The 72,089-nt window shown below is 43.3% G+C and overlaps 1 protein-coding gene across 1 annotated transcript; it reads right to left on the bottom strand.

Moving 5' to 3' along the window:
* Positions 1–39,101: 39,101 nt before the first annotated feature.
* hand2 (heart and neural crest derivatives expressed 2) lies at positions 39,102–43,605 on the bottom strand (the record flags this gene model as incomplete). Its single annotated transcript, XM_079999624.1, has 2 exons — positions 39,102–39,315; positions 42,991–43,605. 2 exons carry the CDS (start codon positions 43,603–43,605, stop codon positions 39,214–39,216), a joined length of 717 nt encoding a protein of 238 aa, XP_079855750.1. The 3' UTR covers positions 39,102–39,213.
* Positions 43,606–72,089: the final 28,484 nt, after the last annotated feature.

Genomic DNA, 72,089 nt, shown 5'->3' with positions numbered 1-72,089 from the left:
AGACTCCACTCTCCCATGGCCCGGATCCATTCTCAATGCGGGTGAGTCGGATACATCTGACACCCCGCTGGCTATGATAGAGGAGCCATGGCCTAAGTCCAGGACATGCTCCACCCCAGAGCCTCTGACCCTGGCGGCTGACCCGTGGCTGGTGTTGTGTGCGTTCCTTGCGCTGCTCTATGCCGGAGACTCTCGGACTGGAGAACAGATTCCAAGCGCTGGAGCCCACAGTTGATGCCAGAGATATGCAGGAATTCCCTCCTTTGGGGGGGGCTCACAGTCCACCATGGCATCAAAGGCGACCAAGACGGTCTTTACCACCGCCGGACTCGTTACCACTGCCGCCAGACTATCCATCGCAGTTGGTGGCTCCTCCGCCGCCGTAGACCCCGCTGTTTTCAATGCCGCAGAGCGCCACCTCGGCTCCCACAGCGCGATCTCTCTGCTGCGGCCACTGACTTGTACTCCGGGAGGACGGTGCTTTCCTGGCTTGGCTGCTGCTGCTGTCCCTAGGAGCTCCTCTGCTGCCGGACCTCCATCCATGCTCATTGTCAGTTCCTCAATGGTTTGACACATCACCCTGCCTGCGGCTAAAACCATCTGCTACCCGGGTGCTCTCGTCCGGGATATAGACTCCAGAATCCCACAGCTGCTGGATCAAAACCCGTCTGCCTCCACTGTTCTCATCCACATCGGAACCAACGATGTCAGGAACAAACAGTCGGAGACACTTTACGAAGCCCACTGACAGTCTCCTTTAGTCGTACTGCCGGTTAATCATCTCTGGCCCGCTGCCGTGTCCAGCTTTTGAGGCGTAAAATTCACACGTGTTCTTCAGCTACACACATGGCTCAAGGCATACTGCTGCTCCTTTGTTCCGTTTGTGGACAACTTCGGCACCTTCTTAAACCGTCCCAACGTCTTTAGACATGATGGAGTTCATCGAAACTTTCATGGATCACACCTCCTTGCCTTGAACATGGAACTTACACTGAAATCTTCTGTTCACTGCTGATGTTTGGTGAGTCCGATCCACTCTGACATTAATGACTATCACTCTGCTTCACAAATTCCTGTACTTATAATCCATAGACTGAAATTACATCACTGTCCTTAACATACAGCAATCTAAACAATTTACTACCGGTTCGTACTCAAACTCTCAGTACCCCACTGAGCCATGCACCCAGAACAATAATAATGTCTCTATTAAACATCAAGTCACTAACTAACAAGTCATTTTTATTTAATGAGCTTATAAGTACTCATAACCTGGATTTCTCTCAACTAACTGAGACCTGGCTGGATAGAAATGGCACCATCGCACTCATCGAGACAGCACCTCCTAATTTCAAGTTCATCCAAACCACTAGAGCTGATCAGAGAGGCAGTGGAATAGCTGCTGTCTTATCTGATATCTATACCTGCAAGGAAATCCTCCTCTGAGAATTTGCATCAACACCTTGCTATATCTATAAACTGCAGTGCCCCGACTTTAATCATCGTTGTCTATCGGCCACCAAAATCGAAATGTGGCTTTCTTCATGAATTCTCTGAGCTACTGTCCAAGGTCTCCACTGATTATGATCGTGTAATTATCTCAGGTGATTTTAATATTCATGTTGAAATTCAAACAGACCCAGATGCTCAACACTTCATTAGTCTATTGGAGGCATTTGACATCACTCAGCATGTTTCTGGATCCACCCACAATAAGGGGCATACTCTGGACTTAGGGTACACTTAATATTATTGCACCCTATGTCATTAATGATACTATTTTAGATCACTGTTGCATTTTCTTTGACATGTCTGCTCTTCCTGTACAACAGAGGGGCAGCCGAACAATTAAAAAAATGTATCATTGACAATCATACCATTGAAACCTTTAAGAGAATTGTAAATGAGTTACCGCTGTTCATGGCATCATCAATTGAGGATCCTGTGAACAACTTAAACTCCAAAATACAAAATATCATTGATAAGATTGCACCTGTTCAAACTAAAATAATAGAAAAACAAAAAGCCCCCTGGAGAAATGGACTAGTTATTAGGCAGCTTAAGAGAGAGTGTCGCCAGGCAGAACGAATATAGAGAAAGATACAGGTTCAACATGAAATTTACAAGGATAGACTCAATCGATACAATATAGAAATTTAACAGGCCAGACAGTCTTTCTTCTCTAAAATCATTAATGAAAACCTCAACAATAGTAAAGTGCTCTTCTCCACTGTTGATCAACTTATTAATCCACCATCTACAACCCTTTACAATATGGGCAAGTGGAAGCATGTAGAGGTTAAACAATAATGGTCCCAGAATTGAACCTTGGGGCACTCCACATACAATATCAACTTTGTTTGACACAAAATCTCCAATGGACACAAAGAACTGCCTGTCCCGTAGGTAGGTTTTGAACCAATTTAGAACCGGGCCAGATAGGCCGATCCATTTTTGTAATCTCGCTTATAAAATATGATGGTCAACAGTGTCGAAGGCAGCACTGAGATCCAGGAGCAGAAGAACAGATCGTTTTTTTGCATCAGTGTTTATGTGTAGATCGTTCAGAATTTAAAAGTGTTGTCTATGTGCTATGCTGAGGTCGAAAGCCAAATTGATTGGTGTCTAAAAGGCTGTTTGAGGTGAGATAGTTGTTAAGCTGAAGGTAAACAGTTTTTTCAAGTATTTTGCTGAGGAACGGCAGGTTGGAAATGGGCCTGTAGTTGACAATAACTGTTGCATCGAGATTGCTCTCCTTCAGGAGTGGCTTAATGACAGCTGTTTTAAATGCTGCAGGAAATATACCTGATTGAAGAGAGCCATTTAAAATTTCTAATACCTCATGTGCTAGGCAGTTAAAAACTGTTTAATTAATGTGGTGGGGGTGGGGGGGGGGTCCAGGCAGCAGGTGGAGGACCTGAGCTGACCAACAATATTGTCCAGTCTTTTGATGTCTAAGGGGATAAAATGAGACATGGCAGCAGCCATATTACTGGAGAACTGAAGGGTAGGTTCATTTCTGGACAGAGACAAGGAGGTTGGTGGCATTGTCTGTGGCCTGGATGGTCGCGGTTAAGGAATCTGTTAGATACTGGTGGTCTTGTATTTTAGTAAGGACTCTATTCTGCACATGAGTATTAGGTAAACAGCTTCTTGGCTGTTAATGACATTAGACAAGCCAGCACAGGGGCTCATGGACATGACATCATGGTGGACATGACAGTCAGGGTCATCGCTGTTGTTGTGGTTGGGGTAGTGCTGCTTGATGTCTGCAATGGTGAAAGTAACAGTGGCTATCATCGGAGAAGTGACCAGGCCAGGATATGTTGACACACCCAACATTCCGTGAGATTGCTGGCGCAAGCATAATCAAGCATCATTGACACGGCTACATTATCGCGCCTGCTATCTATGTTTCTAAGCATGTGTCTGGAGTGCTTCTCAGGCGCCCTCGAGCAGTCGACCCGACTGCAGCACGGTTGCGGGGGCCTTGTGGTCTGTGGCCCCAATGCTGGTATGTCAACGATGCAGTTAGGTCTGTTAGGGTTGCGAGTAACACCTTTTAGTAAGTTACATAAGGCGCTGTTATTATCGAAGACACCTACTTCTACGGCGCCCCCCACCCCCTTGCTTGACGTTTGAGTTGTAGCGCCGGGCTGGGAAGGGAACTAAGTGAATGGACACTGTGGTTGGAGTCGTAGCATTATTTTTACTAAGTCCGACAGTGCATGAGGACTAGGGTGAAAACGATGATACCTGAAACAACAAGTAGGAAACTTATAGCGCCTCTAAGGCCACACATGCCGGGGTGGCGAAAAGGATGCCAGGGTCTGTGGCGCAGGCCATCGGTGTCCATTGTTGGCAATTCGAGAGTATGAGTATGGTGTAATGTGTGAATCATCGGAGCAGTGGGAAGCGGCGCTAGGCTCGCAGTCGGAGTCGTCCGACAGTTCTGGAACACATCGGCAGTGGCTAGAGTGGACCCAGGTTGCCCTTCCTGTCACCTTTACAGCCTTTTTGGTGACCAGGAGGATTTGGAATGGTCCCTGCCACCAGTGATGCTTCCAGTTCTTTCGTTTGGGGTTTTTGGTGTTGACCCACTCGCCGGGCTGGACAATACAGAGGTAAGATTTTTGAAATATTGTAACATTTAATGCTCACATAAGGAGGAGGAGGGCAGTGGGTGCCCTGGGGGTCCTATGCTGGTGTTTGTAAGTCTCCCATAAAGAACCTTGAACGGGCTAAGACTGGTTTTGGGGCGAATACGCGATCACATATGGAGGAGAACTATAGGGAGAGCTTTAGGCCATAGGAGGCCCGTCTCCGCACACTTTGCCAGCTTGTTTTTGAGTGTGCCGCTTTCACGCTCCACCGCTCGCGGGATAGTAGGAACAGTGTTGGCATAAGTCAATTCCAAGTGTGTGCTTTCCTCTTTCAGCGCTTCGCTTACCAATGGTGTACTGTTGTGACTGCTTATATTCCTCACTATGCCCCATCGGGCTATAATTTCCGCAAACAGAACCATGGCAACTGCTGCCTGAGTCCTGTTTTGAGGTTGGGAAGGCTTTCACCCATTTTGAGAACATATCGACTTTGACCAAGACCTATCTTTTACTGTCGCTTGGTGTAAGCTTGATGAAATCCATTTGAAGGTGATCAAATGGTATGTCAGGTGGGGTGTGTGTTGCCTGTTCTACCGACAAGCCCCTCCCCACATTGTGATTGGCACAGATCACACATTGTTGACAAAACATTATTGAGTAGTTTGTGAAGCCTTTGTAAACCAGTGTTGTTGGATTTATGTGTGCCTTTCTCCCTTTGACACATGGTATAATATGGCATAATGGTGAAACAGGTATTTGGAAAGGCAGGTTTGCTGTTAGGAACCATTCAAATACCGTCAGTATTCACACAGCCACAGGACCGCCATTGGGCCACCTCCCTCGGGTCTACAGGTCGAGGACGTCTGCTGTGGGAGTAACGGGAGAGAAGACAGTGGTGAGAAGTGAGGTAGTTCATTTGGTGGCGGTGGTCCGGGTTGGGCAGGGGGACCTCTGACATATCCGGCCTGGGTGAGCATGTTTCATTCACAACTGTGACACAGTCATGTTCCTCGCGGTCACCTGGGATGGGGAGCAGAGTAGCAGGATTAAGAACATTGCACCATTGGACATGGATATTAGGCATGTCTAATAAAGTCTTGTACCGTACCTGGGCAAGCCCAGTGTAGAGGTCGTTTGTAAAGCCAGTTTAAGTTCCACAAAGGCATGTTCTGCCTCCGGTGTCCATGTCACATGGTCATGAGATACTAAGCCTTTACCATGTATCAGGTCACGAAGAAGTGCCTCAAGCTGGGAGTAATTGGTAATGAAAGTCAATCAAATAAAAGGTTTCCTGGGGACCACTTTCTGTTTTAGAACTGTAAATGGCTTGGGAATCTATAGTATGGCCTTTATCCTCCTAGGGAAGGGCGTTTTAGCTGTAACTGAAATTATGTGACCTAAGAAAACCACATGTTCCTGAACAAAGTGTAGTTTGGTTTTGCTTGCCTTACGTCCTAGGTGTTTCAGCAGTTTGACAGTGTCACGTGCGCATTGTTCCTCAGTCAGGGAACAGATCATTAAGTCGTCCACATATTGGAGATATCGTCCCTCCAACTGCAGGGCTGCCAAGCTGTTAAACAGTGCATCATGGTAAAATGTTGGAGATTCACAATAGCCTTGGCACAGTCGAGTCCATGTGTAAGTTTTGTCATTAAAGCAGAAGGCGAACCAGAATTGGCTGTCCACATCGACCAGGACACTGAAAAACACATTCAAGAGATCTACCACTGAGAACCATTTACCGTCGGGTAAAGCGCGGACGTAACGCAAGCGTGTCATGGATCATCTGCGTTTTCTTTTAGATTTTTAGCGGTGGCCACCATGCATTCAGAAAAGTCTTCTATCAATTGTATTTCTTGCAATGTGTGTATCATACATGTTAATCGTTGCCAATATACTTGCAAGTTTAGGCTAAATGAAACATTTGGGTCAGTCGGGCATTCCCAGTGGTCCTCCAACTGGCAGTGCAGTGTCCAGGGGCTGAGTTCCTCCCAGGTGTCTGCTGTGGCCTTAGCCAAGGACACATGTGGTGTCGATCCCGGGACCCTGAACTGGGGCCTGGGGTCTGACTCGGGAAGTGTGACAAAAACACAACATCTGTGATCAGTCCAATACATCATACATAGCACAAGTCTTTCATTTCTACATCCTTCTCTTAACCATCCTTTTTCATACTCTGCATCTCTCCCTGCACATGTACATGTGTTGTGCAATGCAAATCCTAGGCTCACATGAGCTCAGTACCGTGAGGTTGGGTGCATGTAGCAGCGCGATGTATCAGTTCCTCATTTGGAGAGTGTAAGGAGGTGTGTGAGAGTTTCCAGTCAAACATGTAGAGTGGTGCGGTAGGGCTGTATTTGACCATACAGTATTCAACATTCATGTCTTCTATTCGCATCACAGACACGCCTTCAGCAGTTGATATCAAGCTGGCACATTTGATCGCAACCCATCAGGTTTATAGGGCAGCATTGGGAAAGCAAAATTGCATGTTTAAACAGACCTCGTATGGAGTCCATACAGGGCAGTGGAACTGTGAAATTTTCTTTGACAACCTGTCCTGATGCCACGATCTAATTAACGTATCTGCCACTAAGTTTTGGTGAATAGGAAAATGTGTCAGCTTTAACCACCGTGTGTGTGGCACCCAAGTCAACGAGGAAGCTTACATTGTGACGGGCAACTACGAGTGTGCGTGTGGGCATGCTTGTGTATGGCTCGGAGGTGTATTTTACATGTGTTTCTACACATCTTTCTTCATGACGTTCTTTCTTGCCCTTGGCTTTTTCTTTGGCGAGTTGCTCATCATGTTTGGCATGAGCGAGTAGGTCTGTCATTCTTGCAGTGTTATGATTAATACAGATGTTTTTGACTTGTAAGGGGAGTGGGGTGTGGAGGCCATGCAGGAAGCCGTTTCTCAGATGAGCTTCCCATGGGGTCATTCCTGCCACTGGTGCGGGTTTGGCCAACTAAGTTGTGGGTTACCAACAGTCGTGCATGGTAAACTGCTATGGTTTTTTCGTCACATTGTTTTCATGTTGAAATTTTGTCCATGTTTAGTTGCGCTAGGAAAGCCTGTCTGACGGCTTCACACAGGTTCTGGACTGGGTTATGGTAAATGGCGTTGTCATCATGATTCCAGGCGACATTTACCATGCAGATGTCGTTTGGATAGTTGGCAGCAACTCGGGCCTAGTGGACTCCCAACTTTGTCATCAGGAGCTGCTGGAGTTCAAAGGTGGTTGGACGCCATTTCCGACATAGGACCATGGCGTATGGCCAGGGTGATGAAGGACATGTAATGAAAATGTGGGGGGGGGGGGGTGTCCACCATCACTTCGGCACAGCTGAAGTACTTTGGTAGGTGGAGGCTGTGAGTACTTCCGGACCTATCATGTTGCGTGTTCGCATCTGTATGCGGCGAGCCCGCCAGGTGGGAGGTACGGGCTGCAGTCTTGCTCCCCCCATCTCTTTCCGGCGCTCCCGTAGCCGGTTGTCCAGGCGAATCGCGGTATCTACCAGTTGGTCCAGATCCGTCGGCTCGTCCTGCTGCACCAACTCGTCGTTCAGGGCGCGCTGAAACACGTTCTGCAGGGCTCCGTTGTTCCAGCCGCTTTACGCGGCTAATGTCCGGAACTCGACAATGAGGGCGGCGACACTATGGGGACCCTGGTGGAGGGAGAGGAGTCTTCTGGCGGCGTCCTTGCCGCAAACTGGGTGATCGAAGTTTCTCCCCATTTCGTGGGTGAACAGATCATAGGAGAGACTCTTGTGGCCCCTCTGATCCCACACCGTGGAACCTCAGCCGAGAGCCACCCCTCTCAGGCAGGAGATGAGGAGTGCGATGCGGACGCCGTCAGAGATGGGGGACAAGGGGGGCACTGGGAGCTATGGTGGAGGGTGGAGGGAGGGCCAGAGGAGCAGGGGAGGCAATGGGAGCAGGAGAAGCCAACGGAATCTCAGGCTGCTGACGACCGCCGAGATGGTCCGGAGGTGGTCCGCGATGTCCCAGAGGGCCTGGTCATGTTGACCAAGCAACACTCCTTGGTTCTGGAGTGCGCGGCGGAGCCCCTCTGTGTCGGCTGGGTCCATGTCTTTTGGCCAGACCGTACTGTAAGGACCGGAGTTAGGTGGGACCCAAACGCATGACACAGAAATGGGAGGCAGACAGGGAGTTTGACAAAGGATGTTTATTAGACAACACCGTGGAGATGGCCTGAGGGATCTGGTCGGGTAGGGATGGAGCAGGGCAAGGCAGGGATGATGACCGGGCAGGAGGGGTCCGGGGTCCAGGATCTGGGTGGAGAGACGGGGAGCCTGGCTGGATGGAGAGGGATGGACAGGCTTGGTCGAGGAGAGGAGACAAACAGGTTAGGGCAAGACGAAACAAGGAGACATCAACTAGGAGCTAGGAACAAAGAGTTTGGAACTAAATGCTTGGCACTAGGAACTTGGAACTAGGAACTGGCCAGTAGCTGTACAACTTGGGTAAGCTAGTTGACGGTCTGGCAATGAGTGACTGGGGAGCTGGAGAATAAATACTGTGTGGCTGACGAAGGTAATTGATCCCAGGTTTGTCAAATTGGCTAATGGGAGGAGCCGCAGATGGGTCAAGAGGCCTCTCGTGGTGCTGGGAGGCTGTGGGCCTAACAGATCACTTCCATTGATCGGCTGTGGGCTCTTCTTTTGAGAGATCGTGCACAGCCACCGGAGCCAGTCCTTATTTCGAAACCTAGTGGCTCTCTTTCTCCAGGTCAAGGTCTTCACACCCTCAATGCTCCTGCACCGAGAGTGCTTGCAGGCGGGTTTCCAGGCTCTCACACTGCCGGTCTGTCCCACAAGGCCAAAAAGCGAAAAACTGTCCAAAAAGGTTTTCCGCTTCGGTCCGCCAAAAATGTCTCCCAGCAATAGCACAGTACAGTGCTCCAGACCAGTCCTCCATCTAACAGGTTACATTTCTAGACTGCCAGGCATTACAACTGTACAGGATTCTCAAGATTGCTTAGACTAGTTAGGGAATAGACTCGCCCAGCTGCCGTCCCCTTCCTGAAGCCTCCTGTTCCTCAGCCCTGAATTATACACCCTCAGTAACCCTACAAACTAAAAGGATAAAACTCAAAAGTCCACTCCATTTAATGACCGCTCTATTCTAGTGAGTGCCAGTTGGTGTGGTTGCTGGGTGTTCATTTTATGGCATGTATACGTTTGTCCTAAGCAGATGTTTCTAATCGGGGACAGGGCTAACCATTTAGATCCTAGAACGCGCTCTTCGTTTTTCTTTTACCATTCTTTTTACCATCTTCAAGAACGGTGCTTAGGCAAGTTGTTTCTCCAAACTAAAATAACTAAAACTGATCCGTTAAATGTAATGTAATAAAGTATTTATTGAAGCATTGCAAAAGGGTAATTAATCATCACATGATATAGACAAATTGTGATTATTGGTGTTGATAAAATTAAGTAATCAATCTGATCAAAATCGGTAAAAAGGAAAAGCAAAGAATATAATTAAAACTTACCCCAATACTTTCCCTATCCTTTTCTAATTTGCCCTAAGTTCAATTTGGGAGCCAGCTGAAGGGACTGATCAGGAACCTCCAAACTGGCTTTACTAGCAGCAATGATACTGGCGATGTCTTCCAGAACAGCCAACCTCCCAGTACAAGGATCCCAGGCCTCACTGCAGTCGAACAACTGCTCACAACAAAGCGAAACTTACCCTTTTTATATTGTGAATAATTCATTAAATTTGCCCCATGGCTTCCAATCTCGAAAAACCTGGAAGTAAATGGACAGGCCGACGGCAGGACGTGATTCAATGATTCAGGTGTCCGAATAATCCAGAGAAGGGTTGGTGTAACCAAGATTCCAAGTTGCTTCTTGGTACAGTGTTGTAATTCTCTTTCGGTTCTTGTCATGTCTTCTCCGGAGCATAGCATCCCTATGTATTCTGCTTGTCTCTTCTTTTTATAACTTCTGCCAACGTCTCTCTTTAAGGAACACATGATCAGTGACTCATACTTCTTTGGAAAACAGCCGCCTTATTGACGTTATCTTTTCTGCGCATCTGTATGGATAACGTGTTAAGTATTTTGTGTATAGTCTAAGTATAGTCTGAATTAAAGTAATTCATAAACACTTTGCTTTATTATTGTAAGTACTTAAATCATTTCATTATTGTTAAAGATTATTATTATTTCCAGATTTCTTTATTAATGCATTTCATTTATTCTCATCTTTATCCTCTTCTTCTACCTCCCCAAGTATGGGCAAGTCCATCAGCTGATCCGGTAGCTCCCACACCAGAACCCTGACCATCTCCTCCCACTGTTCTTCACATAGGCTTGCCAGGCCTTCGCTACTTCCCTTCTCCTCCTCCTTTACCCGGAGTGGAGATCCTGCCGGGGAAATGTTCTCTAACCCTTCCATCTATCCATCCATCCTGGTGTGTTTTCCTTCACTACGTCTGGTTCTCATGTCAGCTTGGATGGTAGCAGATCTCGTTCTACTCTGCTGGTCCAAACGGATGCTTTCTTCTTTTTCTCCTTTTCTTCCCTTGTTTTTGCCCTGGTCTTAGGTCTTATCTTGCCTATAGCCTTCTTCTTGGGCTTAGCCACTGGTTCTGGTGTGCCGTTTTCTACAGGAACTACCTCTTCTCCTTACTGCAATCCTGTCTCGGTTCTCTCCAGAGACAATGCCTCCATCTTTTCTGTGAGTAATTATCATTGCATGGCGTTAGAAATTATTATGGATATTGAACGCATCGTTCATTGGTTTCGACAGGACGCAGTGATGAGTTTTTGTATTGTATTTTTCATTAATACGGCAAAGTAATGGGGACCAACGATTTAAAATATCAATCAAACAGATCTACTGACATCGACCAGGTAAGTAGCTATATAAATATACACGTAAATCGATAGTTGATAATGTCGAACAAGTACAGAGTGACCGAGTTTACACACGCGGTCCGACAGGACATTCTAATCGGAAACCGTCCATTTATAGTAGATAGTATGATGACGTCATAACGAGTCTATGAATTTCATCTTGTTCATTCTGTTTACAGATAGTGGCATGTCAGTTAATCAAGACAGCTGAATATTTCGGGTCAAAGTTGTTCGGTTTTCCACTAATATCTGCTCTGTATGTGGATGAGTTTGGATGAAATTTAAACCATGAGATCCTTGTGACATACCAAGGTTAACATACTGTGTTCATAGGTTCTGCCGAAGTATGTGTTCCAGATAGTTTTAGCCAGGTTGGACATATTTCAGCGTGAAATGCATTGGACCAGCTGTGATATCAATCTAATTTGGTGGGTTTTTCACTGATTTCTGTGGATCGATTTGAATTAAACTTCAACTACGAGGTGCTCGTGTCAGCCGTTCACACAAGATGTAAACGCTGTTCGTGTGTTTTTTCGACGTTTGTGTTCCAGATAGTTTTAGATTTCAGAATTTTAGAATTTTTTCCAGCACATCGACAATAGGGTTCCAGCCCTATGGGCTGGATGGACCCCTTATTACATGAGGGAGCCAAATCAGTATTCCTATTTTTCCAATTACTCTTTGGTGTCTTTCGAACCCCCTATAACCTAAAATCATATAGAACAGCTTCCCTTGCAATAACAACTAGATATACACAATGTAAATACAACTAAAATGTATTGTTTTGGATTACTTCTGTAACTTATGCACTATTCATATTGTCCTTATTTTGTAAGAATTGCATTTAGTGTTTTTTGGATTTAGTGACCAATGAAGTTCATGCCCCTAAAGGTGTGTGTATTGATAGGCTACTATTACATTCAATAGGCACGACATACAAAAACTGTCACACCCAGTGCATTTAAACCTCAAGTTGTTCTCGTCCCTCTGTCAATCAAGGGAACGTTAACAAATGCACAAATTGTGAAGTGTTACATTGTTTGTTGTCAATTCAAAAACAGGTCGCTATGTGTATCTAATGCGTTGTGTGATTTGTCTTATCTTCCAGATTGTGTGCCAATCACCTACAGCAGGCATGGCCAAGGTCCGGCCCCCGGGCCAAATCCAGCCCGTGTCTAAATTTCCACCAGCCCGAAGCGTCTGTCATAAAATCAATAATATGTGGCCTGCCAGCACGTACAAAAAAAGCTATTTTATTTTTCACCAGATGATGGCAGTAGACTTGTGGCCGCACTCTCGCCGGGTAACCCCTGTGTGAACTTTTACCACTGTGGTATATTCTTCGCCCATTTCTAAAATGCTAACTGGAACTAAAAAAAGGAAAGTTGACAACGAGGGCCGCCGTTTCCAGGACAAGTGAAAATCTGAGTATTTTTTCACTGACGTGCGAAACAACTGCATGTGCTTAATTTGTCAAGAGACTGTGGCTGTTTTCAAGGAATTCAATATTAAGCGGCACTATCAGACGAAACATGCTAATTACGATAAGCTAACGGCAAACATCTCATCTCTGGCTGAGGAGTTCCAACAGCGTTTCGGGGTTTTGCAGCTATTGAAAAGGAGATCACACTTTTTTCTGTGGATCCTAACGACACTCCAGCCCACCTGCAGCTGGAGCTCATTGAGTGGAGCTCACAGTCACGCGGAGTGTCACAGTCAACACCAGCAACTCCCTCTTGTAAACTTTTACCGCCGGCTGGACAAAGACAGTGTAGTTTCTTGATGAATGTGATGTGTGAAAGAATGAAGGAGTGACCGCAGACGCTGACTTGATTAAAATAATAGTTTTATTACACAAATCAGCATCAAACCAGACTTGTCTAGGACGTCCAGGAGAGACCCGAGCTGGATGGAATCTCTGCCAAGCGACGCTCTGCACTCGCTTTTAAAGCTGTACAGAGATAACATACCATATCTGGTCCCAACCCATAGGTGCCCGCTCATCCTCTGTCTTGCCATAAATCTAAACATTTCCTCCTCTGGTCAAGCTGGAGGAATCAACAAAATTCCTCTCCCATAGGGCCTCTGAAAAGACCCATTGTTATTTTCATTCTCCGTATGACACGGAAGCAATAAATCTAATAGTAACATAGTTAATATTATTACCGCACTATATCTCAGCTTTGGGAGCTCAGTGACATATTCACCTCAAACCTTCCAGACACCTTATATTCCCCCCTTCGAGACTATACAAAGTCTCGACAGAGAGAAGAGTAATTGAACATACAATGTTAATTGGCATAATGGAAATCACTTAATAACAAACACAATTGGTTATAATATACCCTTCTGACCATACATAGTCGTAGCAATACAGCTAATTTGTGGAGTGTGAGAGCGAAAAACCCATCTGGCAGCTTCCTTTCTTAGTACATCCATCAATCAATCAAGACAGGAAAATTCTCTCACGGTCCCTCTGCCCCAGGCAACCACCTCAGGTACTCCAAATCAATTAACAGAAAAAGCCGGAGGGTTAAGAAAACTGTATAGGATGTTACATATAAATGAATACATTTAGAACCACAGAAATAAATCAAAAAATTTGTCCAAAGTCAGGCTGGTCGACCCATCGGAGCTTCCAGTGGACCTTTCCCTACCTATCACCAATGTCCCTCAAAAACCGCAAAAAAAGAAAATACCTGAGGTCCCAATGTACTCACTTCATCCTATTACAGACAACTCAAAGAAACCAATAGCAAATCAAAGTAATATGTCTTGCTAAAAATATCTAGTGTAGAGTACAGGACATTCATCAATAATACAGGTTACATTGTAATAAACAAACTCCAATATTATAAAAACATTCAGGACACATATGTATGTATTGAACCGTTGCTTTTTTAACACCATCAACTTTTAATGATATTTCACTTGACACTCCTGATCATGATGTCCTCATTCAGGGTCCACCATCCATTTTCATTCTTCATTTTCAAGTGTCCATGTTTGAGTGTTCATGTCCATTAGGCTGTTAGGATCTCTGGACACAGCCACCCTCTGACTGGTCCTGAAAGAAAGAATCACCAGCCAGTATTTTGCACAAACATCAAATACAGTATAATAATTTCACTTTTGCATTATACTTTTACATTATTCCAATATATGATTAACATTTTCCTTTCCCCCCTTTGTCCATGCATTTTCCTTGTTAACAATAGTGTTGCATATATGATGGAATCAGATATTTAGAATAGATCTTTCTCTACTAGTGTAAGCTCCGAACTACACACCTCTACCCAATTCAGTCCTGTATGCTGACAGATTTTAACAATGCGATTTTTCAGCACACCATTCATTCTTTCACAAACTCCTTGGCTTTGCGGATGATAAACAGCTCCTAAACGTTGTTTGATTCCCAATTTTTGCAGAATTAATTTTACTGTTCTATCCACAAACTCTTTCCCATTATCTGAGGATATCCGATCTGGAAGTCCCCACCTGCTTATGACCTCACGACACAAGAACTTGGCAACTGACTGAGCATCTTTACGCTTTGTTGGGCATGCCTCAGGCCATCGTGAAAATCTATCCACGACAACTAATCTGTATCTTTTACCTCCTATTGGTCTTATCATGTCAACAAAATCCATAACCAACTCACGCATAGGACCTGTCGGAGTTGGAATGTGACCGGGTGAACTCAACACACCCCTCTGAACATTATTTTTAAGACAGATTGTGCATCTGCCTATGACATAATCAATTTGCTCAAGCAAGTACGGTGCCCAAAAACCATACTCTTTTGTGATTTTTTTCCTTACCTCCCCCCTTGCAACATGGGCTAACCCATGTGCTTCCTGAATCATCAGACCTAGTAGGTCAGGGGGTGCTACCATCAGTCCTTCATGATTTCTCCACAGACCAGCAGAATCTTGTGTGGCCCCTCGGTCCAACCATAATTGTTCATCTATGGCTGATGCCGCTTCTTGCATCACGATCGCATCTCTGAGCGTGATTTTATCTTCCAAGTCCACTTCATGAGTGACCAGAAGAACCTTGCCTGCTTTGTTTGCTCTGTAACTGCTTTTGCAGCCTCATCAGCAGCTTTGTTACCTTGTGTGACCCTTGACGTGTCCATTTTGTGTGCTGCACACTTAGCTACAGCTATTTCCTTTGGTTTCACCATTGCATGCAACAATTTCATTATCTGGGCATGATGCTGTATCGGAGAACCGTCGGTTTTCTTAAATCCTCGATTTTTCCACACTGATCCAAATAAATCACACACATTATGTGCATATGCAGAATCTGTATATATTGTCACTCGCTTGCCTTCGGCCAATGGACAAGCTTCAGCCAGGCTCACAAGCTCAGCAAGCTGTGCAGAAGCAGGTTGTGTTATTACTTCTGCTTTCTCAACAACAAATTCAGTTCCCTGGGCTTTGACTACTGCATAACCAGCACTCAATGTGTCTCCTATTCGATAGCAGGACCCATCAGTCCAATACTCCACATCTGACACATGCAGTGGGAGAGCTTGCAAGTCTGATCTGAGCTTTGCATATCCCTCTACTTCCTGAACACAATCATGTGGCTCTCCATCCTTGGGTGTTGTTAAATTCTCAGCTGGATTTACCGTGACGCACCTTACTAAGGTGACATCTTCCTGCTCTAAGAGCCTATATTAGTCTCTTAGCCTAGACATAGTCAATGTACATTTACCGAAGTTCAAAAGATTTCTGAGACTGTGATGGGTAAGAATTGTCACTGGGTAACCCATAGTTACTGATGATGCTTTATCATACATGAGATAAACTCCCACCATTGCTCTATAGCACCGTGGTAGCCCCAATTCTACTTCTGAATAGGCAGTAGAATAATACGAAACAGGTTGAGGGCTTGTCCCTGTACCTGTGGGCTGACAAAGAACTGCACATGCATATTTGCCTCCAGTGGACGTAGAGCAACAGCAAAAGGTTCTTAGAGTTCTTAGAGTAGTCTGGCAGTGCTAGCGCTGGAGCTTCTTGTAGCCTCTGTTTGATTGTTTCAAATGCCATAAGACCTTCCGGCAGGCATAATCTTAATAATTCTTCTACCCAGGCTGAAGAATATTTCGCAATGCCAAGAAATGTCATCATCTCTCTGACTGTTCTAGGCTTTGGTGCTGTTCAAATGATGTCTCTGTGTCCATGGGTTATTGTTTGACCCATTTAACAACTTTTTCTTGACAATACTGTAGCTTCTTCTGAGAGGCCTTGTGTCCTTTGTTTGCCAATAGCTGTAACAGTTTGATTGAGTCCTTATGGCATGTTTCCTTATCTGGTGAACAGATGACGATGTCGTCCACATACTGAATGACAGTACTTTTCAAGATCTGATCAATCCCAGCCAAGTCATCCTGCAACACTTTATTGAAAATGTGCGGGCTATGTTTGAATCCTTTTACATTGCATTTAGCAGACGCTTTTATCCAAAGCGACTTACAATTATTCAAACACCGACGGACGCAGCCATCAGGAGCAATTAGGGGTTAAGTGTCTTGCTCAAGGACACTACAGCATGCTAGCAGGAGGAGCCTGGGATCAAACCAGCAACGTTAAGATTACAAGAAGACCAGCTCTACCTCCTGAGCTACCATCCCCAGTTTTGGTTTGTCCTTTGTATGTGAATCCAAACAACCCTTGACTTTCTTCGCTCAGTGGAACACTGAAAAATGCTCCACGCAAATCCAAAATTGTGAAGTGTGTAGCCTCTGGAGAAATTTGGGCTAACAAGGTGGATCTGGTACATCTGCTGGAAAATCCTGCACCACTTCATTTATCGCTCTTAAATCATGTACCAAGCGATAGGACTTATCTGGTTTCTTTAAAGGCAATATAGGCGTATTGCTCTGAGGATCCAAACATATTTCCACTACACCTGCTTTTAAGTGTCCTTCAATTTGTGGTTCAATCCCTTTGATTGCCTCCTCCTTCAGTGGGTATTGGTTCTTCCAAGGAGGTTTGGTTCCTGGTCTCAGTTCAACTCTCACAGGTTGGGCTGACTTCACAAGTTCGATGTCAGTACTATGTTGTGACCACAAACATTCTGGAATTTGTGTAGCATCTCCTCTCTCATGCTGTCTGAGTCCAATTTAGCGCTGAACATTGACTCATGTGTCATCTGTACCACTTGTGGTTGTCCTTGTCCTTGAGCTGAAATCATGATTTTCATGAACTTCTGTTCTTCACTTATCCAGATAGCAAGTACGGTGTACACCGTATTGTACAATTTAGTTTGCACATAGCATCTCTTCCCAAGAGTGCAATGGCCATATGTTCTGACACCAAAATAGGTAGTGTGATTTTCCGATTTCTACAGCAGAGCTCAATTAGTTTTGTGAGAGGAATCAGCTGTTTCACACCCTCAAACCCGATTTTCCATACCAATTCGTCAGACATGGGGCAATGTATAGCATCTTCAGGCCGAATACAGGTAAAAGCTGCTCCGCAATCTGCCATTACTTCCAATGGCTTATCATTTATTTTCACCTCTATTTTTGGATCTTGTTCCGGTCCTGATACTAGCAGCTGACACCTCCCTTTCGAGTCTTCTGGGCACCCCTAGAAACCAGGCTTGTATTCTAAATTTTGTCCTCGAATTATCACTGGACACATTTTGTCAGATCTCTTTCCTTTTCTTGGATGTAGTCCATACCTCAAAGTGTCTGGCTTTTGAGGCTTTTTCTTCTGGAGTTTCTTCTCTGTTATTTGCAATTTGTGTAATTGTTTTTCCAATACTTGTTGAACTTCTGGACAGGTGGAGTCACTTATGTCCTTGAGACATCTGTCTATACTCCTCTCAATCTCTCTTAAAACCTTGCATCTGTCATCTCCTACCCCACTGCTGGCTGCTAACGGTTGAAAACAGGAAGGACCTTCTTTCTCCGATTCTTCATCGCTTTCACCCTGTCCACTTTCATCCGTGTCGTCCGTTCCTGGTGCCATTTTCCTTTATGGTGGATCTCCTTTTTTCTCAGCTTTAGCCAACATCCGTCTGACTGCTGGGTCGTATTCTCCAATAGCTTCGTCAGAGTCACTCCCAATCTCTTCTCCTATTTCCAGACATCTGACTCGTTGTCTGCTTCCCAGACGGTTCCTTTTCTTGGTAGTGTTGGAGCTCGGATACATCTTGATGGTTGTTTTAGCCTTGCCCATCTCTATTATTTGCTCATCTTCATCTTTGAAGAGATAGTTGCCTTCCTGTGTAATCACTGGGAGCTGGGGATAAACATCAGTAAACTTCACTTCCTTCTCATAAGGCGGGGGCTTCTTTACAGATACTGTATGTGAGAAGGGTGCTGTAATCTTCTCCATCAATTTTTCTGTTTCCTTTTCATTTTTCTTTATTTCTTGTCTACTTTGTTCTCTTTTTTCCTTAACAGCTTCGAACCATGTCTGTCCCTCCTTTGCGAACAGTTGCAGAATGCCAAGTTCTGTTTGTCTTTTCTCCGTGCGTCCGTCTTTCCTTTCTTGCCTTTCTTTTGATTGACTTTATATGTGGACACAAGCACCTGCATTGTTTTAATCACATCCGGGTTAAGAGTTCCTTCCACTGGCCATGGTTGTTCAATGTCAGGCCAACACTTGCTCCATTTTCCCTATATTTTTGCAAGATTTTTAATAAGGAGATTATTCTTTTGCACTACATCAATAGGAGTGATTACTTTTGTAATTTTAGTATCCATTTTTGACATTCTAATGATCCTCTTATGTTATTTTATTGTAAATCAAATCAAATTATTTAAAAAATGTGTTTATAAAGCCCCGTGTAATCACACTCAACCAAAAACAGCTGAATTTGCCAACCCCAAAGGAGACCAATCGCTTCCCACTTGTGAAAGCCAATTCACTTGTTCACGATCTGATGCATCTGATCACACTCATTTATGTTAAATTATCAATATAATATCAGTGTTCATTCTCAAAACAGCATAGATATACTATACTCAGATAATGAAACCAATATTCACAGAACTCAACATTATTTAAATCAAATCAGCTTTTCCCCATGTGATCAATCAATCAATCAATCAATAATACTCCATTAATTAGGCAAATGCCTTAATTAGTCAGTCCATTGCCAAGTCTCTCACAAAATAATTGTAAATGCAATGTATGAAAAATAACTACTACAAACCCATATATGAAAACAAACTAAACACATATATTGTAACTAAATGTATAGACATATAGGTAAATGCAGGTGAGGTTTGTTGAAAGAGTTTGTGGATGAAGCCATACTGGCCTTTAATTGGTTTAGATGGATTCGGGATTCCAGAACGTTGTCATCCGCAAGCCTCAGTGTCTGTGAAGAGATGTCTTGCCAGATGTCTTGTCATCTACCCTATGGATGATTCAGTTCAGACTCATTCCATTTTCTCTGTCCTTCCCCCAGCTTTCACTCAGCATAGTAAAAGAGCGGAAGAAAGAAAAAAGAAAAATAACAACAGAAGAGTTCAGTGTCTTAGGCTCACTCGAAATTCTTATACACACTGTAATACATAGTGTGACATACTAAATAAAGCAATGGTTACTTTTAATCATGCAATGCATTTAAAGTCCAAAGAGTATATTAGTCAATCTGATATCACTTTTAATTCGTTATTTTTATTCTATGTATCTTTTTATTTTCATTTAATTTTATTATTTTTATTCTATTTATCTATTTAATTTTATTTGATCTTATTATTTTTTCTTCTAACTACTGAGAGAAAAGAGTAGAGGGGGGGCTCAATCACAGCCCCTCTTGTACCACCCATTGCTCCACCTCTTAAATTTAGCAAAGACTTCCAGTATGGACTGGTCATCAGCGAGTGAACAGCCTGTTTTGGCTCCCGTAGGGACAGCCCAGGTCAGTGCAATTACACACAGTCGTAAATCAAAGCTGTTTTCTCTCAGCAGCCGAAACACAAAACCTCTTTTCTTGCATCAAGAGCCAGCGTCTCCCTTCACCCAAACAAGACCATCTGCTCTTTTAACCAGACAGGATTCACAGAAATCACCGCCACACACACCCCAAGCATTAAAAGAAAAAGAAAAAACCCACATGCTAATCAAACAATTCACAAATCCTACTTCCAATTCAGAGCAGGAGATTTTCTTTTCATTTCTGGATGTGTACATGTATGTGTAGGCAGACTGTGGCTCTAGTCCTTCAGAAGGCTCATTTTGTTATCAAATATATAAAGTCCTGTAAAGGTTCATATCCTTTATCAAATGCACAAATGCCCTTGGAAAAAAGGCTCATATATATTAATCAAACGTCCTTAAAGAAAAAGGCTCATATATATTTATCAAAAGTCCTTAAAGAAAGGCTCATATATATTTATCAAAAGTCCTTAAACATATATTATAATATGATATTATATATTATATATTACAAAGTCCGTAAACGGGCTCATATATGTTTATCACTAAAGGGGCAAGGTATGTTTCTCTTTATGTATTATTCAACTGCTCACCACATATGTATACCTATTTAATAACACATATATTCTATATATCACTTATACATACACAAAACTTACACAAAGCTTTTTACACATCTGTAGCCAAGGCACTTTTACACTCACACACACAAAAAGAAAAAAAAGAAAAAGACATGTCTCTCCTGCAACATATCTTTTCCCCCAGAGACTTCAACAGCGCTTAGCTTTATGTTTTAACTTCGACTCATTTATACTTTTCTAATTTCATCAAATTTTCACTTTGGCCAGACTTTTAACAAATTATTTTTAATCAGATTCTCTCATCATGCATGTTCACTAGTACTCCAGGGCGGGTTCTGCCCTGTTTTTCCCCACTTTTCTTCTCAAACTTTATTTTTCATCTTTTGAGCCTTTAACTTGTAACTCTTTTTATTTCCCTTTTCATCTTTTTCATCTTACTTTAAACTTTTGACTTTTATCTCTTTTTCACTTTTCATCTTACTTTAGACTTTTAACTTTCATCTCTTTTTCACTTTTCATATTTTTCATCTTACTTTAGGCTTTTAACTTTTATCTCTTTTTCACTTTACTTTCATCTTTTTCATCTTTATTCATATAATTTTATTTTGAGTCAATTCCCCTGGCCAGGGTTATTTCCTCTTGTTTTTCCTACCTAGATTTGACTATATTAGATTTTCATTAGGCCAACTTTCACGCAGCATTTAATGTACACATGTCTTACTGTTTAACGAGATACGGGCCCTGTCTTCGTTAATCTTGCATGGTTATTTAATAATAACTTTTGGCTACTAGTTCTGCCATTCTACAATTACTTTTTAGTTCTACTTTCTCCACATCTTTTAAGCCTTTAACTTTTACTTTTAACTTTTAACTTTTATTTCTCTCGTCTCTATTCTCTTTTTCAACTTAATTCTCTTTTTCTTCATTTATTATTCTCTTATTCCCCTTATTTACGTCTTTTACAACTTAATAAACCCCAATTTAGAGGGAAACTCACTTCACACATCAACACATCATCTCCATCTCCGCATAATCTCAGTGCAGTCTCTTTGCCAAAAACACAACCGCTCCAGACCACATAACAGTTAAATTTTGTGAGAGGTCACTCACCCTGAGAGCGGCAGTTCACTGGAGCAGGCAGCATCGGCAGATGAGGCCCAACAGATCCTTTTTGTGATGCCACTTTGTAGTTTCTTGATGAATGTGATGTGTTGAAGAATGAAGGAGTGACCGCTGACGCTGACTTGATTAAAATAATAGTGTTATTACACAAATCAGCATCAACCCAGACTTGCCTATGACGTCCAGGAGAGACCCGAGCCGGATGGAATCTCGGCCAAGCGACGCTCTGCACTCGCTTTTAAAGCTGTACAGAGATAACATACCATATCTGGTCCCAACCCATAGGTGCCCGCTCAGCCTCTGTCTTGCCATAAATCTAAACATTTCCTCCTCTGGTCAAGCTGGAGGAATCAACAAAATTCCTCTCCCATAGGGCCTCTGAAAAGACCCATTGTTATTTTCGTTCTCCGTATGACACGGAAGCAATAAATCTAATAGTAACATAGTTAATATTATTACCGCACTATATCTCAGCTTTGGGAGCTCAGTGACCTATTCACCTCAAACCTTCCAGACACCTCAACGCCCCTTGCGGCCGCCTGCGCGAGCACCGCGTGTCGATTACGCACATTTGAGAATTTTTCGTATTTTTCGAGCTTATAGAGCTTATTGTGCGTAATCACCGGGTGTCATGACATTTCACTGCATATATGTACGACCGTATGTGTGTGTATGTGACAAATAATCTCTTGAACTTGAACTTGAACAGCTTCCAAGAGATTCAAACATTTGCTAAGAAAATGCCGAGCTTGTTTGGCTCGACATACTTGTGCGAGAAGACGTTCTCGGTGATGAACATTAAGAAGAACCGCGTGAGGACAAGACTAATTGACTCTCACCTGCGTGACATCTTGCGCATCAAAACCACTGTTTTTGAACCAGACCGGCCCTGTTTACTGCAGTCGAGATCTCAGTATCACCCTTCACATTAATATAGGTCAATTATTTTTTTTATTCTTCTGAGGAGAATAAATACTAAAGTCTCTGAATTAATTTTTTGTGATGATAAAAACCACAGTTTTGTCAAATTTCAGTCATTTAATTTGACTATACTATCCTTTGTCAAAATGCACTTTGATGTGATTTGTTAAAACAAAATCAATAAATACATGTTTCTAAAAAAAAAATCGGAGTCAGATTTCATAAAATTGTTCATTTGCATTTAATTTATGATTATTTTAACCTTTATCTATCCTGATAAAGCAATTGACAACAGATTCTCATTTGCAATGTCAACCTAGCTGCAGACAGCAGAGTAAAACAAAGCAAAATAAAAGCAAATACAAATAAACACGTATACAACAAACTGTACAAAGTGATATAGTTACATATTTACATGTTAATTTACAATGGTAATTGTTCAAAGAATGTCAGGCTGAATGGTCGGCCCCCATGCATTTTCTTCTCACCAAATCTGGCCTTCTTTGCAAAAAGTTTGGACACCCCAGTATGAAGTTCGACACAATAGTTGATCCACTCCGAATTATAACTGTAATATTAGTCTTGTCCTTTATATTTAGATTATGAGGATGTGTGGTTGTTTGTTTTAAAGTGGAAAAGAAAGACAGCCAGTACTCAGGTTCAGTTGACTGCAGTCTACACATATCTGTACATCCAAATAGCCTATCCCATAAACATAACTCTATTTCCTTTATTTCTATTTTGTACCCCCACTCTGTATTATCTTTGATTCATATTTAACTTTATTTTATTCTATTTAATAACTACATTGAGTTTTCAGAATCATTTAGTTTCAGTTAGTTAGCAAGGTGGAAATTAGGTTAGCTATTACGTTCGGTTTAGAACCTATTGTGCATAATGTTCAGGTGCGTTGCGAAGCCATTTCACTGCATATATGTATGAATGTATGTATATGTATGTGAAATAAACCTATAAAAAATAAACCTCTTGAATCTTGAATACATACTGCTCACCAAGGCGTGCACTCCCTCTTGTGGCCTATCAGAGTGACTACACTTTCACATATACACCATAAATAACTGCTGAAACTATTTCAATTTGACCAATGCACAAAAAAATATTCTACCACAAAAATGCTGACTACATATATGTAAATGCCACTACAACAAACATCCTTAATAATGTTACAATACATTTTCACTACTATTCAAGGAGGCATATATGGACACAGATTCCAAAATCACTTGGCCCACATCTGTGCTACATTTTAGAACATAAACCAATATTATGTTCTGGTTATTGTGCCCCCTACTAGCAGGAAGTGGATTGTAACTCGACTGTACATGGTGAAATCTACCCCAAACATGTTTGCTAAGAGTCCCGGACTGAAGACATTTACATGCCAATATTGAGTTATAGTCATAATAGGGCCTACTGGCAATTGGAAATTAAATATTTTACACTTAGATGTACTGGTGATCCTCCAAAAAACATGTTACTCATTCGCGCAGGGTCCGATGGTCACGAAAGTGCATGACTGTTTCAACCGGCATCCCGCCAGCACCCCTGACTTGCCCAAAGTGAGGGCCCAGTCATAGCTGGTTGCAGCTCTTGTTTATTTGTGATTGTGTTTAGGCGCCATTTGAGAGGTTCACTGGCAATGGAAGAGTGTCAGGTAGAAGCACAATGACAGCCAGAAATATTGCTATTTAAAGAGTTCCTGAAGAAGACCAACAACCCTGTAATGAAGAAGGCTGTCACACAGTGGAGAAAGCCTGTTCAATTATTTTACTAACTTGACTAACTGGTGAGATGTTTCTGAGATGGTCAGAAACTGTTGTGCGAGAAAATTAGGTTGGTTTGATTATCTTAAGTCATGGCTCCTATAGCAGGTGCTACAATACAAGATGTGCGATCCCCTGTTGTCACTGTCCTTGCTAAATCCTATTGTGTGTGCACTACTGTGATCGAAAACACAGTGAACATGATTATTGGCGACAAATGAATAAAGAAAGAAAAAAAATATATAAAAAATACATTTGAATTTATGTAAGGGCTCCACATACATCAGACAGCTAATCGGTTCAAGAGCTCCTTCAAATCGCATATTCCGAATTGAACTTACCCAAGAGCAGGTAATGCATACAGCATAAGTGATCATGGCAGTGTATTGCTTGGTAAAAAGGTAGAAAGGAAAATCCAGTGTTAGATCAAACTACATTTAAGAAGTAAGCCTGCTAACCAATAAATCTTGAATTTTTTGTTCTCCTGCAGCTTCATTATCAATTCCCTGTGTACATTTGCATTGCAAGTACTTGTTAAAATATCTAAAACAGTGTTTGCCTGGAGTGGGCATTATATCACACAAGATAATATATAGTATAGCCATATGAATATGCAAAGAAATTTGGTTTTAATGTCTGACTGTCCTGAAATACCTTGTGCAAAATATGGATAAAACGCCTAATACTAGAGAAGATATTGTGAGATTATTTATGTTTTGGACTTTATCAATTACTTGGACTTACTTATTATTAAAGATATATATTTTTATGAGCACTACAGAAATTGAAATATTTTTGCTGCTGTGCCGCATTCGGCTCTGACAAAATAAAAATGCACGATAAAAATGTGATTATCGTTTTGTTTTTAATATTTTGTAATCATAAAAACGTGTATACTAAATAAAGAAAATGTTCATACATATTAAGTTCATCAGCCAGAAAGTGCTTCTGAGTTGCTAGGCTACTACGTCCTGTCATGTTCTGTTTGCAAATTAAACGGACAGTTACTGTTGGCTCAGTCAGTACACCAATGCAGTGCACTGTAGTGGCCAGTGGCCATTAGCTAGCTAGCTTTCACTGCAAGAAGTAAGTCTCAAGAATGTCTCTTCCTGTGCTAAAGGTCGCCTACCCCTGGCCAAGGTGAAATGGCTAATGCATACAAACAGACCGACTTAAGATTTTGGTAACCTAATTTGAAGCCGTTAGCTGTTTTGGTGGCTCAGAGAAGTCCCAAGACTAGAAAAGCGCTTTATAAATGCAGTCCATTTATCATTTAACCAATACAGGTAGTAGCCCAATTACAAGCATGAAAGGTCTTGAATATTTTGTGGCTCTGGGAAAAAAACTCAAAAATGTCTCTTTCAATACAAAAGTTTGCCGACCCCTGGCCTAGGTGAAATGGCTACTGCATACAGACAGACTAAAGATTTTTGGCTGTTTCAACTGTGTATTATAACAAAACAAATCTGTCAATTAACTATTATAATTAAGAACTTGTCAGAGATGTGGACTCAAATCATTGTGAGTTGAGTTTGAATCACATCACTGTTATTATGACTTGCAACTTGACTTGACAGAAAATATGTGACTTGAGACTGGTTTGTGTTCACTTTCATTCATTGAAACATTGAAACTAAACCACGATCAAACAAAACGGTACATTGGTTGGGCTCAGTAGGCCCCCTCACCTCATGTCGCGGCTCGGTAGCCGACGGACAAATGTTGTAGTAATCCATGAATGGTGCCATCGTGCTATTAGAGATTTTCTTAACAAACACGAGTTTGTGTTGCGAAAGTTGTAAGTTGTAATCAAAATGACTTTCTACTTTTCCTCTTCCATGTTAAGCTCTGTGATTGGTCTGTGAAGCACAATACTCCTCCATGTATGTTTACATTCGCTCCTACATGCAGATAATGTAAAGCACGGTGACCACAAATCACATTGCATATTGCCTGCCGCTGATTTACACATAGCAATAGAAACTGTATAAAAATGTATGGACAATACAATTTTTCGATCGTCTTACGATATATATTGTCATATCACACAGCCCTTATATTAAATACAAAGTATTAAAATGTTCAAGGTTGTCAATGTTCACATTACAAGTGTCAGTGTAACGTTAACCGGTATGCGAGCGCACACTGGGAATGGCATTGTCATGATTGGATGACTGCCCTTTCAGTCAAGCTGCTTGTTACCTGAGGGTTTTTTTCAACTAGAAGCACTTTTTCGAGATATTCTGCAAACAGGCAGACAGACGGACAGGGGCAGAATGTAACAAGGTTTTCTCTTTGATGTTGTCTGGTAAATGGTCAGTATCTCACTGTTTAAAAGTGATGGGGAGGAAATATTTTTTTGATTGAGAATAAATAAAGAAATAAATAAGGTTTTATAAAGGTATTTGTTTGATTGCATTTATTTCACTGAATAGCAATATTTATACTACAAATTCAATTGTCATACATTTTGAACAGGTTAGATAGATTGGCCAATAATATCATTAGACAGGTAATAATACCTTGTTTTTTCTCTTTATAAAGAGCAGATACTGCAGGTAAGACTGCAGTGTCTTGGGGGGGAAAAAGTGACTTGCCTTGCCTTAACTAATGACTTGACACAACCTGTGACTTGACCAAGAAAAAAATGGCTTGAGACTTAGACAAAATGACTTGAGACTTGGGATTTGGATAAGAGAGACCTCGTCACATGTTTAGAATTTGCTCACTGCTTGGACTGAATCAGGTTTACTGACCCTACATCAAGATTTACATTTACATGTCACAGGGAACAACAAAGTGGAAAAAAACAACATCCAAACAGATTCAATTTCAGGCTGGGTTGTAGATTTTTCAGATTTACAAAGTGGCCCCTCATCAATGATATGGAATTTGGAATGGCCTACACCAAACAGGGTGGTGAATGTGTAGTTAAATTTTCATAGCAATGGGGAATTTGATTCACTGCATTTCAAAAACATTTCACAACAGAAGAGAACATCTAAAATTGTATTCTAATCTATCTAAATCAAAAGTATTCGTTGTTTATAATTCCACCCTACCAGAAAAGTGAAAAAAAAAACTGGTAAATGCAAATATTAGTTTGAAAAAGTAGTTAAAAACTTGTATATTTAATACAACACAAACAATTAATACTACCTGTGCGAGCACATGTGTCGGTTATGCACATTTTAGTATTTTTAGAGCTTATTGTGCGTAATCAACGGGTGTCATGACATTTCACTGCATTTATGTATGACCGTATGTATATGTATGTGACAAATAACCTCTTGAATCTTGACTTGCTCAACATTGTTGCAATGGTACTTTAGGCCTGCTGTTCAACTGTTCTTGATATTTAAGGTCAAATATAATAATCGTCGAAACCAGAGGATCATAGTAGCATACCCTCAGATCTTTCTTTTTTCCTTTATGTGAAAGATTCAATCAAATTCTTATAGGAGGATTTTCTTGAAATGTCTTTATCTGAAAGTCAAAGAATTCAGGAGACTATCCCCAAAAAATAAAAATCTGACAAACTATTTCAGAATATTTAAAAGCAAAATTGTGCTGGGTTAGGAAAATTAAATAGGTAGGTAGCCTAGACACAAACAAACAGTTGATATCTGTATAGACTAAACAAAGTCCCTGACATTAAATTTTGCCAAAATATGAATTATGATTTTAACCTAAAAGTCTACTCTGCACAATAGTGAATATACCCAACACCAAGAAAAAAACCCAGCAGAAACAATAATAAAATACATAGATATTATCAAATAATACTACTATATATGAATTCTCTACTTGATCAGATCATGGCAACCTGATCTGGTGAGTGTCTGCCTGTACACGTCTTTCCGCATCTGTCCCTGTGGGTCAGAAGCATGCCTGGTCAGTCTCTGTTCCGGTAGCACATGCCGTCTGGTAACAGTCACCTCTGACAGCTACTTCTCCACTCATCACGCGCACAAATGCAACACACAACTACGGATGTGACGCAGATAATAATGATGCAATGACATTTTATATTCCATTCTGTTCCCATAAAGGCCATGTGTTCTAATGATGTTAATGTGTAAATGTATTTCATTAATATTACACAGTAGACATGGAACAATCTCAATATTGTTTACAGTCGTTTATGAGCACTATATATCCTCGTAAATACCCAAACTGTATTTAAGGAAAGAATCAATCAGCGTGAAATCATCATCATTTGGCCCCAATTCAATAATAGTGAAATGATTTATGTTTTGCTGAATAAAGAAACAGAACTCAAATGTGCACGTTATTTGTATTTAATAATTATAAGCCATTTATTCTTGAAAAATATTTGTCAATGGAGTTACTGACTGTTAAAGTGTTTGGTGAATTTGGTTTGTGTGAAATCTGTTTAAAATCAAAACATGGATTGATTTATATCCATAACAATCACTGTTCATAAATAATGTGTAGCGGCAGTTGTTGAGCAGAGTCAGTGTAGGCCTATTAATTGTAAAATAGGTCAGGCCAAACAGGAGCCCAATGTCAAGAGATTTTCCTCATTAAATCATTTCATATCTTCAGAAAATAAGGTCTAGATATTGGGGGCTCTTTTAGATTTAGTATCTCTCTCTCTCTCTCTCTCTCTCTCTCTCATTATCTCCATTTCTGGACTGGGCCTACAATTAGCCTTCACCTCCTTTTTTTGGTCAGTAAAAAAAGAAGAAAGCATAAGGATCTACAACTTCCTTAACATTTACATAGTACAGGGGGAAAGTCATCACTTTCCTGAAGCAGAGTAATGACCTATATGTTATGTTATTTTAGTCTGTAGATGTTGTGATGCATATGGTGCACTGTGAATAAACCTTTTTTGGGGCATGCTATTTGCATCCTTTTGGAGATCCTTATTGAATTAATTTCCACGTCATTGGTGAAATTCAACATACAGCAGAGAGAGCAAGGAGAAGGGTGGATAGGTCTAGGAGGTAAGGGTGGGAGAAAAAAGAAAAAAGGGGAGGCAGGAAAAGAAGACAAAGGGGAGCGGGGCGAGGGTCGCGAGCTTTGTATAAAGTAATTGCTGACAGATGTTTTGGTATTAAGGGAGGGAGAAATCATTTTCCCAGCCACAGTCATCTATCTCCCACCCCCACCTCACCCCAGTTGTCTGTAGTTCGGAGTAGAGCAAACCCCGACAGGCAAGGGTAGAGGGGGAGTCTAACAGATAAGAGTGAATGAACGGATTGGACGGGAGGGGTTGATAGGTGAAAGACAGGAGGGGAAGAGGGAAAACAGAGAGAGCTGGAGGACAGGAAACCAGGAGTATAGGCTTTACACAAGGTGTCTGTAAAGGCTTATTTTATCAGCCCTTAATGCAGAAACATATACGATTTAACCGAAATTACGTGTCCAGCAGAACCTCATTCGTCCCAACTCCACAGAAATGACAGCCTCCGCATCGGGATTGATCAGGCTCAGTTTGGATCAGGAATGGACTGGGACTAAAAAATAAAAAAATATTTGCATGCATCGGCAGGGGGTGGGGGGCCTAACATCCAGGTGCCCCCACTGAGCACACTCTAGGATGGGATGGGATGGGCACTTGGCGCTCAGGGAGCATGGGTGGGCACGGGAGTCCCGCCGGCTCGCCTGCGAGGCAGGCGGTTCGGGCGGGGTATCGGTCTGTTGGCATAGGGCTGGGATCCGGGCCTGCCGTCCGTGCCTGCCGCCCATGGCCTGGGTTCTGTGCCTGTGGCTACATCTTGTGCCTGCAACTTGGGGTTGGTTGTATGTGTGCGCCCCTGGGGTGCGGGGTCTCCTCGTGCTCCCTGGGACTGGGTTATGCTCCTCGGGGCCAGGCGTGGGGGTTGCTCCACAGCTCTCTGGCTTCTCTGGAGGCCCGGGCGTCTTCTGTGGCCGCAGCGCAGGATGCACGGGGCTTTCCTGCAGCCGTAGGGTGTCTATGCGACTGCTGAGTTCAGGGGGCTACGGGGCCCTTTCCTCTGCTTGGAGGTGCCACGACATACTGTATTACCAACCTTCTACACCAGTACCAATTGGGATAAGTCATGTACACAAACCGGTGGACACATTACACACACACACACACACACACACACACACACACACACACACACACACACACACACACACACACACACACACACACACAGACACACACACACACACACACACACAGGCGGTCCCATCACACACACACACGCACACACCACCACACCTGATTAGATTGCACTCGAGCACCCTCCTTGTTGCATTCCTCTCCTTTCCCATCATTTACTGCCATAACTATGACAGAAAGAGGCCAGGTGACCAGTTGTAGTTCCAGTTTTCCTGGACCTAATTAACTGTTTTTCAATACATGTTTTTGTCCAATGTTTTTTTCTTGTGTAAATGTTGTTTGGTTCTATGTGTATTTGTCTCACCTGTGGTGGTTCTCCCCTCTTGGAGTAGTGATCAGTTGTTTATAGACCCAAACATGATAAACAGTTCTCAAAAGAGGGGGGGTTGGTGGTGGTTCTCTATAACCAAAAACTGTGCTCTTGTCATCCTATAGGTCATCCACAGGACAGAGTTATTGCAGCAGTTGTTGATTATTAAAGAATTAATAGAGAGTTGCATTGCAGGTTGAGAACTTGAACTCCACTTGCAGACTGACTCTGTCCTAGATGCAATGGCATACAAATACTCTTTGTAGTATGCCCATCATGCTGACAGCACAGGTTAAAAAACACACATTTCACGCCAGATTACAGTTGTTCTCAATTGTTTACACACACTTTGTGAACATACCTCATATTCTCAGAACTCATACACACAAATACAAAAATACACACAAAAGGCCAAGCTACAGACAGCTCCTGCAAATGAAACTCTGCATCCAAAACAATGTTGTCTTCGAAAAAAATATTTTGTGTTGGAATTACACACCATCATATATTTCAATGCATATATGTATGAATGTATGTATATGTATGAATGTATGTATATGTATGTGCCAAATAAACCTCTTGAATCTTAAATCTTGAATAGACATTTCTAAGTCCAAATTGAACACTGATGTGCTCAATGTAAAACACAACTATGAATGCCTTACCAGGATTCCTTTTGCATGTTCAGTGTTATACTTACTACGTATGTACAGTCTCGTTAAATAGTTTTGTACAATATTTTTATACTTAAATATACAACACAAAAATACACTGTAATATAAAAAAAAGTTTTTATTATTTTCCTAAAATACTGTATACATCCCAACAAACACAAAATTGGATGTGTAAAGATTAAGATGGACAAGCTTTTAGCTCATCTTTTATTATGACACCCACCACAACACATGCGTTACCTGCAGCTACGGCCAGCACGCACATGCAGATGGAGGCCGTGAAATGTCTTTTCCGCATTTTTCCCATGGAGGTGCCCGGGGACCAACTTTAACATCCATTGCTGGTCAGACAATGTTTTTTGTGTGGAGTTCTTATATGTTATATGAGGAAACCCCATGTGAGCACAGGGAGAACATGCAAACTCCACACAGAAAGGCCCCAAATCAGGAGATAACCCTCCGGAGCCCAGTGTCAACAGTGCCCCAGGCAGGAATTGAATCCAGGACCTTCTTGCTGTGAGGCAGCAGTGCAATGCACTCTGCCACTGTGTGACAAGTGCCAAAGTGTTCTACATACAGAACAGACTATTTGTCACATACATATACAAACGGTCATACATATATGCAGTGAAATGTCATGACACCCGGTGATTACACACAATAAGCTCTATAGGCTCTAAAAATACTAAAATGTGCGTAATCAACACAAGGTGCTCGCGCATGCCAGCTGTGAGGTAAGTATTGCAGTTAAGTTAAGCTAAGTTTCATTTAGGATGATTAAAATGTATATTTGATACAACACAGACAATGAATTCTGTTATATAATTATAGAACCCAGAATCGCGACTGTGGCAGTAATCATTGTGTGCGGTATTGATATGCAGTACTACAATACTGTAATGAGAGTAGATTTCTTACCTATTCTCATTTCCGAAAGTCTAGATGACGGATGCTACCCTGAACCTGCTCATGTTTGGTTGTACTCTCTGCCCAGCCTCCCTCATTGTAAGATCATGGTTGTCCACATGGTCAACCAAAGTGGCTTGGATTTCATCAGAGATAAATGGCTCTCCTTGGTCTTGTTCTTGATCTTTCTTGTCCTCCTCCTCCCCATCCTCCTCCTACTCTCACTCCTCTTGCTATGCCTCTCTCTCCTATATTGCTCCAAAACAGAAGAGCTCCCCTGTGGCCCTTTCGTTACAGTAAAGCTCTGATAGCTATTTGAACAATTGTGCAACGTGTTTGCCCATGTGTGGAGTCAGTGTGGATAGTAGGAAATTAGAGTTTAGCATTTTGAATGACAGTGTGTTTCATGTGAACACAAGAGATTTTATTCATGAAGATTGTGCCAAATGTAGAGAATTGTTTGTAGTATTTTGAAAAAAGTGTGGTCTAGTACTGCAATCTGAATGTAAAGCAGAAAATGTACTTGCATTTTAGCAAATTAGTTCAGGGGATTGGTACACAGTTACAGGTTGTGGTTATTGTGTCGTACCTGTGTTAGTGTGTAAACAATTGAGAAAAACTAATACAATTACAGTGATAGAGAAGAAAGGTGAACTATGAAATGGATACTGTTGGTTTAAGACAATACCAAGATGGCTCAAGAGCCAAAAGTACCTTTGTAGCAACCTTGTTTTCCGACTTTTAAGTATATTTAACATGGATTTAGGGGATATGGGATTCCTCTTTTAATAGATGTCTACGATAGTTTGCACAAAATTTGGCTAGTTATCGAGGAGACACCTTCTTACCCCAATGGTCAACAGTGAATTCTAGCATCCCAGAACCACCTTCCTTCATATCCACGTCCATCACCCTCTACCTTCCACTATTCTATGTATACATGCATACAATCCACAAGTGCCACCACTGGTACTGCACTGACATTCCCAATGGCTACCCCGATTCCCAAATGACCACCACCAATACCATACAGGCCTGCCCAGTGACTAACCACCAGTTACAGCATTGATAACATATATTTTTCCTGATAATGTAACTTTTACCAACTTGGATACTTTCAACATTCAACATAAAATGGCTCTATCTACTAAGTAATTGGCAAATATCAGCTTTTGCAAACATATACGTGTATTCACAGTCCTATGCATAAAAATAAAAAAATGTTGGGCCAACGTCCAAGACAGAATAAAACTAAAACAAAGAACCAAACAGTGAAAATACACAGATAGAACATGGAGTTGACTTGTAGACACCCAAGCATTATATTGGGCCAGGGCTATCCAGGGTTCAGATCCAGCATCAAGGCTCCTAAATGTCATTAGGCAGAACTGAACCCTGGCACATCTACTGTCAGCAAATCAGGATTTCAATTTGCTTCTTCTCTTCTCTTTTCTCATGGTGGAAAAGATAATTATATTTGCTAATGACAAAAATGAATGGTTACTAATTTTAGGTAAATGTTTTTCAAGTGTGAGATGACAGTCAGCCAGTAGAAATCCCCTGGGTGCCTCTAACCCCCAGAAAGCTGTTTCCTCTAATCGCTCTTGCAGAATACACCGATTCCTCATGGCGGAAGCTACACAATCCCTGGTCCAGGTGCCTGCAATCTCACGCCTAGACTACTGCAACTCTCTTTTGGCTGGACTACGTGCCTGTTCAATCAGACCTCTACAGCGCATCCAATTTGCAGCATCTTTGCTTGGATCAAATTTAAGATGATGGTAACTCCAAATGGCTCTCCTCCAAAGCAGCACATTGAACTGTCCCTCCATACCTACAATCACTGGTCAGGTTCCAAAATCTTGCCCAATCACTCAACTCCTCCACTATAACAGGCTACCTAGCCATCGCTATGCAAGTCATGACTCTTCTCATCCCTGGTGCCCTGATGGTGGAACGAGCTTGCCCCTTCTGTCAGAATGGCTGAATCCACCATCCCCCAATACACACAGGAGAGGAGCCCTTGTCATGACATGTAGACATGTTCCACCTAGCCCACTCACTACAACAAAACTGGTGTTTCAACACCATCGTGTATGTCTCTGTGACAGAGGCCCTGAAAATACCACTCGGGTGGCGTGTGGCAGACAAAGCTGCCACAGTGGGACCTGAACAGGAACTCACCGGCACGTAGAAGGGACCCAGAAGGGACATCTAGGACGCCCTGGAGCCACCAGCGGGGCAACGGGCATTCGCAGCACCAACCCTCTCCCAACTGGCAGCAGCAGCACCCAGGGTATCCAGCGAATGACCAGGGGAGAAGCAACCACAGAAACCAGTGGTGGTTTCTGTGGTTGGTGGTTTTGGTGGTTGGTGGTTTCTGTGGTGGTTTCTGTGGTAGCTGCTGTGCCTGCAGCTAGCTGCTCTGCCCAGCAGCCACCGCCGGGACCTTCCAGCAGCCAGGCCACCAATCCAAGCAGTCCCCGCAACAGCCAAGCCCGGCTATACCTTGACCAGCCAGCACAGCAGCCGAGGCCCCATGCTCCGGAAGGGAGGAGGGGGTAGTCTGCTTTATCGCCATGGGGGAGGGTTGCCGGTGTAGGGTCTCCGGTGGACCGTGCTGGACCACGGGAACCAGATCCCCTGGAAGGAGACCAGTTCCATTTTTTGGACATTTTTGTTTGTTTGAGATATGGGAACCCTGTTTCAGAGTCCAGTGTTTTGTTATCTTAAGGTATAGGAACCCTGTGTCAGACTCTATGGTTTTTAGGTATAGAAGACCCTGTGTCAGAGTCCAGGCATTGTTTTTCTTTTTTTTTCTCTACTTGGGTGGGTGGGAGGGGGGGGGGGGGGGGGGGTCGGGGGACTTACCTCAGTTTGGTGTCGGGTATCTGGGGTGGGGGTAGTGTGGTTTGAGCAGCCACACCTGTCCTGGGTCTGGGATTAGTGTGGCTGTATACCTGTTTCTCGTTAGACTAATCAATGAGCAACAGGTAAAACCCCTACTCAAAGATATGTGTCAATAGGAAGGCGGTCCGCACCCCCAAAAAGGCAGGGAAACCTTTACAGCAGTGTACCTTTGGTTTGGTCCTGCTCAGTCTGGGGGGTGGGGGGGTGTTAGACAAATGTAAAAGAGACATTGCGTGGATGGGGCTCCTCTGCTCCTCCTTTCTTTTTACTCATTTGTTTAATTATATATCAAATAAGGTGGTTACCATTTGCCCTTTGAAGGAGCAGTTTCATGAAAATGATCAGAGCTAATTCTTAAAAGTTTCCCCGAGACTGTGAGCTTCGGTTGTGGCCACAAAACTGAACCGAAAATCCCTAATTGACTTCTAGACCGGTGTTTCTTAACGTGGGGTTGGAGGTTCCAGGCGGTCCTGAGCAAAAGTAGTAATGTTTTAACTTCACTCTTCTTTCACTCAACAAGACGTTAGCACCAATATGGAATGTACAATAATGACTGTTTTGATCATTGTTTCACTGTTATTTGTGGCCTTGGCCTAATGTGTCTAATGTGCGTGCATGTGTATGAACGCAGGTTAATCTTGAGTCATCTGGGCTCGGTTACACTTGTCATACAATGTCAGTTTTGTGATCGAATGCGCCACATCGGATCACAGACCTGACTTGACACTCGAATGCAAGCTCTGTGGCTGGATCTTATTTGATCTCATGTTCACGCCAAATTATTGAATAACTTTGTGGTAAAATGGCACTGGGTGCAACGGAATCAGCTTTGTTATCTTCAGTTTTGTTTTGTTATCTTTGTTGTCTTAAAATTATATTTAGTGGTCGGACAATTTATAATTGAATGCAATTTATTTATAATAAGTCAAGTGTATATATATATATATATATATATATATATATAAATTCTATTTTTTCCTATTAACCTGGATCATTTTCACATTTTTACAAGCGTAAATGTCCTAATTGGAGCAATACATAAACAGTGTCGATGGTTATATCGATCCATCCTTTCTCCCGTTTCTTTATTTTGACTGGATAATGATAACAATACATTTGGTAATACTCAACGTTTTACTTTTTTCCATGTAGTTATTGTCACAAAAAAGATATAGATCAAGTGGATATAATTACAGGATTTTGAGAAGCTAACGATTGCCTTCACGAGTAACATGCAATTCGAGTGAATAGGTCCTATGTCCATCCATCTCCGTCTACTACTGGAATTGACGCTTTGACCCCCAGGCTAATGGCCTTTTTGTGAGCTACTGGTCTCAGAAAGCAGCAGCCGGGAGGCGATTTAATTTAATCTGCTGGATTATGTTTTGGTAGGCTCTGCAGTGAGATTCAATAAATTACTTCAATTTATAAGACATGGATTATTATTATTATTTTCAAATGAGAGAAACGTTGAGATTGATTGAAAAATTTTCGAAAAAAATTCGATAGTAGGGTGCAAATTTTAAATTAAGAAAATCAAAAATATGTAGGTTTAATCAAAGGATTTTTAAAGTAGTCAGTTGATTATATCGCTCCATTCGAATGATTTTTTGTGTAGCTTTTCAGTGCCTCATAAGTGGCTCATTAGACCATTCCATACCTGTGTAGTCCACATCGAGGTTTAAGAAAGACATGTTATATGTATATATATATATATATATATATATATATATATATATATATATACACACATTTAGACATTCCATATCGACATTCATTTTCTGTAACTATATGTAAATTCCGCGTTCCCTTTTCGACAAGCTTTTCGTGGTTCATTCATTACATGCTATTAAACACTTCGACTGAAAACCCTCCACATTGGATAGCTTATTTGGGCCAGCTGAAATCTTATAAAAAATGATTTTCATTTAGGTTGTTAAACCCAAGCCTACGCAACATATAATGTACGTCTTGGAATTTCTCCATTTTCAAGTTGCGAACACCCTAAAAATGTTGATTTTATTTGTTACATATATGACGCAGTTCTTCAGTGTGGAATTATACTTGCATTCAATCTGTCGTTTAGGGCATAAAATCAGGGATAGAGATGTGATAAGATGGTCTTGTAAGGTTGTAAAGGCCATCCGTTTAAATTTGACACCGTGTCCGTCAAAGGAGAGCCAGAAAACCGCGCCTTCCCTTCACGGCTCAGATGCCCGACATTCCACCGCTTCGCGCGGCTCCTCTCTGTCTCCCACCGTTCGCTTTCCTCCTATCAGTTGGGGTGATACGAGGGTTCCTGATGAACTGAAATGAATTCCAAGCGTGCCAGGCTCTCCCCATGTGTGCTTCCTGGGAAATTCTGGCACTGACCACACAATACACAACATAACAGTTGAATATTACACACGATTATTCCGTGGATCGAAACAGCGGCAGTCGGCTGGTGTCTAAGGAGAGACATTAGGCCCAGAATAATCCATGGATTGCAATAGCCTTTCAATTTGAATTTTTGGATGGATTGCTTTGGCCTTTTTTGTTTTTTGGTTTTTTTTTCTGCAGTTTTGCAATTGTGCTACAACCATACATTAAGCAGCGAAGACAGTCACTATTTCATTTGGCCATTAACAGTTAAACGGTCTGATGGAGTGGGGGGGGGGGGTTAAAAAATAATCGCGGTTTATTGAATTAATGACATGGTTTACATCCAACAACATTACTTAGTAGTTATGCAGATTACTGCCACGACACCGTGATAAGGACAGATATCTGGACCGGACCAAACAACAACAACAACGACGACGAAAACGACAACAACGGCAACGACAACAACAACAACACAAGATCAACCACAAATACTGCACAGTTACTACGACAATAACGACACGACGTCACTGACACGCGGATTGTAATGACGTATTCAATCCCTATGACGTCATGGAAACGGATAAGGACTTTTGAAACAAGAGAATTTAGAAATATGGGGAACAGTCGGGTTGTCACTATTGACTGTATTCCCTCGGGTTAAGGAATTTCGTTTCAAACCATACCCACGCGCGGCTCCACACACGAGCAACATTGCACATAAACATTTCTCTCTATAATATGGACGCAGCTAATGCGTGCGCGCAGCGTTTACGATTGAGGATATAGCGCGATTGCTGCAGCAGTCGGTGCCTATTGAGTGTTCTCCCGACAGTGTTGCCAGAAGCAGCAAACCAAATCGTGCAAGGACTCCCGAATTATCGTGATGTGATTGGATAATTTATTGCAGACCCAGGGTCAGTTTCCCGTAATACTTTATCGAGATAGTTAATATAAAAAGAATAATCAGACTGGTTGCAAATCAGCTTCGTGCCATTTCACTACTATGAAGAAAAAAACCTATGACATGTCGAAATCGTACATTTAGTGTTTTTATTTAATTAGCGATCATACATCGTACAAAGGGCGAAATTATCGTACAATATAAATGCGATAATCATCGTACATCTGGCGATGTTGAGTCTCGCTGTTAATGCATCTTCTGCGTTGGCGTTGTTTTTATCAGGAGGCAGACGCTTTTATTTTATTTTATTTGGACATGAGCAAATGCCCAAACGGATCCGGCTTAAACGACGCGTCGAAGGATTCGGAATTGGCTTACCCTCAAATTAGAATTTAGCCCAATTTGGGGCTAAGATTAAATATGTTTGTATAATCGCAATATGGCCCCGCTTGTTGTCGGATTATCAATGAGCAGAGGTTTATAACAGTGAATAGTTTCCCTGTGCACTTCTGCACCACGGGTCCCGTGCGAGTGTCCCTCGATTTTTTGTAAAAAAAAAAAAAAATAAAAAAAAAAAAAAAAAGGACGAACGACGGAGATGTGTGGTCAGATATCGATGAGAGAGGGAGAGAGAGAGAGAGAGAGAGAGAGAGGGGTGTGCGTGTAGGGGGGGGGGGGGGTGCGGGGAGGGAGCGCGAACAGGGTGAGTCACTATTGTTTGAGTTCGAGGGCCCAGACGTGTTGTGGCCATCCTGTGCGACCTTTAGTCTTCTTGTCGCCGGCTGTCGTGGAGTTTGTTTTCAGAACTTCAACCTGAACACAAAAAAGACAGAAAAAAGCCAATCAATTGTAAGAAAAAATATAATGCCTGCATTACACAAAAGAAACGCGCATTCGCGAGTAGTTTTCGATATTTTGGATATTTGGATAAGTCCTGCAATACACCGAAAATAAAATAAAAGACTCCCTTATCACCAAACCAGTTCAACGTCTCGGTTCCATCATAATTTTCATACTTGATGATTAGTTTTACGATTCCAGTAGCCGAAAGTGCTCAAATGAAGGAACCCGGTACATTGGCCCATTTTGCGCACACCATCCGGATTGATGGATAATGACAACCTCCATTACCCAAATTACGCACCTGATAGAAAATTACTATAGGCTAATTTAAGATACACATGGGTGATAGCTACTTATTTTTAATGGACAGACAGACAGCATGGATATAAAAAAAACTGTCCGTCGTCGAAGCCCCTCTAAACCCTGCCCTTTAGGTCGCCGATGGGAACAGGCATAATGGAACCACGACGTGTCCAAAAAAGACCCTCCACCGATATTCGGAACACTGAGCGACTCTAAGTTTAATTGCCTCAATAACTGCTGCAGATTTAAGTGTGCCACTGGAAACCAAACCTTTGATAACAGGCACGAAGGCCTTTCAGTCGCTTAAATACTTTCCCAAAAGTGCAGGCACCCCCACCTCCACCCTAAGTTATATGACCATTTTGGACCAAGTGTGTGTGCTATCCACCTATATATCTGCCTGCCTGCCTTCCTGCCTGCCTGCCTGCCTATCTATCTATCTATCTATCTATCTATCTATCTATCTATCTATCTATCTATCTATCTATCTATCTATCTATCTATCTATCTATCTATCTATCTATCTATCTATCTATCTATCTATCTATCTATCTATCTATCTATCTATCTACAGTATCCATCTCTGTCTGTCTGTTTATATATAAATATATAAATGCCATATAAATGCTGTATAAAGTGTGAGCCTGAAGCTGATTCAACGCAGAGTAATGGCATGTTTTAATATTGTTTTGTTTTTAACTGATTTACATATGTGAGTTTTTAGTGGATCGAGAGCAAATGTGTCTCGAAGTCCACATACAAGTTCAACTGTACACGAGAAACTGACTCGCCACCAATTTTGGGGGTCCCGAAGTTCCTGACGGTTTAAACAAACATCGTCATAGAGAACAACAACACATAAATTAAACGTCTATCTTTCATATGCTGCAAAAATCAACGACAACAACGCTTTGTGAGATGCACCATTGAACATATTTCATGAGTTTAAGATCAATGAAGTTGCGGATAACAACACATGCAGTAGTTTAAACTCCTTAACTTCAACATGGCGTTAAGTATTAAAATAAATAATGCCGTCAAGGATTTGTCAGATCTATTGACGTTCAATCCCATGTCCACGACTAGTTTATCCGAAATCATCAGTAACAGAAACCTCCACTGTAAAAGAAAAACACATCACGCAAATAGATGCAATATAGGATATAGGATATAGGATTATGCCGTAAAAAAAAGTATGGATTACACGCTATAAAAGGATGGATCATGCACTATACAGTTATGGATATTGCACTGTCGGATTATGGACGATGTCCTATAAAATTATGCATTAGGCACTATAGTATAATGGATTATGCACTGTAACATTGTGGTTTACACGATATAGGATAACGCTGTATAGAAGTATAGATTACGCAGTATAAAAGTATGAATTATGCACAATTATGGATATTGCTCTTTAGGATTGTGGACTATGTGTTAAAGAAATATGGATTATGCACTAAAACATTGTGGTTTAAACACTACATCATTATGCAGAATTCGGGATACTGCACCGTATAATTTGAATTATGCACTAAAAATGTGGATTATGCTCTATAAAATTATGGATTTATAATCATGCAGACACGGATGCTTTCAATTGGTGTTTGTAAGTGTTGTTATAAATCACATCCTAGAAATCTCTTGAAATGTTACATTCAATTGATAGACATTCACGGTCGGCTCCCTATCGGCCTGGACGTATCGTCCAAGACGCGTCTGTATGAACGAAATGTTCTCGATTTATGGAGATCCAAATCCGTTAATTCAATTGAATAGCATATGGGAGAGGGCCTTTTCAATGGGGGACATAAGTAGCTAATTTGTCTAAAAAGTAGGCATGCATGTTTATATTATATCATGTTTATACTATACTATACTATACTATACTAACAATCAGAATCATAAAATAACAATAATAATAATAACAATAAAAATAATTGTAACAAATACATACTACTACTGCTACTAATATTAATAATAATAATGATAATAATAATATATGAGGATAATTTCAAAATAATAGAAGAGAATATATATAGAATTTTCGATTGGGTTTTTTTCTCATTGGGCTCATGTGAGTTTCCCTTAAGAGTTAATTAAAAACACGTATCGGCCTAAGCCTCACAGCTGCACTCCAGGCCTATATCCCAAATATATTCGGTTTGAATTTAGAATTCGCCTTCTGCGTCATAACAGTAGGTCTACTCGAGTGTGCGGTGGTATCTACTATATCCCTTAAATACATTCCTCCAAATTCCTTTAAATTAAACTGAAACGCATTTCATCATCTGAACCCCTCTCCCCAAATTAGGGAGCCCCCCCCACAGCCACACACTCACACGCACACAGACAGAGACACGCGCGCACACACGCAGTTTATAGGAATAATTCAAAGTGTACTTTCCTTTCCACTTTAAATATGATGCTACTGCTTTGCTCATGCAGTTGAACTCTTCCCCACTTCCTTTTCTCTGCCAACATTCAAATATAGGCTACTGACAACTCTTGTAGCTTAAATCACCCATCCTCCAATTCCTACCCCCCCCCCACCCCCCCAAAAAAGAGGTATACACTATAAAGGTGCGGAGATTTTTTTTTTCATGATTTTGCACCATTCCAGATAATATTTTGGTCATATAGGCTACGCCATGAAAATGTGATTATGCAGGAAATAAGAAAACCCATTATATTTTATATTCGAGGAATGTATGCCCATAACATAAAGACTAACGCCATAAATTACTGTTATTTCAACATAGGTAGTCGGCCCATGTACGTGTCTATGTGCGTTCTGACCCCTGAGCGCAGAGACCCTGAGCACGGCCTATAAAATAACCATTGCGCCCTTAAAAGACTAAATGTGGTCTTTTAGTGCCGTCAGACGTCTCCTCCTCTCGTGTCATATCTGGCTCTGGCAGTTCATTTAAAAGTTGATTTGAATGTCTTGTAGACTCTAATAACAACCCCCCCCCCCACCCCCCGCCCCCTGTTTCATATACTTAAAGGTCAACACTGAGGTTACGCGGCCGTTCGTTTGTTAGAAAAGGATACAAAACAACTGGTTTTTTTTTTACATAGATAAATAAGTAAATAAACAAATAAATAAATGAATAAATGAATAAATGGACGAACGACCACAACGGGTGTGTGTGTGTGTATATATATATATATATATATATATATACATATATGGAAAAAACAAAGTGTTTACTGCTTCTTTATTTCTCCTCTCGTCAGTATCAAAGGTCAACGCTGAGTTTACGCGGCCGTTAGGAAATGACACACGGCCACTGTTTTCTTTATATGTAAATACATAAGGAAAAAACAAACAGTGCTTACTGCTTCTCTCTTCCTCCTCTCGTCCTTCCCTTCCGTCTTCTTAAAGTCGGCCTTAAAGGCCTCCGTGTCTCCGTGCTGTCCGTCCTTGTCCAGAACATCCATCAGATACGCGATGTAACTGGTGGCCAAGCGTAGAGTCTTGATTTTAGACAGTTTAGTATCCGCCGGTACGTTCGGTATACACTCCCTCAGCTCGGCAAAGGCTGAGTTGATACTCTGAGTTCGGCGTCTCTCCTTGCGGTTGGCTGTGGGTCTCCGTTTCACGGTTCGGGGGTGCCCGTGGTGGAGCATTCCCACCTCGCTGCTCCCGTTCACCGAGACCCCAGTCGGAACCATGCCCGGCGCGTAGTGGTGGTGGTGGTGATGGTTGTGTGGATCCAGTCCGGCCGCGGAGCCGCCACTCCCGCGGTACTCGGGGCTGTAGCCCGCCGCGAGGCCGTATTCGGTGGGCGACACGTCCGCGTGACTTATAAGCCATCCCGTGAAGTACGGGGGTCCGCCGGGTTCCTCGTGACAGCGACCGGCTGCCGCCGCTGCCGCCGCCGCGTGAAAAGAGTAGTGACCCTCGTGGTGGTGAGTTACCGGGTGGTGAGGGAATCCGGAGACCAGGCTCATGGTGGATAGTAAACACACACACACACACACACACACACACACACACACACCGGTCGGGATAATTCGGCGGGTTTGCGCACGGTGTTCAACTGCAGATGCTGGTGTCCAAGACAGATGTTTGCACCGTGAATGTCCCCATGAGCGACGTTGCAGAAGAAGACGACGGGGGGGACGTAAAATCCAAACAAAACCAAACAAAACAAAACAAAACAAAACAAAACAAAACAAAACAAAACAAAACAAAACAAAAACAAAAACGACACTTGTGTTCTAGATACCGCGCACCATCAAGCGCTTGAATCCAACTTAGTCCCAAACTAATGTGCAATTGTTCAGTCTTTGAGGCAACAAGAAAGTTACACAAGAAAATATCCAAAACATCCGGGTGCAGTCTTCTGTGTAGAAAACCAACCGACTAAATTCAGCCTCATGCTAAAGGTGATTCATCACATGTCTTGTCACTCTATTCTCCTTAAAAAGTTTTATTTTTGAAGCCTCGGGGCCCTGTCGTTCCGTCTAATCTGATGCCAAACTCGCAGAAATGACTCCAAAACACTCACCAGGAAACCTCTCGTTCTTCTCCTGTTTTCCCATGAGAAAACAAAAAACAGGAATATTTTTTCTCTGTAGTCAGAGCCCGGGGTGGGGGGTATAGGAAAGTCGGCCGAATAAGTCCTTTTGCTCCAGAATAACCCAGCCGTTGAAGACAGAGAGAGAGAGAGAGAGAGAGAGAGAGAGAGAGAGAGAGGGAGAGAGAGAGAGAGAGAGAGAGAGAGAGAGAGAGAGAGAGAAGCGAGAGAGAGAGAGAGAGAGAGAGAGAGAGAGAGAGAGAGAGAGAGAGAGAGAGAGAGAGAGAGAGAGAGAGAGAGAGAGAGAGAGAGAGAGAGAGAGAGAGAGAGAGAGAGAGAGAGGGGCCCCGGAGCGGAACGGAACGGAACGAAGGGGCCAGGACGCAGAACTCTGCGGATTTTTTCGGGCATCTCCAGCTCCGCAGTCTGATCGGCTACATTGTAGGGACATGGGGCCCGGTGTCGGGGCTGGGCCACAGGGCGTCAGATCCCCCAACAACCAATCGGAAGAGCCCCGAAAGAGGACGGCTCGATTCACCGCAACCCGCCCTACCCGGAGCGAGGACCTCTTTACTTTGCCCTCAACATCCAATGGGCTCGCTAAGTAGGCCAACGCACGCACTAATAGCGCACGGAGAAGGACCTTAATTTGCGAGAGAGATTATTTGGATTTGATTTTCAAGAGTCGAGTTCCCCCGTGATTTTCAATGGGAATGGCTACAGGACAGTGGGTTTCAGATTTTACATCATTACATCTTTGTATTTCTATGCTCAATTTATATCCAATTTACCCATTTCCCGAAAAGAGCGCAACGTCAGCGCGTAAAAGTGACACTCGGAATAATCGTTTGTCGTGGAGCTATTTATATTTTCTTTTTTTTTTAAATATGTCCATTCCAGGTAGTACATACCCGTACCCCGATGATCTCCAGTTTAGTCCGAGAGCCGTACATTGAAAGTGAAGTAAAACAAGAATATAGTATATATATATATATATATATATATATATATATATATATATATATATATATATATATATATAAGAGAGAGAGAGAGAGAGAGAGAGAGACTGATAGGTGTCTTTGACTGTCTACCGACCTCCTATTTCACGGGAAAGTAAGAGGTAAAGAACCGTGGATGTGTTTAGCAGAGCGTCAATAAACCTTCAATAAATACCTCCTAACGTTAAAATTGGATTGTATTATTTTTTAAGCCGTAAATTCTCAGACTTTTGAATAAAGCAGCGATGCCGGAGAATTTCGTCTATTATTTATTTATTTATTTATTTATTTATTTATTTATTTATTTATTTATTTATTTATTTATTGAAAACCCTTGTTGATAAGAGAACGGCCAATGACGTCATCGCTTGGCGGTCATTTTTCCATTGACATAAGGAATTTATTAAATGTATCTTTTCTTTTAAATTATATTTATATAGCATCCGTAAATCTTACATTGATCGTGTTTCAACTTAAGGATAAATTTCACATATGGGCCCGACGCGTCTACAACTGCATGCGTAATGATCAATTGAAAAGGGTTTTTTTCATAGATTAACCCACCAAGCCTTTTTCATCATTAATCGCAACGTTTACCAGTTTAACATAATCTCTTGAACTTGAACTTGATTGCGTCTTCATTATTTTTATTATATTTATTTTATTCGAAGGCTTAAGGTCTTGGGCTCACACACAATTGCATATTTTAAAATTCAAAAATACTTTATACATGAGACCTATTTCTCACATAACATTTCTAAAAACCTGTTATGAAGTAAGTAAAACTGAAAATGTGTAGTGAAATATATGTTGGATTATAATTCGCCGATGCAACCGGCATTTAAAAAACATTTTTAATGCGATAACATCATGTCCCTTTTAGTGCTAATTAGCTATTTTTTATTTTATTTTATGTTATCTGAGGTTAACATCAATCTGAGCATTGGAACAGAATTAACATACATTAAAACATACCAAATAATCATCACTATATTTTAGTGTATCGTGTTGCCTGTCACACATAGGTCATTATTTACCCATTTGAAATAATTCAAAAACGTCATATTTAAAAATAGGATGAATGAAGAGATGCAGTGTTATTATTGTTAAGTTTGTTAAAGTTATCCCTCTGGATGTCTGAGGCTCCTTGTCTGTCCATTAACCCTTTTTCCCCACAATCCAAACTATATGAGATTTGATAGTTCCTTTTACATTAGCCCTTTGTCGGTCAATCGATATGTCTGTCTGAGTAATGGAGCAGGCCATCAGAACAAAGCTTCCCTAGTCACATGGTACCTAATACACCTTGGGTCTTGAACTGTATCCAGGCATATATGTTTGATTTCTTAAATTTGGACACAGCGAAGACAGAACGTGTTCTAGCGTGTATTATATAGTAACAACCCCCTTATCCTCTCAGTCTAAGACTTTGTCTCAGCCCACTGTGGCCAGGTATTACACTGCTGTATTCTGTTTTGTTTGAGGTCGCATGTATTTCTAATTTGCCCTGTAATTCTTTTCTCTAACCCTAACCCATTTTGTTTTATATGGAAGATAATTCCTTTTTTTTGCGTTGATTCTGCTTTTTTGTTTTATAATTTGATTGTGGCTTTGCAATGTGTTTTTAGGAATAACTATGCAGTTTAATACGTTTTTTGGTGGCCAATGCTAAAATAATATGCTTGTACAACTGAGGCGTGACTGACTTTTTGTTTGTCTTCCAGTTGTTTATGTCTGAGAGACAGAAAGAGAAAGAGATATAGAGAGGGAGAGATTTGGAATGAGGCAGGGAGTGTTGGGAGGTGTGGGAATGAAAGAGAGCGAGAGAGAGAGACGAACGGGTGTGTAAATTGTGTGGAGGAATTCACTGGCTCTCAGCAAGGATGGGGTGTGATTTATATTTGTTTTAAGTGTACAAAGGGGTCTGAATTCTTCATACACACACACACTCTCTCTCTCTCTCTCTCTCTCTCTCTCTCTCTCTACCTCTGCACACCTCACTCTCCATGTAAGCACTCCTCTTTCCTATCTCTTGTTCTGGTGTGTATGTATTCGTTTTTTATTTATTGAAGATTGGCTATATTCAGTGCTGATTGTCATTCTTTTATAGGAAGTGTCTGGATATGGGGTGTGTATGTGTGTGTGTGTGTGTGTGTGTGTGTGTGTGTGTGTGTGTGTGTGTGCGTGTGCGTGTGCGTGTGCGTGTGCGTGTGTGTGTGTGTGTGTGTGTCAACCTCTATGATGACATACAGGTACATTCCAGAGCAGAGGAAGTCTCTTTGCAGGGCGGAGTGCTATTGCTAGCTGGCACCCCTAAACCTAACAAGCCCCACCTTCTTAACAACGATACCGTTACCCAAATTCTTGCCAGCAATTTGGAATTCGTTGAGGTGTAGTCCACGATTCGCGATCATTTCTGCACACGTTAATAAGCAACCCTAGAAAATATGAGGAAAACTGTTTAAACATCCTCAAATGAAAATAAATCAATCACTAAAACAATGTTTAAAGAAACAACGATCATGGCCTTTTCTTCCAATGTGAAAGGTTATGCGCTCGAGCAAGTGTCAACTATTTGTTGTTATTCCTCCAAAATTGTATTTTCAAATATTTTTTTGGACAATAGTTATGTGCTCTGACATATCTTCCATTTTTGATATTTTTGGAGTGAATACGAGTTAAGACTTAAAAACAATAGATAATAGCTCAGACAATACAGGTATGTGGGGGTTTCCTTTCTCTTATTCTGGTGTGTATATAATCGGTTTTTATTTATTTAAGATTGGTTATATTCAGTGCTGATTGTCATTCTTGTGTGTGTGTGTGTGTGTGTGTGTGTGTGTCTGTGTGTGTGTGTGTGTGTGTGTGTGTGTGTGTGTGTGTGTGTCTGTGTCTGTGTCTGGGTGAGTGGGTGAGTGAGTAGCAGTCTGCTGGATGAGTTTCCAAAATCTCGCAGCTCTGCTTTCCCTCATGTTTTACAAGGGAGCTAATCGTAAGCGTCATGTCAGGTTTGAATGGGTCCAATATCAGCTGAGAGGAGACTAAATGCACCCTGCAGTCTTTAATAGTGCGTGTCTCTTTCATCTGTGTGAAGTCTATCTGGGGAGATATTAAATATACTGTTCAAATGTTAAACAATGATTGAAATGAGAATGTCAACTGGTGTTAAGGGTGTCATTTCACAAATAATTGGGGTTAGTTGGGTTATTGTTAAAGAGAAGAAGTTTCATTAAGACTTGCTATACCTAGGAAGATGACACCAAATATCAGCATTCAAAAAACACGACACTTGTGTCTCTTGAACATCACATTGTAATAATCTTTTTCAAAACTTTCCCACTCCTTTCATCACTTCTCCCACTTCTGGTGAACGGTTGGGAGACACTGCCATCAATCCAAGTTATATTCTCTGAGTTTAGTTTAAAGCAACTTCTGTATTTTACTTTCTTTTGTTCTCTTTTACTGATGATGCCCTTTTGATCTTTTAACAAAGTTTTTTTTCTCAGTTTGTCTTCTCATCTATCCATCCATCCATCCATCCATCCATCCATCCATCCATCCATTAGATGCTGATTTGGACTAAGTTAGTTAGTGTAGTTGGTTAGTTTAGTTTAGTTTAGAGTATTAGTACAGTTTTCATTGATTTCATAGCGGTGGCAATTTATTCAACAGCAGCCTATCATTTTAAGTAATTGTGGAAATAGACTTCCTCCTCAATGTTTAAAACAACACAATGACATGAGGAGTTATGTAACCATCCCATCTGTTCTTCCACAAGCCCCCTATCACCTTCCTTTGTCTTTTTCCTTGCTCAGTGCCATGCAAGTTATTAGAAACAATTTGAACCAGGACCAGTTTATTCCAACAGGTACATTTATATATACAATTTGTTCTGGTGAGGTTTGGTGCGTTACACTGCAGACTTTAAGCATAAAAAAAAGAAATACATGAAAATAAAAATGCTTATCGGTCCAAGAAAATGGATAATTATTATAATAATGATAAATAAAATACATAAAAAAAGTAAAGTAAAATAAATAAATACAATTACAATTAATAAAAAAAATCTATATTTTATCATTTATATCAATAAGTCAAATATATACATATAGCCAAAAAAATATATAGTCAGATATTTTAACATACACAATTATATGTGCTATACAAATGTGATGTTTGAGGGCCTGGGTGCTTGTGAAATGAAATTACTTTGACAATGCACATAGAATCAAAGAAATCATTAACATCTGTGTCAAATATGAAAACGTGAAACCCAATGAAGCTAGATTCATGTACTTCTGGGGACTCTGGCTGTAACCCTATAAGACACAAAAGGTGAGAACAAACATTGATGGAGTGTGGAAAAATGCCACGATAGATGCCTTTTAAGAAAATCAATGGAAAATGCAATGGAAAGCTATTCCTCACTGCCTTTGGCACATCTGCCCAAAGTAAAGCAAAATTAAACTACCTCAGAGGCTTCAGGCGTTAATCCCCGATGGCCCTAACTTCTCTTAAGTTTAGTTTTTTTAACCACTATGTGTGCAGGTCCCTTAAAAGGACGCTTTGTATTGATTTTTCTTCAGATTTCATTAATATTATAAAACTGAACCCTTTCTAAACATTGATTTCCCTGTAGTTTCTTGATTGCATGTGGCGATGTGTGCCATGTATGTGGCGCTTTCAGGGCCTCCGAAACAGAGACACAGATCACGGGGTTGTAAACACGCCAGTTTATTGTAGAGAGTGGGCTAGTTGGAATAAGCCCAGAAGCAGATGGACATGGGTCATGACAAGGGCCCCTCTCCTGAGTGTGTGTGGGGATGGAGGTTTTACCTTTGCTCGTTAGACCAACCAACGATCAACAGATATATAGCCACTCTGATCCTGGGCCCCCAATTACCTAGACCCAGGACAGAAGTGGCTGCTCAAACCACACCATCTCTACACCACATCACACACACCACTTCAAAATACAGAATATAAAAACAATGTGTTTGATTAACATTAATTAAGTTAACAACTAAAATTGTAGCTACACAAAATATCAAACAGAAATGAAGATCACAAAAGGAGATAATTTTATATATATTGCATGAAAATGATTACATGACAAAAAATTGAAGATGTATGCCTTTAAAGGATACAAAAAATAAAAAATAATTAAAACAAATGATACTTTTTTTTCCACAAAAGACCAGACTATTTGAGGGCTCAAAAATTGCCTGAATGTGAATGGTGTGTATATGAGAATTTGAATCTTTATTGTCCAAGTGCAAGGTCAACAAATAATTCTTTCTTTCTCTTTCCAACGTATCTAAAAAAAAATATATATATATATTTAAAACGAATAACATAAAACTAATATAGAAACATTCATAATAAAATATACAGTTCTATTTCATTCCTACTGACTGTCAGAGATGGTGCGTTTAGGCACTGGATCTTCTCCATCTCACGTCTATGCAGGTCGAGTGTGTATACCAACAAAGTCACCTGCCGTCCTTGGATGACACCACCCCCCCCCGTATAAGTCTGCATCATCACGGAGGACGCCCCTTTGCTATCCTTCTCGGGATACCCTTGAAAGAAGCAGGTTCAGAAAATAGAAACAAAAGATGTTCATTCTTATGGGTATTACATCTTGGACTGTCAAGCAAGGTTTGAATTTATCTGGCTGACATTATCCTCAATGGCTATGGCCAACGGTAAGTAGACCAACAGTGTTAATGAGGCTCTTTCTTAATTATAGATATTCAGTGTATTCCACTGTTTTTGGTGTCTACTATCTGACATTAAGTAGTTTAATTGTTTCAGTCACTACTTTATTTTTATTAAAACTCACCATCACTTCGTGGTACTGGCCCCGGTAGTACTCGGCATACTGTTGTGTTTAGCCTGACACTAATTATAGTTTGCTAATGTGAGTGCTCGCAGTCAGGTAGCGGTTCCACTGGGACTGTGCAGGTACTGTAATTGGGGATTGTTGCTGGGTCAGTGTTTTCAAAATTAACCAGCTGCAGTCTCAACAACTGTTGGGGCCACTCGTTTGGTGTTTTTGCTGAGTATTGATTAGCAAGTAAGAATTCAAGATTCAAGATTCAAGATTCAAGATTTTTATTTGTCACATACATATACATACTTCCATACATATATGCAGTGAAATGTAATGCAACGCACCCGGTGATAGCACACAATAAGTCCTAGGAAAAAGTATAAAAATAAAATAAAATAAAAAGTAGAAAATTCCTTTCTAATAGACCGACTAACTGACTCCTAAAACGTAATACAGTAAGTGGAATACTTATAGAATAAGATAAAAAATATATAGAATAAAATACAATAAAAAATAAATTGAAATAAAATGGAATAGGTTGAAGGAATATGGCTATGTATATACAGATATGTGCATTTAAAGTGGCATGTGAATTAAAGTGGCATGTGAATGTGAATAGTGTGAGGTAGTGTTTGGGATAATACAGCACAGTATACAACAGTACGGCGCAGCAATACGGCATCACGAACAACCCTGAACAGTGATACAGTATGCGGTACAGTATGCTACATACAGTACAGTAGGTAGTGGAGCCTAGTGCATGGCTCAGTTAGGACCCCTGGTGAGGTCAGTGTTGACAGTTCTAATGGCGTGCGGGAAGAAACTCCGTCTCAGTCTCTCTGTTCTCGCTGTGTGACTGCGGAGGCGCTTGCCTGACCGCAGCAGCTGAAACAGTCCGTTGTTGGGGTGATGAGGATCCTTCATGATCCTACGGGCTCTGCTACTACACCTCCTGGTGTATAACTCCTGCAAGGGGGGGAGGGTAGTTCCAGTGGTACGTTCAGCTGAACGCACCACCCTCTGCAGGGCCCGCCTGTCCTGGGCAGTACAGTTCCCAAACCAGGCAGTGATGTTGCCTGTCAGGATGCTCTCCACTGCTCCAGAGTAGAAGGACTTGAGGATCCTCACCGAGACCCGGAATTTCCTCAGCTGCCTGAGGTGGTAGAGACGCTGCCTCGCCTTTCTCACCAGAGTGTCTGTATGAACAGTCCATGTTAAGTCCTCTGTGATGTGGACTCCCAGATATCTGAAGCTGCTCACCCTATCGACAGAAGTCCCATTAATCCACAAGGTGTGCGTCCTCGATTGTGATCCACGCCTAAAGTCCACAATCAGCTCCTTGGTTTTGCTGACGTTCAGGTGTAGGCTGTTGTCCTGGCACCAGAGTGACAGGTCAGCCACCTCCTCACGGTAGGCCTTCTCATCGCAGTTGGTGATCAGGCCCACGACCACGGTGTCGTCAGCAAACTTGATGATGGTGTTGGAGCTGGACCTGGCCACACAGTCATGTGTGTACAGGGAGTACAGTAGGGGGCTGAGGACGCAGCCCTGGGGGGATCCTGTATTCAGGGTGAGGGAGCTTGACATGTACTTCCCCACCTTGACCACCTGGGGGCGACCTGTAAGGAGTGTAACAATGGTCCAGAGTTCTGTCTCCCCTGGTGGCACACGTCATGTGTTGGTGGAAATTCGGCAGAACTTTTTTCAGGTTGGCCCTGTTAAAGTCCCCAGTCACCACCACAGCCGCGTCGGGATGTCTGTTCTGAAATCCGCACAACACATCGTACAGAACCGACAGAGCTGCGTCGGTGTCCGCTTGCGGTGGGATATAAACGGCTGTAATAATGACCGTGCTGAATTCCCGGGGGAGATAAAATGGACATGGCATAGTATGGTCAGCTGTTCCAGGTTCGGCGAGCAGGAGTGGGAGAGGAATTTGGTGTTGTTGGCGTTACACCAGCGGTTGTTTACCATTAGGCAGACGCCTCCACCTTTGGATTTCCCCGACTCTCCCGTTCTGTCGCCGCGGAACACGGAGAAGGCCTCGGCTGGACGTATGGCTTCATCCGGCACCAGTGGGGTCAGCCATGTTTCCGTCAGGCAGAGGACGCAACAGTTCCTCGTGTCACGCTGGAATTGAATCCTCGCTCGAAGTTCATCCATCTTGTTCTCCAGGGACTGGACGTTAGCAAGAAGGATGCTTGGCAGAGGTGGACGGTAAGGTTGCGTCCTCATTCTGACCCGAATGCCGCCTCGTTTACCTCGGTGCTTCCTCCGTGGGCCGGCTCGTGGAACAGCGACTCCATTTTTGTTGTTGTTGCGAGTGTTCCCGCGTAGGATTTCCGCCGGCCACTCTGCTCCCACGGATAAAAAGTCCCAAAGTTGTTCGTTTAGGGAAATTTTTATATCCATGAGTGCATCGCGGCCGTATGAGTTAATTGTTGATGTTTTTCTGGCGAACATTGTGATAAAAAAAGGAAAAAAATACTAAAGAGTAAGAAAGTAACCGGAGCGGCGGCGCAGGCGACCGCTAGGGGCGGCGCCACTATCGCCATTCACGTATTTACGGGGTAGCCTCTGGTAACCAGGTTTGGTATAATGGACTCCTATAGTTAAAGCAAATGCATGGCTGCTCTTCAGTTAGTAGACGTCATGTTGAGTGCCCTGCGTGTCTTGGTGCAGACCACCTGAGATCTGCGTTATAAGACACCGCTTGCATGAACTGCACAACACTGCCGGATTCGGTTAGAGTAAAGAGGTTAGCTGATGTGGAGGGCACAGCGGTCTCTTTTGGCACAGCACTCACCCGGTAGAAGTACCAGATGTCGGGGCGACTGTAGCCCCCTACCATGACCGGGGGTCTCTGAAGAGACCTTAGGTAGATGCACTGGTGGCCAAGTCCAATGCTCTGGCATCTGAGTTCTGTCAAATTAAAGCCCTCCTAATGAATGTCCAGCTGTTTTCTTCATTCCGTCCAGTAAAGTAAAGTACAATACACTAAGCCCTAGAATGCAGTTTGCAAGCGGAAAGCTCGACAGCAATTGTCGGATTTGCGGAGAGGACCGGCTCCTGGGGCCAGGCAAGGTGGTCCTTCCGTACGGTGTTCTAGGCACTCTGACCCAGCTGCTCATCCAGGTGAGCAAGTACGGCCTCAATATCCAAGCAACAGAGCCAGTTCCATGCAACAGTTCTGCTCAGCTTTTCAGGAGCCACAAAACTGTGCTTCTCCCGCTCCTCGCGACGCTACCACTTCCAGGGCTCCAAGAGGCTGTGGGGGCAGGTCCTGAGGGTTCGCCACCGACAGTCAGCACATTAACAACTGGGGATCCCAGACCAAAGACCCCTGGGTATTGGCTACACTATCCCGGGGATACAACCTACAATTCTGACGCTGGCCCCCAAGATTCAGTGGGATCAGAATGTCTGTGGCCAATAATCCCATAAAGTCCCTGGCCTTCAGCCAGGAAGTGACATCCCTACTTTAAAAGGATGCCATAGAGCAGGTAAGTCGGGGTAAACAGCATGATGGGTTCAATTCAATATAGTTTTTAATTCCCAAAAATGACGATCCCTTTCGCCCCATCCTCAACTTGAGAGGCTTGAACAAGTTTTTCATTTCATTTCACATGGTGCATACGAAAGATGTGCTCCAAAGTGTTTCACAAGGGAACTGGTTCACATCCATGGAACTAAAAGATGCATACGTTCATGTTCCAAGAAGTTCCTGTGGTTTGCCTTCAAGGGCAAAGCCGAATCCTTCCATTTGGACTGTCGCTGGCTCCATAGATTTTCACCAGGTGTATGGCACCCATCGTTTCATCAATACAGGCCAGGGCAGTGACAATCCTGCTCTATCTAGATGATCGTCACTCCAACCCGAGAGCTCTCAGTGAAGGACATGGCACTCACACTCTTACACTTGTGCCCGATGTCAGCACCCCGCACCCCTTACTCTAAAAGACACGTCTAGGGTCTGAGTGGTATTTTTAAGAAGAAAAAAAATATTTTTTAACCTTTGTACGAAATAAATATTTCTAAAAACCCACTATTTGTACCTTATTTGGATTTGGCTTCTTTTCCCACACACTTCCATTCACAGCGTAACCGGAATTTACTCTGAAATAATATTAGGTCGAGAGTGGGGAAATTTACAGAACGACTTTTACCGAACATCGAGACGGATCCCTTTCCCACACGACACCAAAACGAAACATTGCCAGTGGATTTACGGCTTTTAGTGCAAGTTGGAAAGGGGATATTAGTTGAGGGGAGGGGAAAAGTGGTTGTTGAATTTCCTGTCAAATATCTTTCGACATTGGTACAGGTATTTGAACTGGCAACCCATTGATCATAAAACTAAGCCTATGCACGATCATAAGATAATTATGGTCATGTATGGGGATACATGATTACCGTTAGGAGTTTTCGCAACAATAACATTGTCAAACGGCTATGCCAAAATTACAGACTGCATAAAACAACATTGCCCTGCATGTTGACTGTTCCAGTAGCTGGCTACTCATTAAGAAAACTCTCACCAGTGGTGCAACTTCTACCCAGTGATTAATGGAACAGATTAGACATATCAATCATGTCTGTGCGGGTTCACAAGTGTTTGAGTGAAATTTTGCCTACGCGCTTAATTAAGCACTCATTTAGAAGTTTTCCAAACTAAGTTTTGGATTGGATTTCCATAAGCTGCTCTGTTGCCCCTTCAGTAGACAGCAGACCAGCACATGGACATATGTGGACATACGGACATGTGTCCACACACACACACACACACACACACACACACACACACACACACACACACACACACACACACACACACACACACACACACACACACACACACACAAACTGTCTTTTTTCTTCATCATAACAAAGATGAATGAGTCGTATCGCACTAGACATACTGTATATTAGACATATAATATCTGCGTCTGAGAGCTTCCTAGCTTTCCTTTATCTTTATTTTTTGCTGTTCCCTTTTTGCTGCTGGAACGATGTCAATTTCCCCATTGTGGGACTAATAAAGGTTTATCTTATCTAATCTACTGCGCTGTCAGCAGACATCACTTCCAATGAGTTCATGTGTCAATGTTGAAGTTGAATGAAAATTCCAGTCTAATAATCTATACATACTGTGACAAATGTACTTATTGTAATTCACTTTGGACAAAAGTGACATAAGGCAAAAGGCCACTAGGCACGGCGATAGCGGTGTCACCCCCTGCGGTCGCCTGCACTGATGCTCTGGTTGACTTCGCACATTTTAGTCTGCCTGCGTGTTCCGCGGCGACAGATCGGGGGAGTCGGGTAAATCCAAGGGTGGAGGCATATTCCTCATGGTAAACAACCACTGGTGCCCCCTAAACTACAGCAGGACTCTCTCCCGCTCCTGCTCGCCGAACCTGGAAAAGCTGACCATCTCATGCCGTCCATTTTATCTCCCCCGGGAATTCGGCACGGTCATCATTACAGCCGTTTATATTACACCACAAGCGGACACCGACACAGCACTATCGGACATGTATGATGTGTTGTGCGGATTCAAAACAAGCATTCTGACGCGGCTGTGGTGGTGACTGAGGACTTTAACAGGGCGAACCCTAAAAAAGAAGGACCAATCAGAGGCTGCACTTCATGACACTCTGACTGACGTAGACTGGGACATGTTCCAATCAAGTTCAAGTGACGTCAGCAAGTTTACAGAAGTGCCTGTGAGCTTCGTTGCCACGTTAGCGGACAGCATCGTTCCCACAGTGAAAGTTCGGATATTTCCAAACCAGAAACCGTGGGTCGATAAATCCATCTGCTGTGCTGTCATACAATTTGTGGAGGGCAGTGAAGGACGCTAAACGGACATACAGAGAGACTGTGGAGCTACAGATGGAGCAACGGGACACCAGACGCCTGTGGCAGGCGCTGCGGACTAAAACAAACTACAAGAGCAGCTCCTCCCCAGCCACAAGTGTGGACGCCTCCCTAGCCAACAAACTGAACTCCTTTTATGCACGGTTTGAGTCTGGAAACAGCATTGCTAGCTTGCCAGCTAATTGGAGTTACACCGCTGGGGATGAATGCGCACTCTCAGTGCCTGAGCATGACTTCAGGAGAGCTCTGATGTGGGTGAACATCAGGAAAGCTGCGGGCCCAGATGGCATATCTGGATGAGAACTGAAGACCTGTGCTAACCAGCTAGCCCCGGTGCTCACTACAATATTAAACATCTCCCTGGCTGAATCAGTGGTCCCGTCCTTCTTCAAGAGGTCCACCGTCGTTCTTGTCCCAAAGATCGCCTCTCCTTCCTGCCTGAATGACTACCATCCAGTGGCCCTCATCTCGGTGGTCATGAAGTGTTTTGAGAGGCTGATTATGGATTATATCTGCACCTCCCTCCCCCACACCTTGGATCCGTGGCAGTTTGCGTACCAGCAGAACAGATCCATGGATGACGCGGTTTCCCAGGTACTGCACACCAAGCTCACGCACCTAGATGGCCGGAAGGGGACCTATGTGAGATTGCTGTTCATCGATTATAGTTCAGTTTTCAATACCATAGTCCCCACCAGACTGGCTGTCAAGCTGAAGAAGCTCAGACTGAATACTCCGCTGTGTGCCTGGATCCTGGACTTCTTCTCAGTCCGGCCCCAGGTGGTTAGGGTGGGGAGGCACATGTCCAGCTCCCTCACCCTGAAAACAGGATCCCCCCAGGGCTGCCTCCTCAGCCCCCTACTGTACTCCCTGTACACATATGACTGTGTGGCCAGGTCCAGCTCCAACACCTGACAACACCCTTGTCTTGGGCCTGATCTCCAACAGCGATGAGAAGGCCTACCGTGAGGAGGTGACTGACCTGTCACTCTGGTGCCAGGACAACAGCTTCCACCTGAACGTCAGCAAAACTAAGGAGCTGATTTGGGACTTTAGGTGTGGATTACAACAGAGGACGCACGCGCCGCTGGTGATTAATGGGACTTCTGTAGACAGTGTGAGCAGCTTCAAGTACCTGGGAGTCCACATCATAGAGGATTTAACATGGACTTTACAAACAGACACTCTGGTGAGAAAGGCGAGGCAGTGTCTTTACCACTCAAGCAGCTGAAGAAATTCCGGGTCTTGGTGAGGATCCTTAAGTCCATCTACTGTGGAGCAGTGGCGAGCATCCGGGCAGGCAACACCACAGCCTGGTTTGGGAACTGTACTGCTCAGGACAGGCGGGCAGAGGGTGGTGCATTCAGCTGAACATACCACTGGAACTACCTTCCCTCCCTGCAGGACTTATACACCAGTAGCTTCTTCCCACAAGCCATAAGAACTGTCAATGCTGACCTCCCCAGGGGTCCTCACTGAGCCACACATAGGCTCCATTACCTCACTGTACTGTATGTAGCATACAGCATACATGTTCTGTGTTATCGTATTGTTGCACCGTACTGTTGTATGCTGTGCTGTATATCTCACACACACTACCTCACATTTTTCACATGCCACTTTAATGCACATATCTGTATATACATAAATAGCCTATCCTATATACATAGGTCTATCCTATATACATAAGCCTATTCCCTTTATTCTATATTGTACCCCCACTCTGCATTACCTTTGCGTTCTTATTTTATTTTATTATTATTATTTTTTTATTCTATATATTATATTTTATTCTATAGTATTCGACTTACTTAGTTAGTCAAGTAGAATTTTATAGGTAGCTATTGTGTTCAGTCTAGAACATATTGTGCGTAATCATCGGGTGCGTTGCATTGACATTTCACTGCATATATGTATGCCAGCTAAACATTCTCTAGGAATAAGCAGTATTGGTATGGTTAGAGAATTTTTTATTTATTTATTGGATTTATTTATTGATTAATTGGAAAGAAAGTAAGAGGAAAGAGAGCCTCATGAGTTAGACAGGTCATTGCAAGTAGGGTTTCAGGTGTCACCTGAAGAGATGGGTCTTCAGTCTACAATGAAAGATGGGAAGTGATTCAGCTGTTCTGACAGAAGTGGGCCTCGTTCCTCCAGCGTGGCGCAATTGGGATGAATGGCTCCTGAGTCCGTGTAGGAGGAGCGGGGCATCCGGCAAGGGTGGAGGAGCGGAGCAAATGAGTTGGAGTCTGAAACCTGACCAGAGAATGGAGATAAAAAGGAGCAGTTTGGACGGCCTTGTACGAAGGTACCGATGTCTTGAATTTTCACCAAACAGTCGAGGGAAGCCAGTGAAGTGATCACAACCCAACACTTTCCTTGGTTTGTGCTTTTTGTTCTGTGGTTCAACTGACGAACCTAAGCGTGACATCATGGTATACTTGACATAGTATTTACTAACTAGTCATACAAACTAGGGTTGTCTTGTTTGCTGGCTGTGAGTGAGCATGCTCTCCACGTGCGCTCCAGTTTGTTATGCCTCCTCAGAGTACTCCCTTTCCGCACCCCCTCCCTCCTCCTGGAGAACCCAGAGGCGCTGTTTTTTAATTATGGATTGGATCTATAAATCACAGTCTGATATGTTCATATTACAGAGATGAAATATAACAATCATTACATTTCTCTCCACAGGCAACAGGAGAGGGTGTAGGCAACATTTTCACACCACTGTCAGAAACAGTGAAACATCGTACCCCGTCCATCTCCTGGTCCTCCGTTAAATGGGCCACGTGATCCTCATCGGAGTACTCGTCGGAGACCCCGTCCATCTCCATGTCATCCGCTGAATGGGCCTCGTCCGCCTCATCGGAGGAGGGACCCACAGGGTCGACATCGTCCGCCTCTGAACCATCGCTGGAGGGTACAGACAAGAGAGGTAGTGGGGTCTGCGGTTGGGAGGGTTGACCCGGTCTGGAGGGCTGGTCAGGATGGCGCTGATGGAACCTCCTGATGAGGGTGTGGTCCAGAATGTGTCTCGCAGGGACCCAGGACCTCTCCTCCGGACCATAACCCTCCCAATCCACCAGGTACTGCAGGCCTCTCCCACTCTGGCGGGAACGTAGGAGACGGCGGACAGAAAAGGCCGGACCCCCGTCAAAGAAGCACGGAGGAGGCGGGGGAGGCGGGGGAGGCGCCAAGTGGACCAGAGCACTCTCCCGGACCGGCTTAACTTTGGACACATGGAAGGTGGGATGGACACGCATGGACCTGGGGAGCTTGAGCTGCACTGCCACCAGGTTGACGACCTTCTTGATCATGAACTGGCCGATGAACCGAGGAGCCAGCGTCTTGGATTCCACCTTCAGGGGGAGGTCCTGGGTGGAGAGCCAGACCTTCTGGCCCGGCTGGTACTCCGGGTCCTGGGAGCGGCGACGGTTGGAGGCAGAGGCGTTGCGGCCAGCGGCTCGGAGGAGGGCGGCCGGGGCCCGGGTCCAGGTCCTGCGGCAGCGGCGAATGAAGGCCTGAACGGACGGGCAGGAAGCCTCCTTCTCAAGGGCCGGGAACAGAGGCGGTTGGAAGCCGTAGGCGCACTGGAAGGGGGAGAGGCCTGTGGCCCGAACTGGTCAGGGTGTTGTGGGCATATTCCACCCACAAAAGCTGCTCGGACCAGGACGACGGGTGTTGTGATGTCATGCAGCGAAGGGCCGTCTCCATCTCCTGGTTCTTCCGCTCCGTTTGGACGTTGGACTGGGGGTGGTACCCTGAGGACAGGCTGACGGTGGCCCCCAGGAGCGCACAGAACTCCCTCCAGAAGACAGAGGCAAACTGGGGACCCCGGTCGGATACAACATCTACCGGGATGCCATGGTGGCGGACGACGTGGTACAATAATAGCTTGGCGGTGCCCTTGGCCGACGGGAGCTTCGGTAGAGGCACGAAGTGAGCCATCTTGCTAAACCGGTCCACCATGGTGAGGATGGTAGTGTTGCCGCTAGACGGTGGCAGACGGGTGAGGAAGTCCACGGAGATGTGAGACCAAGGGCGATGAGGAACCAGCAGTGGGTGTAGGAGACAAGCAGGAGCAAGAAGAGAGGGTTTGTGCTGGTTACAGGTGGGGCAGGCATTGACGAACCCTCGGACATCCTCACCCAGGGAGGGCCACCAGAAGCAACGCTGGACGACCTCCTTTGGCAGGTGAGTCGGGAGTTGTGGGCCCACTGGAGAACCTCGGACCAGGGGTCAGGCAGGACGAACAGACGGTCGGGCGGACATGCGCTGGGTCCAGGTTGGTCCTGGGCGGCGGCTCTGACCTTCTCTTCTACCTCCCAGGTGAGTGTGGCAACTAGACGGGAGGATGGTAGAATGGTGTCAGGGTCAGCAGCGTCTTCCTCCTCCTCCTGGAACTGCCGGGACAGGGCATCAGGTTTGACATTGTGTGACCCCGGCCGATAGGAGAGGGAGAAATGAAACCTGGTTAGGAAGAGCGCCCAACGGGCCTGACGGGAGTTCAGTCTCCTGGCGGACTGGATATACTCCAGGTTCTTGTGGGTCAGTCCACACCAGGAATGGCAGCTGGGTTCCCTCTAGCCAGTGTCGCCACTCCTCCAGGGCCAATTTGACGGCGAGAAGCTCCCTATGCCCGATGTCGTAGTTCCTCTCGGCCGGGGTTAAACGCCTGGAGATTAAGGTGCAGGGATGAAGCTTCTGGTCGGAGGCGGTTCTCTGGGACAGAACAGCTCCGACTCCCACGTCGGAGGCGTCCACTTCAACCACGAACTGCTGTTCGGGGTCAGGCAATACCAGAATGGGGGCTGAAGTGAACCGTGCCTTCAGGGCCAGGAAGGCGTCGTTGGTGGCGGCGGACCACCGAAACGGCACCTTGGAGGAGGTTAGGGCTGTGAGGGGGGCAGCCACCATGCTGTAGCGTAGGAAGAACCTCTGATAGAAGTTGGCAAAACCGAGGAAGCGCTGGAGTTGTTTGCAGATGTCCGGGGCGGGCCAGGTGGTGACGGCGGAGACCTTGGTGGAGTCCATCTGGATGGTCCCCCTCCCTACGACGTACCCCAGGAAGGAGACGGACGGGACGTGAAACTCACACTTCTCCGCATTCATAAAGATTGAGTTCTCCAGGAGGCGCTGCAGGACCGTCTGGACATGGTGGACTTACTCAGCTTGGGATCGGGAGAAGATCAGGATGTCGTGGAGGTACACAAAGATGAATTTGTTGAGCTTGTCCCTGAGCACGTCATTGACCAGGGCCTGGAAGACGGCGGGGGTGTTGGTGAGACCAAAGGGCATCACCAGATATTCGTAGTGACCGGAGGGAGTGTTGAAGGCCGTCTTCCATTCGTCCCCCTCTCGAACCCGGACCAGATGGTAGGCATTGCGTAGGTCGAGCTTGGTGAACACTGTGGCCCCCTCCTCGAAGGCTGATGAGATGAGGGACAGGGGATAGCGGTTCTTGACCGTAATGTCGTTGAGACCGCGATAGTCAATACAGGGGCGAAGCGACTTGTCCTTCTTCTCCATGAAGAAGAAGCCCGCCCCCGCTGGGGATGAGGAGGGACGGATGATGCCCGCCGCCAAGGCATCGTTAATATAGGTGTCCATGGCCTCTCTCTCTGGGGCAGACAGGGAGTACAGCCGGCCTCTGGGGGGGGGGTGGAGCCGGGCTGGAGGTTGATGGCAACCTCGGCCTGTGCGGGGGAAGGGATGTTGCCTTGGCCTTGCTGAAGACCTCCCTGAAGTCGAGGTACTCAGCGGGGACCCCCAACATGTCGGGTGCGGAGCTGGAGCTGGTGGGTGGCTGAGGTGCGGCGAATTGCTTCAGGCAGACCTGATGGCACGCAGGACTCCATCCCAGAATAGCCCTCGGGTCCAGTCGAGGTGTGGGTTGTGACGCCGGAGCCAGGGGAACCCCAGGAGGAGAGGGTGACGAGGTGAGTGCAGGATGCAGAACTGTATTGTCTCGTGGTGGTTGCCGGACAGGAGCATGCGGATGAGCACTGTCTGATGGGTGACTGTCCCCAGGAGGCGGCCATCTAGGGTAGTGGCAGGTATCGGAGAAGGCAGGAGAACTCGACCAACACCCAGCTGCCGTGCTAGGTTATGGTCGATGATGTTAACATCGGAACCAGAGTCAATAAGTATGGCGAGGGAATGTGAGCCTTGGGGCAGGAGCAGCCGAGCCTGGCAGAGGGGGCGTAGGTTGGAGGGGGATTTGGAGGTGTGGCTAACCAGGACCTCCTCCCTCACTGGCGAGCCCGGCCCTTTTACCGGACACCCGGAAATTAAGTGTCCAGCTAGACCGCAGAGGAGGCAAAGGTTCCCCACCCAGCATCTCTCCTTCTCCTCTGGGGTGAAGCTGGCCCGGCCAACCCGCATGGGAGAGGTCCACTCGTGGGTTGACGGGCCGGAAGAGCTGGTGGCCCGGAGGAACCTGGAAGACGGGTTGCCGGGCGGCGCTCCACTTGCCTCTGATGCCACTCTCGCTGCCGGGCCTGGATGCGTCGGTCGATACGGGAAGCAAGCTCAATGATGCCATCGAGAGAGGTGTGCAGGTCATGGGAAACTAGCTCATCCTTCATGCACTCTGCTAATCCCATCAGGAACGCGTCAATCTGGGCTGCCGGGTTCCACTCGCTCAGTCGAGCCTGGGTGCGGAAGTCGATCGCGTAATCGACGACGGAGCGGGACCCTTGACTGAGACCCAGGAGACCACCAGCAGCATCGGGACCTCGTGATGTCACCCCAAGCACCTTGCGGAGCTCGGCGGCGAAGGCGTGGAAGGAGGAGCAGGCTGGTGTGCGTCGTTCCCACTCGGCCGTTCCCCACAGCCAAGCGCGGCCCCTCAGGTGATTTACGGTGAACGCCACCCTGGCTTGCTCGGAGGCGAAGGTGTGGGGCTGCAGAGCAAAGAAGATGGAACAGTTCGTAATGATCTGCGTCTCCGGCGTAGCGTTCTGGAACCCCCACCCGGGGCTCCAGGGAGTACCCAGGCTGGGCCAGTGCTGGTGCAGGTGGGTCCGGGGAAGCAGGCGGCGGGATGAACTGACCGAGAGCGATGGCGAGCTGCTGGACCTGGGCAGCTAGAGTGGCGAGCCCTTGCTCCTGGCTAGCCGCGGCTAGCCGAACGTCTGCTGAGGTGGAGGCTCGGACAGCCTCCTGGTGTTGGAGCTGTGACTCCACACTTCCCAGGTGTGCCAGCAACTCTGGGTTGTGTGCTGGGTATATTGTTGGCCAGATTGTACTGTAACGGATGTGGTTAGGACCCAATTGCAGCACAAAGACAGGCAGGGATATTTGGTAATGTCTTTTATTTGTAGAGCGGAGGGAAGACAGGCAGGGGGAAGGCAGGATACATTGTCGGGACAGGCAGGTTCGATAACGAGGAGTGCAGACAGAAGACAGGCGGAGGGGCAGGCAGGATACGTGGTCGGAGCGAGGCAGAGTCGGTAGCGGGGAATCAATCCGGAGAACGCTGGAGAGTCTGGTGCAAGCATCGAAGACAATCTGACAATGGGTGACTGGTGAGAGAGGCATATATAGTGGTTGGATTACAGATCGGGAACAGCTGTGTGCGCAGGTGAATGGAGTTGGATTAATGAGACAGGTAAGGAGGGGGAGAGGAAGGTAGATGAAGGCGGAGATCATGACACAGGACACCCAGGTCGACACGCTAATTTTGGCCCCTTTATCTGTGCAATGAGACACGCATTGAAATTTCGAAAGCTGACGCATAAATAGACAGGAATATCTGTGTATCATTCCATCATTTCATATCCCATTTTGAATCCAAAATCAGAAGTTATTGTCTTTTTCCGGGACCATGAAGGCGTGAGTGAGTATGGGAATCACACCGTCTGGATCACAGGGGAGAAGCCCCACATTCTCACCGGTCTCAGCTCCGATGCGCAGACCGGCCAGTGCGCACTCATGCATGGAGTATCCATGCTGCAGGTGCTGCATGCTGCGTCTACTGTAGTGTTGGGTCTTTCATGAACAATCCGATTCTTTTGAACGGCTCAAAATACTTATTTTCAAGTTTTACAGTTTTATGTCATTGTTTGTTGCTGTCTCCTCAACTGTTTTGTTCCCAACAACAGTGGAACCATGACATGCCCCTTTTCACGCATGTTCATGACGTCGAACCATAGGAAAAGTGCGTTTCTCTTGGCAATGGGAACGGTGTCAATCCCTTATTTTTAGCCGCTAATTTTGTTGGGAAAACAGTATTATTTCCATTTTTAAGCTATATTGATACTGTTGCTGCTACTCTTGACTTACTTGAATTGGAACAATCAAGCTGCTTTGACATTATTTAATCACTACCAAACGTTATGGTATGAACCACGTCGGCCAGTCACATTTGTTGTTCACGGCCAGCACATTCTGAATAATTGCGCCATTGTAATCTACTATATACGTAGAAAATGGCACCACACTTGGGCGGGTGGGCACTGCCATGCTCCAATGTGTAATATCCAAATTTTCACACAAAATTATTTTTATCTGGGTGTCAGTCCAATGACAAAAGCAATTCCTGGAAGGATACAGTGTTGTATACCCAGAACTGATTCAAGCAGCTCTCTTTTTTCTTATAGAAATTGGGACCACACGTCAAATAGCATCCAGCCAGAAATCTAGAGGGGAGAGGTATCTTCTGGTGTGTGATAGTGTGTTAGCTTTCTTCTCTCAAGAGATCATATTATAACTAAGTCTACTAAAGAAATATTATCAGTTGTGCTTGTCATTTGTAGTGTAGCAACTAGAGTAGCCATAGCCATAGTCTCTTCATAGTGATATTTCCATTCTGTTTCTATGGCGAATAACAAACAAAAAAAACCTTCATAGTATAAAGCAATTTAAACTCTTGGCTGCAGAGGCAAAGTTGCAGTATAGCTAAAGAGACAATGTCATAAAGGTGTCATGAAAATAGATTTTCAATAGATGATCAGTCGTCATGTTGGCATATACTGTATGTATTGCAGTGTTATATAATTGTCCATTGAGTGTCTTTGTCCTCGCCTGGCGCCATGGAATATGACCAGGTACAGTATAGTTGGAATAAACCTGTAGTGGCAAACTCTCCAATGGCAAGTAGCGCTGCACTCCTTCGGTGGTGCACCTGTTCAATATGTGGTTGACGGAAATGCAGATATTCACTGTTTAACGAGACAGTGATGGAAAGCATTGAATACTGTACACAGTGTCAACAGAACCATCTGCCAAAATATACATTTTCTCTGCATTTTCACTCAGGCAACGTCAGAGAGACAAATTAGTTCTCATTTTTAGGGAGAAACATGGATTTCAAGAAGCCCTCTAGTCAAATCCGGCCCCTGTGCTGTATAATAGACCTCTAAAAGACCACGATGACTCCAAAAATCAATGATGCATCGAGAAGGTTTAATGCCAAAATGAATTTCCTCTTCAATGGTTATTTTCCTCAAATAAAGCCATCGGCATTATTTCGAACAAAACCCTTAGTAACCTTCCCATTAGCCATAGCAACATTTACATGACATTACATTTACACTTAATCTCCCGTTCAGCATTAACACATGGTGTAACGTCTTTTACTGTTGCAATGTGAACACAGCTTCAAACTCCAGCACTCTCTTGCTGACAGTGTCTGGTCATTGAGCACAAGGGAGGTTGTTTATTTGTAAAGAAGGTTGTTAACAGAGAAACACACCGATTTGTGTTTTCCTCTGCCAACTTTTTTGAACTTCACCTTGTTTGAGTTTGGATGGGAACTTTGGACATTTCACTCTTCTTGCCTGTCTCCAGCCGTCTATTATTGTTTTCTTACCCTGCCGTTCAGAAAGAGTAACCATCTATAGTGGACACTTGGCAGCTGTATTGGAAAATTACTACATGTGAAGGAGCATGCACTCTCTCTCTCTCATGCACACTCACTCTCACACACATGCGTACTGTTTGACATGCAGTTCCAAACATCCTCTGTGATTATGTGTCCTGACGGCAACGCTGTCACATAGTTTCCACCTGAAAAAGAAGGAACGTTAGGATCGGTGTTGTCCTTGGTGTGAGGACATCTATGTCACGTCCACCAGACACTTTACACAAAATTTGTTATGTAGCTGAATGAGGAGGGAATTGCGGAAACTACTACAAACTTTATGGATTATATTCTCTGTGGAGTTTCCTAGGTAAATTATAACCCTAATGCTGCCAGTTCGGGGGATTAATTCTTATCTGGCCGAAGGAAAAGTGTGGCACTAACGCTAACAATTAAAGGGCTACTTCAAAATTTTCCTGGACTTTGATCTGGACTGAGCCATCACCTGGCTGTACAACTTCCAGAATCATATTTATAAATCTATAGACCTTATCAAAAGAATCTCAAAGGTTTAGTTTTCTATTGATCTGAAAGCATTTGTTTTTAATTACCCATCAGGTTAATTTGCGAGTAGTTTCCATGGATTTCCAGCTCCAAAGATATCCGCAAATACTGTAACTACTGCAGAGTAGCTTTACCAACCACAAAGATGATCTGAACAAAATATTTACACTCATTGAAACAGTGTTCTCATTTTTTTAAGACCAAATTCTGGAATTCATGGCCAAATAATGTCATCTCATTGTTTTGATCACATGACAATAGCATTGAGCTGCAATTGTACTGTAAAGAATGTTGGCCTAAATCCAAATTCATGAACCATTTGAGTGCCACCTCTCTAAAAATGACCACCAACCTTACGCCAACCTTTCTGGAGCCTAGACCACTGGACACTTGCTGGTAGCACTACTGTAGCAGACTAGGCTAGCTAAGTTAATTTAGTGACCCAGAAGCACTGATTTTTGATTGATTTTACTTGGCTGAACTTGCTGCCTGAATCCTTCATTCACTGTAAATTCAGATATCATGCAGGCATACATATGCTTTGTAAATGTAAGGGGATTCATGAAATTATAAGTTTTGCATTTTTGTTGAACATTCAAATATTACTGTAAAATGAAAAAGTCGGTAATTTTATATTTCCGTTGTTTATCTCCAGTCATTTATTTCTGGAGCATCAGGCCCTCAGTGGAACGAAGGGAGAAAAAACCTCTTGCAATGATTCATTTTGTCAACCATTTCCATTACAATATAAACCACTTTTATTGCTCTCTAAATTGTCTACGTAGAGACACTGTATTCAATAAACTGTGTTTTTGAAATATATTTATATATAATATTTTGTGAATCCTGGTGGTGTTTTGCCAAAAGCTCCATATATATATAAGACACTTCACTTGTTTATGTTTCAAAAGCACGGACGGAAACACTTTGCATTCGCTTCTGAACTGCGTAGGCACAGAGAGTGTATGTGTATCGATCAGGTGTGTGTGTGTGTATGTGTGTGTGTGTGTGTGTGTGTGTGTGTGTGTGTGTGTGTGTGTGTGTGTATGTGTGTGTGTGTGTGTGTGTGAGAGAGAAAAGGAGAGGGAAAAGTGGGCTTGAAAGTGTACAGAAATAGAGAGGAAAAGAATGTCGTGAATTTTATCTCAAAAAAAGGGAGAGATTTGAATGTTGAACATAAAATTAATGGTTTTCTTTGGGAAACTGCGGCAGTATTCAATAAAGGAAGAAGGAAACTTACTTAATATGTAGTGGTATAAGCAGTAGAAATAGAAGTAGTAGACAAAGTGTATTCACAACGAATACAGCAATTATGATTTATCCTGTGCATAGTATCACATTTTGTTTATTTGTATATCTCTATATACCTAACTATTTCTGTTTTTTATTTTTATTTTTGTTTGGCTATTTGTATATATTTAAATTGTTTTATTTAATTTTACATTTTTACTTCTTTTATTTTTTTATTCTCCAGTTCTTTGAACTGTTAAGTAATTTATTTCTTTGTATTTTAATGCTAATGGTCTGCAATGTAAAGCACTAAACCTCGCTAGAACAATTTTCTAGTATATGTCAATGTATCTGGCGAATTAAACAAAATTCTGATTCTCGTTTTACAGCAGCAATGAAAGAGTACAAGGCAAGAAAAGGTTAAGAAGTAAGATTAAATGAAAATAAAAATAGTGCCATTGCAGCAATGGCCATTTTTTTTTTTTCAGGATGACGGCCTGTCAGACAAATGAGCTTTCAGTCCAATGCTGCGTTTTTCTGACCATTGGGGTTTCGGAATAATGGGCCATTGGAACAATGGGCAGACTCCATAAGAATAACATACTGTATGTACACATCTATTGACAAAGCTGAGATGGAGCAGCACTGTGAGCCCAATGTGGGCAGACGGCAGTCACACAAAAGTAAGTACAGGTTGTAAAGTGCATAATATTTAGCATATGTGCTATCGTGTATAGCACCAGTGTAGCAATAATGTGCATTGGGCATCATAGTAGCATCACAGGTTGTGTTGTACAGCCTGTGATGGCTGCTCACACAAAGGAATGCCTGAAACGTGCACCTTGCACCTTGGAGGGATGAGCTTGTGGCCGACGGTGCTCCTTATCTGCTTCGGCTCCTCTTAGAATTTTATCGCGGAAGTTTATTGTTGATCTTCACGCCCAGGAACCCGTAGGAAGGAGACCACCCTCTCGACCTCCTCTCCCTCAATGGTGCCAGGGGTCGAGGGCATCCTGCTCCGTTGTGTTTAATCACTGCTCTTCAACAAATCCATAGCAAAGTGATACCAACATACCGGTATAACTTGTTTCCCAACCAAGGTGCTCTTTAATCATCAACCTATTGGGAGAGTGGTTCAGAGTGATCCGAACAAGGGCCTTAGATAGATAGATAGATAGATAGATAGATAGATAGATAGATAGATAGATAGATAGATAGATAGATAGATAGATAGATAGATAGATCGATCGATAGATAGATCTTTTCCTATGGAAAAGCAGAATCATTTTCCCAGTCTCCTTCCAGCCCCCACCACTCCAACCTTCATTCCCTACTGTTTACATTCTCTTCCAACCCCAGGAAGCAATTTTTAAAGCACTGCCACAGATAGAGGATGTGTGTGTGTGTGTGTGTGTGTGTGTGTGTGTGTGTGTGTGTGTGTGTGTGTGTGTGTGTGTGTGTGTGTGTGTGTGTGTGTGTGTGCGCCTTTGCCTGCGTGCATGTGTGTGTGTGTGAGAGAGAGAGAGAGAGAGAGAGAGAGGAATATTCTGGCAGACGGCTGGTTCACCGTAAACATGGCTCAGCTTTAAAAAAAAAATCTCATTCCTCTTCTGTGAGAGGTGGTGACAGAAGTTAAGATAAATGAAAGTCGGGTGAAAAGGAGTAGCGTGAACAGGGTTATTGTCAGATATTGTACATTATATCTCGGCACACATTGGAATAGTATAATTTATGTGTCACATCATTTGACATATACATAACATAAGATTCATCCCAGTTTCCGCAAACGAAGAAGAAAGATTGTCATCGATTTGGAAGAAAAGGTGGACAACAATCCAGTTAATCAATCCAGTAATAATGACTCTTGGAGTGGTATCATATGTGATAAACTCAATTAATAATGATAGATATATGACCCAATTTGAGGCCGGACATATCAACAGTTGTGATCTGATATTATGATGGGAATATCTCATCGTAACAACATCAGGTGAATACGTTATAATTTATTTTGGTCAGCTATACATTTTTACTTTTTCTTATATTCTAGAATATGTAACATAGAGACAGGGGGATTCATATAGATGCGTCTCTGCAATGCCACAAAAACAGAAATTAAGTAAGGAATAGAGCACTGGAACAGAGCTGCAAGGTTAGAATACTCATGTATGAAATAAATTTAAAAAAAAAAGAAAAAATCCGGATAAGAATGATTTCATTGTCTAGGCAAACATGCACGCAGTGCTGACACTGTTTATAATTCTTGTTTCGGCGGCAGGCTTTTCAATAAACAACCTGACATTGTGATTTACAACTGCTGTTCTACGGGGTAAGTCACCACTGATCTTCTGACTCTTCCCCGTCTCTAGCTCTTTGTGCTTCTTTCCATTTGTACGCTTGTAGGACTAATACATGTTTTCGGCTTTTGAAAAACCAACAGGGTCCACTTCCAGGCTTGGCTACCCCCCGGATCTGGTTTCAAAAGCAAATATCATCAAAAAAAAAAAAAATGGAAATCACAAAAAATGTAATGGGTTTCAGAGTCAAATGTGAAAATTTGAGGTATGATTCATGTCTTTGTTTTTTTTGGGTTTGTTTTTTTTTGCCACTGCAGCTAGCCAAAAGCAATCCTCTCCACCCGAGTCCAAAGAAGAGTGATTAAAATATTACCCATTACACCAAATCCAAGTTCATAATTACTAGATGGAGTGATAGAGCACCGACTGATCCAGCAATGTTGCCTTCACAAAACTTCAAGTCTCAAGAACACGGTTCTGCCTAAAATATTAAGCAGGTTCAAACTTCACATGTCATTAAAGAACTCAGTTGCACAGGGCAGACTAACAACTATTGATCATGGGACTATTTCCCCCCCCTTTTTTCAACGACAAATACAGTTAATGCTTACTTAATAAGAAAGCCATATCAGGGAAATATAGAATAAACCTCAGAAAGACACAAATAAGGTCAACTGTATTTCAGTTCACTTTAAGTTTTTCAAAGCAGGCTGATTAGCTTAATTTTATTGATTTCCATCCAGATCACCATTTTGGAATGACCTCATTTAATCGTTTACTGTAAATGCCCTTTTTTTTGTATTCTAAATGGTCAATGTAGACGTACAGGACATTTGCAACGTAAAAAACCCGGCAAAGCTTCTGGCTGAATCATTTATTCGTGAACCACTTCTAGTTATACTTAGCCATAAACAAAGCTAACATGGGGTCATCTTGACTTTACAGCCCGGCCTTCTCCAGGTAGAATTTTTGGCTTTCAGCAAATCAGATTTTAAGGTGTTTTAAACCACATCACATTCCATTCAGTTTCAAAGCTGCCTCCTTCGATGAGCCAATCATCCTACAGTTTCTTCATCCCACGTCAATTTGTCACATGTTATCGTTTTCTAAACTAGGTGCTGGGCATGTTTAAGCCGTAATTGTTCTACATCTTACTGTAATTCATGAGTTTACATTTTCTATTTGATATCGATTGTATATGGGGGGGAAAAGTTCCACTGCAATACATATGTGTATATGTAACAAGACCTATGTAACAAGACAAGTATTCATGTCAGCCCTGGGCCCAGGTTAGAGAGCCTT

This window comes from Zeus faber, assembly GCF_960531495.2.
Source record: "Zeus faber genome assembly, chromosome: 4".
NCBI classification, from domain to species: Eukaryota; Metazoa; Chordata; class Actinopteri; order Zeiformes; family Zeidae; genus Zeus; species Zeus faber.
This window is presented reverse-complemented; position numbering and strand designations above follow the sequence as displayed.